The sequence below is a fragment of the Rhea pennata genome, chromosome 4, assembly GCF_028389875.1.
Source record: "Rhea pennata isolate bPtePen1 chromosome 4, bPtePen1.pri, whole genome shotgun sequence".
NCBI lineage: Eukaryota > Metazoa > Chordata > Aves > Rheiformes > Rheidae > Rhea > Rhea pennata.
The window spans coordinates 35,111,043-35,164,016 of NC_084666.1; the positions used below are offsets into that span (position 1 = coordinate 35,111,043).

Below are 52,974 nucleotides of genomic sequence, written 5' to 3' on the forward strand. Positions count from 1 at the left end.
AAAGCGTAAGAAGAGGGCCTGGTGAGAATTATTTCTGTAGAAATAACATGCAGTTTCCCAATTTCCAGGAATTAATGGTGGATATTAAGGTTAGCTGTTTTGATTTTTGTGGACATGGCTTTATTCACATCTGGGAATAGCAAGATGTCATTGAAGATCCATCAAAACAGTGGCTTGCTAGGAGATACACACACACACACACACACGCAGAGCTCAGGATTTCATAAGGATGCAGCTTCTCATGGCACTCCAAAAGCGAAATAAGGACCAGCTGCAACAAGCCAGGACCCCAGCTGAGTCCAGACCAACTGAGAGGTCTTTCTGGGATTTTTGGAGCCATGGAGGTTGAAGATCAATTTCAGGGCATTTTTGGCTGATGCCATGAAGTAATGTTGCAATTAAGGAAATGCAAGGCACAGAAACACTGTTGAAAATCAGTCATCATGCTGCAGAGACCACAGATGGCACAAAGTGCAATTAGCTTAGGTCTGAAGGTTGGCCTTCAGGGGCTGTAGGATGCCTAAATCAAGAGGAGTGAGATTTCTGCAGATGTATGCTCTGGATTCTTGGAAGAGGCCAAAAAAAAAAAAAAGAAAAAAAGAAAAGAAGAAAAAAAAAAAGAAAAGAAAAAGGTCTACAAGCTCACCAGTGGAAATCTTATGTCATTTTTGCATCTTAAAAGCATAGGAAGAGAGGTGCATTGACCAGAGACACAAAGATGAGTGCATTTGTGTTGATGTTATTTGACGGGGGAAGCCCTAAGCTTTGGATGCACATGGCTCCTTTCCCTGTGTCATAGCTTGTGTTATACTTCAAACACTGTGTTCACTTTGGTTTTGTGCAGATGGCAGGAAACTAGAAGGGATTCAAACAACAGCAGACATGATTTAAGAAACACTGGAAGAACTGACTTGAGAAGCAAGCGAGCAAATGCAAAATTGGAGATGGGAAATAGGCTGGAGTGTAAAGCCACCAATAGAGGGGAACTACGTAGTTCTGTGGAAGAGAATATAGCAAAAACGAACAAACTGTGAGTAGCCAAGGGCTCTGGCAAATGAATACTAGCTGATTTAGCTGCACTGATTTAAGTTACCAGTCCTTTCTCCACCTCTGCTACAACTGAGGCAGCAGCAGAGCAGACCATGTATCTCCCTCTCTGCCAACAAATTTAAGCTGTCACTGATGCCAGATTATAAACCTACAGTGAACTTGGGTAGCTGGGACAGATCTGTTTCCATTGCTCCTGCTCCACTATCCTAGTAGCAGAGGGAAAAGACAGGCAACTGCGGGTGGCACTTTCCACGGCTACCCCAGCAAGAAGTCCTTGGACCAACTTGTCATGTTTAACTTCAGTGGCCGGCACCACAGCAGGTGGGGAGCAGAGGGTGTTTCCGTCGGGTCGACGCACGCATGTGACGCGTGGCATCCGGGTGGCTCTGCACCGCCCAGGCGCTCCTCGCTCCCGGGGCAGGTCAGCACGTGGGTAGCAGAGAGGTTGGACGGGCAGGAAGCTCGCAAGACGTGCTGGAGTGTGACACAAGCCTCTGCAGCTGCTAACGCCCTCGGCAGCCCCAGCACCGCGCGCGGCTTCTCCGTCAGGGGCCTGCATAAAGCCGTAGGTGGGTGATGCAACCCTGCACCTTGCTGGAGTGCAAGCGCCACGCTGGAAATCCCCGTTTCCGCATGGGCGCGATCGATGAGCGGAGTCCAGTACACACCGTACACGACTTTGTTGCTTAAAATTGCATGGCCAGTAGCTCGTGGGTGCCACTCGCCCCGTCGGCTGTGACGTTTAACATGCTAACTGAGACTACACGCAGGGAATCTGGGGTGGGAACTCATCGCCCCAAAACATGGCCTGCTTCGAGCGCACCAGCGTTTGCGGTGTGGTAACTCACGGAGCCGCAGAAAGCCGAGCCGGGAGGGATCTCAAGCAGCCCTCTAATCTAGGCAGCGCGCAGGAGGCAGGTTAGTGTCTGCACAAGGGAAGGGGATGTTGCGTTTGTCCCCAGGCAGGGCGGAAATAAGAGGAAACGCTGTTTTTTTTTTTTTCTTTTTTCCCAGGGAGCTTCTGTTGTCTTCACAGGGCTTTCAGTCAACACACAAGCCGTAGTAAGTAGTGGGTATGAGCTAAACCCTCTGAGACAGGAATGCAATGAGGAGAAAACACCTTAGCTGAACTTTTAACTCAAAGTTAAAATTATCCGTATTACAAAAAATGCTGTGATCAGTCCTGGTTCCCCGCCAGCAGTTCCACTTCACAGTAAAACCGAAAGTGCCCAGTCTTCCCCATCGGTTTAGCACACGACAGCTCGCAGCCAGCAGCTTTTTTTTTTTTTTTTTTTTTTTGCGGTAAAAGCCATAGCTGTTTTCAGTTTTAATAGCAGAAAGCCCCAGAAGTCCTCAGTGTTTCCTGGTGGGGCTGGGGCCCCCCACTGCAGCCTCAGCCTGCCCGAGACCCCTTCGCTAATCTTAAGTGTTAATCCCCTCCCAGCATTTTCTGACAGCACAACAGAAGTTCACGCAGGAGTTCCCACCCCATAAAGTTTTACTCCCTTTGGCTTATGCAAAAACCTGTTCTTACATAGAACGTCTTTTATGTAAAGATGCAAGACCTTCCTCTTTTTCTCTCTCAGCTCCAGCTCTTTGCTATTATAACGCACGCAGAGCTGCCGTTTAAGTGCAGCAAGTGTGAGAGGGAAGGTGGGTCCTTTATTTCAGGTGTCCTGCTGGTGTTTAAGAACTGGAGCATCAAAGCCGTGTGCAAAAGCTGGAGGAACGAGCTCAGTCACTTTGCAGATTTTCCTAACGCCTCACCTCCCCTTAGGGGTCAAGATTGTAAGCATAGTTGAACACTTGCCCAGGCAATTTGTCGAGGGATTTGCACAAACCTGTTTGCAGTTCGGCGCGGAAGCACTTGTGTGTTTGGGCTGACATCTAGTGTCAGCCTGGATGAGGCTGGGAAACCAACTGACTCATTTCTCCCAGCATGTTGACGATGACCCACAAGGAGAAGGGAAGATGACATTGCTTCACCTTAGTGCCCCTACTAAGTTTGTTAGAGATCTGATTGATAAGCCTGTGAGAATCTGTTATAGATTAACTATAGCGGAAAATAATAATGCGACACTCAAAACACAAGCGATCAAACAGTTTTAGGCTTGGAAATCACAAAAACAGCTAGGATTGCTTAGGTATGCTACTATCTCCCCATTTTAAAGCATCACAAAAACTAATGACTGCTCTTGAGCGCTAGAGACTGTGAGGAGAAAGATTCTTCATGCTCTACTCTCTAATGGCAGGGTATGATTTTAAGGCACTTTTAACCCATCAAAAGCACTCAGGATGTTGAGCTTCAGTAAAGTGCACTGCTGATGCCTTCCTGTGTCACTGCATGCCCTCTCATCCTCCCCTCATCCAGCTGGAAGATGTTTCCACAAAAGCCAGTGAGCAAATTCAAATCAGTTCACCATACTGCTATTTCATCCCAGGGGTACTTTCATCCAAGACCTTTAGCGTTGTTTGGAAGCCGGTAATGGACTCAGCGCCTTGGTCATGTGGAGTGTGACAAGGATGGGCAATGCTGTGCTCGCCTGGCAGAAGGAGAAAGAGAAAAACTGCTCATATGGTTGCTCAAGATCCCTCAAAATCTTATATCCAAACATGAATTGGAAAATCGGATAGCTTAACTGTGAAAATATTTCCTGAAAAAATGCTTTGGCTGTTAAAGGCTTAATGAATGACCAAACAAGTTCAAGGAAAAGATACTGGCTGAGGGTTATTAAATGCAAAGACACCATTTCTGGCTCAGAAAGTCCCTGAAAGGGACTGGAAGGAAAGTATCGAGGAGAAACATCATTATGTGCTTACCCCATTTTGATACTGTGTCTTAGGCATCTGGCTTTGGCCATTGCCTGAGAGAGGATGCTGGGCTGCAGAGGAAACTTTGTTTTGACCCTGACTGGCCCCACTGGTATGACCCCACTCACCACTTACCTACGCTTTTCTATTTTTGATCTAGATCCACTCTAATGTGACTTTCTGTTCTAATGCCTTCATCTTGCTTCCGAGTTGCACAGGCAGAAAAGAGTGCTTTTGCAAAGCAAAAATGTTTTTGGTTCTCTCTTAAATATAGCCTTACCCATGTTCCCACCTTGAGAGCCAGATACCCTCTTTGGGATTGCCAGATTCTACAAAACAGGGAGAGGAGAGAGGGACATAGGACAACTCTGTCTGGGGAATGTGCTTTTATTTTTCCTTGATTTTATTGGCAGGAATGTTGCCATTTTGCTCAGGAAGCCATGTCCTGCCCCCATATTTAGGCGTCAGCAGGGAAATCAGAAGATCTGGCTTTGGCTTTGCTGGACGGTCTGTCTGACCTTTCTGGGGCTGCCTCACCTTCATGTGCCTCTTTTCTCCACAGTGATGTGAACGATGTCTCCCAAACCCTTCACCTTATCTTCTCAAAGATAAAGACTAGAGACTTTCTTTGTGTTTATTCAACCTGCCTGAGGCAACCTGGTCAAGGTCTCAGGCACAGCCTTGGGTGCTGTTTTTGGACTAATGGTAATTGTGCCCCATGTGATGACCCCAAGAGATGGTCCCCTCTCTGCTGCCCACCCCCTTTTTCTCAGGCAGCTTTCCTTCCAAACTGAATAAACGTTTGTCCATAGAGGAACCACAGAAATGGGCTTGATGCTTATGGACATGTGAAGGAACAGGAGAATGTGCTAGCACTACAGTTTCCCTGTGTAATCAGGAAGGAGACCTGTACAAGCGGACTTCTCAAGATCTGTTGTTCAAAGTCTGCAGGGTTTATGCAAGAGTTGTCTTTTTGGTGCCCCCAAAAGGCACAGATGAAGTCACGGAGAAGCTCTGGTCCCATTGACATGCAGGCACCCTGCTGCCAAAGATTCACATTCAGGAAGTTTGCCACCACTATTTAACCTTTAAATGCTTTTCTTTCACATTCCCCATCAAGCAGGACTTTTGGATATACAGGGAACTTGTAGTTAAGCTCAGACAGTGCAGGGAACCTTATCCAACCAGAAAATATTTGCTCTATACACACACTTGAGCTTTGGGAAGTACATGAAGATACTTTACATAGCTGTGAACCATTTAAGGATAAAGTATTCTCTCATATTGTTTTAACTATAGTGTATTTTACTTCATGCAGTGCCCAAATATATACATGTCTACATGTCTGATCACAGTTTATATTTGATCTCGTGCTTCTCTTCTTCACCACCACATTAATAATATTTTTCTTTGCTGCTGTCGTATCATTTGCAATCCCCTTCCCCAATGTAAAGCCAAAATAGCAGAGAATTGATCTTGGCACATAGAAATGGCCAGTACAAGCAGAGCTCTGGAAGGGAACCAGCCCTACACCCACTGCTATAGTTATCAAAAGCACTCTTTATCAACAGACCTCCCTCTTCTTCAGACACCGTGTTTATGGCTATGTTACTATGATGATGGATCCCCTACTGAGAAAAAGGCCTGACAGAGCATGAATAATATACTTCCAGATCAAGGGTTTGGGTTTTTTGTAATCCTTTTCCATTACATTAAGAAGTTCTAGGCACACACAACTATGGGCAAAAACCTGAAAAGAAACAGTTCCCCCAGGCTTATTTCTCGGACTGCCACATCCTAACGGCCCTATCAGTACTTGAAGAATTAGAGAGAAAACCCTTCTTTCCCAGGAGCTCTGTCACCAGACAGCTGTACCTAGAAGTGCCAACCTGGGCAAATATTTCCTCCGCAAAGGCAAGGCATGGCAGGAGGGTCTGTTTGAGAGCACACTGAGCCTATAAGGCCCAGTGCACCAGCTCAAAATATTTAGACAAAAACACGTCTCTATTAAAATGTATTCTTTTGAAGTAATTGCTCTCAAACACCACCGGTGTTTTATGCACATGGATGTTTCACATCTATTAAAACAGCACAATGCTTTTGTTTTGAGGAAAGGGGTACTAACAGGTGCACAGTGGCCACATAAAACACCCAGTTTTCACCAGTAGCCACGGGTTTCTGCTTGTGAGCTATCCAGAATGAAAGCATGGCTCGAAAACTGCCGTTTCCCGTTTCCTTTACCCGCGTGGCTGGGTTGGAGCTGTTCAGCCGAAAACAAAAGCGGCCACCCTGGTTCCACGGAGAGCGGACGGGCTGGCGCCACGCTTCCTCGCCACGCTTCCTCCCTGCCCCTCGCGATGCGAAGAGCTCAGGCGGCCGCTCTTCCCAGGGCCACCCGCCACCATGGGTCTGCTGCTCCCTCACCGAAACTTGTCGCCTGAAGAGAGGTTTCCCGGGCTCCTCTGGTGCTTCAGCCCGGCCTTTCAGCTTCTGTGAGACGGCGACTTGCTCCCAAGGCGCTTTTGACTCTTGGCTTTCGGCTCGTGCAGCAAAGCTGTTGCATCAGGGGCCCGCCGCACGGAGAGTTTCTAAGGAAGCAACTCACTGGGGTATGAACAGCCTTTTTCCTCCAGGTTACCAAGTTCAGTTTCAGATGCGCTCGAAGTGCTGTCGCTAGGACAGTGTTTAATGGCTCATGCAATATAGCTTTAATTACTATCCATCCAGTTTCTTCCTGGCAGATGCTCATGTCATACTTTTTAAAATGATGTACTGGTAATTCATCTTTAGGAAGTATTGGTCCAATTTTCCGCTAACAGGTTCCTCCTGTCACATATTTCGCCGTGGCAGCGGTACTACTGCTGGCAAGGACTGAATGAGCAGGGAACGGCAGCTGATCCCAAGTCCCTCCCAAGGGATGTGCGCTCCCTCTGCGCAATACTAATTCTCAAATGAGAAAACAAAACAAAACAAAAAAGCCCCACAGCTTCCTACTCTGCCCAGCTCTGTCAGGGTTGAAAAGACTGGTTCAAGCAGAGCATATATATCTCAAAACATTCACCCAGCAGCATATGCTTCAGATTTTAGCCACTTTAGCTGAGAACCTTTTCTTTTCCTCTGAACCGTAAGCACCTCTCAAAATGGGAGAACCCCAAAGTCATGCTACTAAGTGCACAAGAAAATGCTGGAAATTTCCAGTGAGCTTTTCCCTGCTCTGTGCCATGAACTTTTTCCCTGCAGTCAACTGGTTGCTCTGGTCCCCTCAGTCTAAAACTAGAGAGGTTCCTGAGAGGGAAGAGGGGAAGGATGCCATTGCTCACAAAGAGACCTTGTTGGCTGATCCAGTTAGGAACACCAACCCAGTACTGGCCTCAATGCTTCTCTGGGTCTCTTAGCAGACGACTCACAACCGTAATTAAACAGAAATGCACACAGAATAAAGGGCTTTGGGAGGCAACTCGACCACTTCAGCAGACCAGAACAGCCATTTCCCCGAGTGATCCCTTCCCTGGAGAGATGTCTTTCTGTGTGGCAGTCTTCTTTTATTGATAATCAGATACAGATGTCCTCTTCCTACTTCCTGTGACAAAGAGAAACCCCCTGGAGTCCTAACTTTCATGCCAAGACCATGCTGCTTTAGTCCACTGGGATGTGGGACAGGAGGGCTCCTTAGGGGAGCTCAGAGTCTGATGATATGAATATAGCCAACATATGGCTATAAGACATGCTAGCACAGGCAGTGGCCCAATGGTTTTTCTGTGCAGGTGCATGATTTAAAGTCTATGTATATGTTGTCATGGGTGGAAAAGGCTATGCCTTGCTATCTTTGAGGTTTTCCAGACAAGAGAAAAGAGTATGTGCTGTCCTTCTCACTGACTGCTAAATGGAAAAAAACTGCACTTAATAAGGAGCTGTGAGGGTGGCCTTCAGTTAGCTCTTTATTCTTGTGTCTGAGAACAGGAGCTGGAATCAAGAAGATATCTCCAGCCTACCTCTAGCGATGAAGATTATGAGAGCTTTTTTTCTTCTAAAATGCCCTGTATTTGCCTGTGTCAGAAACCCCTGAAGGTTCTGCAGCTCAGCTAAGCTTGGACTAGATTTTTAAGCCATTTAATCATCATCTATCCTCCTCATCACCATAGGCATTTACACCAGTTTATCCAGGGATCTGCAAAACAAATGCACTATCAAGCCAAACCTTAATGTAAAAAATAAGGAAGTTCTTCTCACCTCCTCAAAATCAGAATTCAGCTGCTACCTTCGTTTCTGCCCATTGACATGGCCAGGCAACCCGCAGCTACTGAGCTTTACAGCTCAGCTCCCTGAAAGTGTGTGTATGTATCAATTTTGCTTGTAATTGCATGTATCAAGTTTGCTTTATTTCTCTGATCTAACAACTAGCACAAACTGGAAAAGCTCTGTTGGGAAAGGCTGGCAACCCCCAAAAGCCAGCTGTGCCCTATTAGAGCCTTCTCCTTCATTCAAACCCTCCTGAAACAGGCAGAGCTGGGAGGATTTGCTGCAGGGTCTGGGCAGATGGAGAGGAGGAGGGAGGGATGCTGCCTCTCTGGGAGTGAGAGGTCACTTTCCCTGCAGAAACTAGAGGAGAGAGGAAGGGGAGCAGATGTAGAGCTTGGCCTCATGTGCATCTGGGACATTGGAGGGGTTTGCTGGGTGTAGTGCTGCACTGAGCAGCACCAAGCATTATGTCTCTGTGACTGTTTATCAGAAGCTGATATGCTTTATAGCCCTGTAAGGCTGTGAACATTTTGTGACTCAGCCTGTTCCCCCATTCCTGCAGTCATTTACCTGCAAGGTCTGGGAGCATCATGCAGGATGCCGAGGATGCTGCACACAAGGGATATTCTTGGGTTTGCATGGCCAGTGGCTTCTCAGCCACTCAAAAAGAGTAACCATAAACAGAGCTCAGAAAGCAGCTCGGAAAACACAGTACTTCTGACAACACAGCACCACCTCGTGGTCCTCGCCTCCTGCTAGAGGCTGGCGATGGTCTGGGGGCTTCGCATCCAGGTGCGAGGGAAATGCAGTCGGTGCCGCTCTCCTGCCGGGCAGTGGGACGCGGTGAAGACAGCGAGCTACGGCCGCTTCACCCGGCAGCTCCTGTCCCTGAGCAGCTGCAAAACTTGGAAGCGGCTTGGGAGCTGGGAACGCGCAGCCTGGAAAGCGAGGAGAGCGCTGCTGGAGAGCGGTTCCCAGCCCACGCTGCAGAGCGGGGCGGATCAGCCCCCGGCAGGCCTCGGGGTGCTCCCACCAGCACCGTGGGGAGGCAGGGGCGGGAGCACAGTGACATTACCTTGGTTCTGCTGGCAAGGTCTGCTGGTGCTTTTGGGCTGAGCAGACAGAAGTGGGGCAGGTTTTCTACAAGTCCATTAAATCCCCCCATAAATCTATGCCCGGAGTACTTGAAATGTTGCTGTTTGCCCCGAGACTCTGCTGCCTCTGGGTGGGATGCAATGGGCATGTGGGTGGAACAGCATCCATGGGTAACAAGAATGCCAGATTCCAGACCAGCAGAGCAAACAAGCCCTTAACCTTATTTCTCAGAAGAAGATACCCCTTTTCAAATGTTTCTTGCTCCTACTAACTGTGTTAGCAGCAATGCTGTATCTCAAACAGGCAGTCACGATGAAAGAAAAAGAGCTTCTTTGTGGTGATCCTGGTGCTTGTGACAAGCATTCAGGGAATGGTTTACTGTTTTTTCCTTTTTTTTTCCTTTTTCTTTTTCCTTTCTTTCTTTTCTTTTCTTTTCTTTTCTTTTCTTTTCTTTTCTTTTCTTTTTCTTTTTCTTTTTCTTTTTCTTTTTCTTTTCTTTTCTTTTCTTTTCTGAAAGCTGGACAGCCAATATACCCACGCTCAATGCTCCACATGGTATGAGGATGCTTTCCATCATTTCCAAACTTTCTTGAAAGAGCTAAGTATTTTGCCACCTATTTTCTCTTTTATAAAACTATCAGACTAGGGTTTTGCATATGTTCACCATGCCAAGGAAAATAATTCCTTACTGGGAGTTAGAGGCACTGGGCCATTGGCCCTGGAGGTTATTACAATGTGTTCATTTCCAGCAGCTGACAGCACTGTGAAAAACTGAGCTTTCTTTGCTGCCATGCAGTGGGTTAGCACAGGGTAATGTGGGGAGGGAAAATAGAGAAATACTGTCAACAGCTTTCTATTAAAATAGATTAAACAGAGAGGTTTGCTGGCATCCGGATGCCTCAGGGGACTGGTTATGGAAGAACAGCCCATGTTTTTCACGTCAGCGTCACTGAGCTGTGTCTGCTCAGCCTGTGTGACCTAGGCCACACCACTCTTCCACTCCAGTTTACGGATGGGTGCCAGGAATGTGCCAAAACACAACACGTTACAGAGCCTGAAAGCACACCCTTGTCAGCCCTATGTGCCTGGAGGTGTCTGCAGCCTGGCCACGGTGAGGTGGGTGTGGCAGGGTCCGGGGAGAGCAAGAAGCAGACTGACATATTTTTCAGGTGAGGTTTGGGCTCCAAAGTAGCAGGGAGCTGAGGTTCAAGCTAAGGGAACAGCAGAGATGAATAGATGGCCTTGGTCCCAGCTTCGATACAGCAGCTAGCAGCTCTTCCCACCATAATCCATCCATGCGACTGAGGTGCCAGCTTGCTTGTGGGTTCTTCTCTAGTGGCAAGGACCATGGGAATCTGGGGAAGGGGTGCTATGGCTCTGGCTTAGACACTCAACTCTGTTTTCCCCAGATGTGTCAAGAAGGCATAGGAGCCTGCACTGGCTGATGAGCATAGATGAACCTATTGATTTCCTCCAGCTGGCAGTGGCAGTGACTAACTGGTAGCTTATGTCTATCTGCTAGAGAGCAGCTTGAGCTCCCCAGTGCTCTCTGACCAATTTCTAACAGATGAGCACACATTGAGCAGGATGCGCAGGGACAGCAGGGAGATGGGGTGCTCTTGCACGGAAGAGGCGACATTAAGATGTTCGATGTTGCATTGTGCTGGGAAGTGCTGTTTCCCCAGAATATAGACAGCATAAGCCCCAACCATATATCTGGTTGGGATGTCTCCTTTTCTTGTCTTACTCTGCTCTCACAGCTCAGTCTCAGCTGTCAGAACCCGAGCAAGGTGAAAATTCACTTCTGACGTTGTATTGTCAGAGGAAATACAGAGGTGGTCCTCAGCATTTGCAGACACTGCTCACGTTTCCCTGGAAACAAGATGAAAATGAATGTAGGGAAGCACGAACCTCTCCGCAGAGTGGAGCCCCTGGCTATGAGGCTTTGGATGAAAGAAGAGGGAGACCACATAAGGGCAATACTCAGAGAGTTTTACCTAGTTTTGATTGCTCAGACAGCAAAGATTTCATATTTAATGCAGAATAATCACCACTTTACCATGCCTTTCTGTGGTGGCTGCTGAGAGTAAATGGTGAGTGGTTTGGATCTGGTCAAGATGTTTTCATGCGCTATTTGTTTTGTTGCTAAAAGAGGAATGATGAAAGCAGGAAGTTTCTGGGTTTGAGGCACCCATGAGCCAGGTCTTGGGTGACCTCATCTTCCACTGAAGGGAAAGAAGTAGGGAGAAGAGAAATGTCATTGTTAAATATTTTGACTATTTTTAGTAGTATGTGACTAATGATTTTGATGTACATCTTTGTCACTCTTCACTATAGTTTTACATCTTGAAGAATAAGGGAAATCTAGAAAATGAACAGGGCTTAGTCTCAAAAAGCAAATTAAATGTGAGCTTCTCAACTGCTAGAACCAGAGTTACACGTTATTTTTTAAAAATGTTTTGTAAAAAACTGTATGAGCACATTGAAAAGAAAAGCCTGAAACCTGAAGAAATTCAGCCAAGGCAGCTTGTCATATCAAAATTCAATTGTCTTACACTGAGTTGAAGAACTTTGGAAATCTCCTTTTTTTAAAGTAGGGCTGTCATTCCAGCAGTAGTTAATTTTCCTCCTTAAAAGAAATGCTGCACCCAGCAGCTCCAAAGGGGCCACATAAAGCACCGCTCAGCTAAGTCTGTGTGAGGTGGGCTGGGTTCTTGGTTACAGTTCCTGAATTTATAGCTCAGTGGCTCAGAAACACTCAGAAGCTGAGTGTTTCATTCAGACTAAATGAAAAGGCTGGATAAAATACTCTTTTGGCAAGTGATGGCCAAATGCAACACACGTCACCGCTCAAGGCAGCAGTCAGCAGGACAGACCTGTAGAGATGTGATGGGCTGAAGGATTTCCATGGGGTTCATTTCTCACAGAGCAATGCAGAGAGCTGCAGGAACACAAATAAGCTGTCTCTGGTGAATTTTGGCAGTGCCAGTTTGGTGACATCCAGCCCTTGGCCACTCATTCCTGCACTGTGCCAACCCCAGACCTGCTGGTGTAGCAGGTGCAGGGAAGTATGTGAAACTCAATCCGTTCATTGATCTGAGTCTGTTACGGCCTTCCCCCTGCCCAAAGGGGGAATCTTGTCAATCAGGTAGCTGAGGCTGGAGGAGACTCTGCAAAAAAGCATTTGCTGAGGAAAGTGGAAGATAGAAAGCAACCAAAGACCTGTGGGGCCTGAGACTTGCTGGCTAGGTGGTTTGCTCAAGAAGGAGACCTTCCTAGTGTTTATTTCTCTTCAGTTCAGGCATCAGAGCTTTATTTAGCTTCTTCACAAATAAACCAGAGTGCCACCCAAAACTACCTGCATCCTTAACTCCTCTAATTTATTTCTCCTAAAGGAAACAACTCAAGGTAGCACACCATAGTGGTTGACTACTCAGGCTAAAAGGGCAACAGTATACAATGACAGCCATGCTTTAAATACACTTTTTGCCCACTTGTTTACATGTATGAAGACTTGCTCTGGTCTTCTGGAGGCAAAGCTGTGCCACTCCCTTGCCCAGCTCTGTAGGCAGAAGCTGTTTGGCATGAGGAGGGATCTGCAGAAATGGGAAGGTCATCTGCCTGGTCCAGCTCCGCACAGACAGCACAGAAACTACACCCATCTGGGATGCCTTTGGCCACCTATGTGCAAGAATAACCTCCAGCTTTCAGGGGCAGGTCAGTGCAAGGCTGAAGGAGCTTTTGTTTCAGTCCAGCTGAGTCACAGCTTGTCAGCTGGAGTCACAGGTACATAATGCACATAAAAAGAGATACAAAATATGAACCCAAAGTGAAAAAAATCAGTGCAAAAAGGTGATTTGTTTTTCCTGTCTTTCAAAAAAGCCCGAGTACAAGGCTAAGAGATCACTTTGATGGCCTGTGTACCTGGTCTGGCTGCTGGAGCAGTCTCTAGTTGTGCCCAAAGGAAGCGGAAATGGGGTGGGCAGAATTACAGTGTTTCTAATTTTTCATATAAACTGAAAGGGGAGGAAAGAGGTATTTTTAGGAAAGGTGGGATCAGCTGCAAACAAGAAGAATATTTTTATATTGGCTAAAGCAGGAGTATTGAAGAGAAACCACCACCCTTAGTATTTATAGGACAAATATCAGGAAAAATAAAAATGTGACTTCATTCAAGTGTTTAAGAAGCCACTTAGTGAAGAGTAGAACATCAAATCATGGATAGTCTCCACTGCTGGAGTTAGAAGATGTGATTATAAATCTCAAGACTATGGCAAAGTAGTAGTGATCTAAAACCACTAAGTAGGGACAATTCAGAAACAGGACACGGACGTGGCATGGTGAATTCAAAGTAGACACTGAATAGGATGCATTAAGTCAGAGAGAAAGGAGACAGGAATGAGACCAATTTATCTTGCACACAGACCTGGGAAATACCTGGGTAGAAAAATGCGATCATCTTCTCCCAAATCTGAAGGCCATCATAGGTCCTGTTCTCAGATAAAAGATCCAGTCCTGGACTTTTTCCTGCAGCTACCGAGAGCAGCACAATCCAGAAGTGGCAGGTTAGGATTTCCTAACTTGACCATTCAGCTCCTGACAGACAGTATGCTGATCCTGGTGTTAAGGTATGAACTTGCCATCATATAGAGTATGTTCTCACTGACGGTGTTTGGACAGGGTTGTGACCATATTTAAAAGAGAATCTGATGCTCATGGAGGAAAGGAGGCACTTACTTGCCAAGAGAAAAATCACCTTTGTCTAAGAATTTATAGCTTGCTGATGAGGAAACACCCAAAGCTGGGACATAGATTTCACGGAGATTTTGCTCTGCCTCCAAAGCAGGTAGTGTTGTAAAACAACGTCTCTTCTCTGTGGAAGCAAATTCTCAAAAGCTGACTCACCAGTCAATGAGATAAGAGACAAAAACTCCTCTCTGCTGCAAAATAGGCAGAGCTGGGTCTTTAATCTGTATCTCCTAGGTGCATGCTTTCACCTCCAGGTTACCGCATATGCTGCCTGAAGAATGAGCTAGGGTAATTAAAAGCCAGGACCAACGACATCAAAAATATGAAAGTCCAAATGAGTGTAGTGAAGTTGCACATGACAAAAGCAATGACAACTGTTGGCAGCAACTTGCAGAGAGGAAACTCAAGAATAAAAGGCATGTGAGCTGCAGGCAGCCTGGCAGAGGACAGTCTTTGTAGACTAATTAGGGATATTATCAGGTTATTTTAAAAAACTACTGTCAGAATACAGACTTTTTTTTCTTTGCTATGTCACGCTATGAGCTAAACTCCCATGGTTCTTAAACACCGATATCAGAAGCTATAGCTGAACTCTGTGTAACCTCGGGACTGTAAATGATGCCAAGTGCAAAATATTCAGGAGTTCTAAAGTAACATTTTAAGCCAGCCATGGGTGGTTTATTTTGAACCTGTTCTTATTTCAAACCAATACTGTAAGTCTCTTTTGTAGAGTCTACTCAATGTAGAAGTGTACCAGAAAGATGCATATTATTTTATTCTTGCAAAGTAGGCACATGGAAACTGATTAACCAAATATTTAGCCTCTCAAATTGCCATTCATTTAATGAGAAAACTTGAAATTTAAATGCTCTGCTGAAATGGGTCTGTATTTGACTAGTACTAGGTGGCTGTAAGATTGTTAAAACTTTAAACTTAAATGTTCATCTTTTAAGGCTGCTGCTTAAATGGGGTAATAAACTGGCAGAAAACGTTTTGCTGGATGCTGGTGGATGGGCAGGATATTCTGTTGCTCTCTTGGAGAAGACATCTGGGATAGAAACGAATGTGTGACGGCAGGATACACACTCTACTTTAAAGTAGCATATACTTTATTTTGCTGATTACAGTTTTATTTTTATGCTGAATAAATAAACTAATCTTGATCAACTTACTTGGCTTTCCAGGTTTGCATCCCCACTGGAAAGGTTTTCATGTTGACCCCTGTTTCTACAGCAGCGGTAAAATACTCTTTCACAGTCCTCTGCCATACAGGGAAATGACCAGGCAGGAGAGACAAGCAGAGAAGACAACAGCCAGTTGTTTAGAAGTAGCTATCTGTTTTTGCCGTCTAGCAAACCTGACGAAGTGCTTTCGACAGAGAGGTATTGCATCAGGGTTGCTCAACCCCTCTGAAGCAAAAACTCTTGCATTGCAAGACACTGGAGTCCAGGCAAGCACGGTCTTGAGCTAATAAAGTAATAATGTTGCAGGGACATGAGTTGGAAATGGCTGGAGAGTTACTGGAAGTGGAGATGGGTTGATTTCCAAGTAAAACTCAGACCTTCTGGAAGGAATGAGCCACAAAGCAGTTTCGGCCCAAGACGAAGTGATACCTCCTCCCCAAGCTGGACAGCCACGTGCTCAGCCGGCTAGCCGCCGTGCTATGCAGGAGGAGCTCCTGTGCCGAGCTCAGCAGGCCTGCTGTGCAGTGAGTTTAGGCCCACTGGCTTATTCTTCTTGATTACCTTTCGTAGACCTATAAGCGTTAATTCACGGACCTCCACAGCTCTGCAGGGGTCGGTTAAAATCACTGTTTCAACCCATATTAGCTCAACAAAACATGCTTTTCCTCACAGGCATGTTCTGGGGTTATTTCACAGGATGCTGGACTATATCCAGCCTGCTCCTCACCTCAGCCTTAGAGATGGGCGGCCCTTCCTCCTGGGCAGCAGCAGCTGGTGGATTTAGGGCATAGCTGACCCTGCCTGGTCTCATCAAAGAGATGTCGCTCCCTCCTGCCATCCGCCCAGCTCTCTTCCGCCTCTGCTGTGAACTTTGGCAGCAGCAGTTTGGATGATTTTTGTGTTTTTGAAAGGAGGAGAATAAGTGGTAGCTATTCCCTGAGATAAGTCACTAAGAGTGCTGGTCATGTAACAGCCTGTAACAGCACCAGTCAAAGCACTTAGAAGGTTTTCTTCCTAAATAAATATTTTCTCTTCTTAACCATTCATAAGAACATAAAACACTAACATAGCTGTACTGGATTAGACCAAAGTCTAATAGCATCCTGCCGACAGCGGCAGGTGGTGGGGCAGCCTGAGGACAAGCATGAGACCAGAGCAGGCACGTATGGGTGCGTCCCCAGCATGCTCCTGTCACCTGCAGCAATTCACAGCTCAGGGACTTCTCCAGCCAGTGGCTGTGTCTCTTGTGTCTCTCAGCCCTTGATGTACATTTTTAAATGTGAATTCATCCCATGTATGCTTTTAACAGTCATCGTCTCCAGTGACAAGATAGTCCACACCTGAGTGCCACTTTGGTGTGAAGAGTCACCTCCTTTTGTTTGTTTTGAACCTGACTCTGCTCATTTCATTTCATTTCATGGAAGCACAACCTGTTCCTCAAGGGAAGAGCGGCATCACGGGTGTGTCCAAGGGAAGGGCAGCATGGGCAATGTGTCACCGAGCCACCGAGGCTCCTTGTGCTCTTGCAAGGGAATGAGAAACCACTGCAGGGATCTCCATTAGTTTGTTAAGTTTCTCCATCTTCACTAGATTTTTCTCCAATAGCAAAGTTATTGTATGACTTTTGACCGTTTCAGTGAAGGAGGGAAGAAGGGGTCTGGAGAGTTGTTCCCTAAACAGCATGGTTACTTGGACTGAGAAGCTCCGAAGAATATTTAACTCGTCCTGCTGTCCAGAGGGGCCACTGCTGTCCCGGTTTGAGGTACTCATTACCTGGCATGTAGACACTTCCAGTAAGGCAAGTCTTGTGTCAGTCAGGTAAGTTAAAGGAAACCTACGTGTCAAGAAGCTGAGAAAAACCATTTTTTTAAACCATTTTTTGTCCAGGAAAGCTGGAGTTTCTACCTTTGAAATGTTCTGTAACTGACATTCCTTTATTGTATGCACCCATAACATGACTGACAGTAGAAGCAACGCGTCTCATATGTCTTAAATTCTTCATGACTGAAGTAATGCATGCTAATAGGTTGCAGGATTAACTGACTTGAATTTAAATATTGCCCAAAAGATCTGACAGAGCTGCACGTGCTTTGCCTAATGAGTCCCTCCCTATAGAAATAGGGATAAGAATGTGCAAAACAGAAGCAAAGATGCTGCTAATGCTGACTTAAACCTTTGAATATATAAAGCAATGCAAAATTGTTAGGTTTGTAACCAGTACTATTGAACTTCTGCAGCAGATGACTTCTACCATCATAAGACCTTCTGTCAGCACAGCACCAGAGGTTTTCTGTGGTAGTCAGCAGAGGGGCTGGCACAACCTGTGATGTTTTTAGTTTGGATTTGGCAGGAAAGGAAGAAGAAACTTTGTCCAGTTGAATTCTGCCCTTAAAACTTCAGATTGACACAAATCCTCCTCCTCTTCTTCAAAGAAAAACAAGCAACTTACCTTTCCCCTCAAGCCCTTTTTTGTCTGAAGATGGCCATGCCTTCTTCTCTAATGAGAGAGAGAGGGAGGGGGAAAAAGCAAGTCAAATTGTGTTTGTCCTGGTGTTTAACTACTATTGTATGGAAGAAGAACAGGAAATAAAGAGGAATTGCAAGCTGACAATGAGTCATGTTATGCTTTCTTGTCTTTTCCAGCAGAAAAAGGACAAGTTTCCCTTTTAGATAATCTATTTCCCTGGGGAAAAGGGAAACCATCTTTTACTTTTAGCAACTTTTGTTCTTATATGTGCTCCTGGACAGATTGAGCTGCTTGTCGGGGAGGATGGTTCACTTTACAAGCCAAAACGAACCTCCAACATAAGCCTGGAGAATTTTCTTTCATTTCTATTGTTGTCCTTGTGATTCCTGCAGATTAAAAAGAAACAAGAGATTGAAGGACACTGGAATCAGTTTTCCAAAAATGGAAAATTGCTTTTTGCCAAGAGGATTTGTTGATTGATCTAAGTGGTGAGAAACTTGTCTCAAACAAAGTTTTGATCAGTGGGGTATCTCCTTGTGTACAATATTGAGGTTAGAGATTTTACTTATTTTATTCATGCTTTATTGCTGTTCATTGCTAAACATAGTCTTATTGCTAACTTGTGAGAACTGTTGTCTCCAGATTCCAGCTCAGGCTCTGATAGCTTTTGTAAGAGCATCTGTATCAAAATATTGTTGTGCTTGAGTCTCCAAGGCCATCTGGGGGCTTTGCACAGACAGGGTGCTCAGAAATGAATGTGATCCATAGCAAATCAACGTTGCTTGGCAGGGACAAAATGCACTGCTAGGGTACGTCCCTGCCAAGCGAGAGTGCTTGGCTCCAGTCCCTCTCTTCAGGGGGGTTGTCTGCCGAAACACAATTTCATATTGTACGGCATCATGGTTACACGGCTCGATACTCCTTTAACCCCTCTCGGGCATTATGCTCTTGTTATTTGTTGAGTGGAAACCTGTGAGTCTCGAACTCTCAAACAGACCTCAGGCACTGATACCTTGCACGTAGTTATCCCACTAGGTTGGTTCAGGTAGAGCTTTTCCTCAGGAGCTGTCAACCTGTCAGCTGTAACCCTCTTGAAACTGAATTATTGTTTCTTAATGTCATAAAATAATGAAAATACATACCTTTGTATCATCTCGTGATGGATGCCTGGCTTCTGGCCTAGCAACCTCAGACTTCTGGCCATCGTTTCAAGGTGGGTCTCCAGCTTGGACTCTGGCTGCCATTCCCTTTGTCTCCCTTCGATTATCACTCCAGCCCTTTGTGAGCAGCTGCTGCTGCTGAGACCTGCGGGCAAGCCCAGAGACCACCCATTAGAGGACAAGCCAAGACATCGAAGTGAACATCCTCAAGGGTTTGCTAAGTGATGTATAATAATATCTCCCTCCATATTCCTTGACACATTTCTGAATTCACTCAACCTAAATACGTATATAATGAATTATCTTATAATGAATTAGCTTGGTGAAGAGACACTATTACAGAAAGCTCCAAGTCCATCACATCAGCTTTTGCTATAGTGAAAATCCTTAGTAAATGCTAGTAGAAATGTTTTCTCTGAGGTTCTCCTGGACTGACCATGTCCTGGTCTGTTCCTGCACTGGTTGAGAGAATTGTCCACAGACAGAAGAAGTAGGATGTGCTATTCATTTCTTGAGATGGATGAAGAGGCAGAGTGAGGAGAGTTGATAGGGTGCCTGGAGACACCAGACAAGGCAGCGGCCCTCTGTAGGCGTGATGTACAGCACGGTGCAGTCCTGCAGGCGGGCAGCTGCCCACCAGCCCCTCACGTCGGCTGCCAGCTCAGGCACACAGCTGCAACGTCTTCCCCAGGCCGTCGCAGCAGTGACAGCCTTGCACAGACTGGGACCTTGGCAAAATACCGCTCAGCTGCCAGGATCGCCCAGTCTTGTGGCTTGTATCTCAAGCTGCATGATCCAAGTGCTTTCCTTCAAATCCCAGCTGTTGAAGTCAAATGATGTATTAATGCGTGCCTCAGTTGAAAGAAATTGCAAGTTTCTAGCCATCAGGTTTTTTGGGGGAAAAAATCTAAACATATGACAGAAGTACATAGAACAAGCTCAGAAAGAGTTGCCAAAGAAAGCCAAACGTTTTAGTCGTGTGTGTTTACATCCATGGTTGTAGCAAGCCAAGGTCCAGGTCTCCAATGTTTGGGATTGGCTGTGCTGCATTTCACTGGCATGCTCACACTTCTGGGAGTAGTGAAGTCTCTCCTATTTTGGTCAATATTTTTGAGGATTCCCATGTACCAGCGAAAAGATAGGATAGGCAGTATTTTCGTAAGAAATTTGCTTCAAAGGGGGTCTGGTCATGAGAGATCGAACTGCAAAAAGATTTGAAAGACAGCACTTCTAGGTGTGGCACACCAGTACTGCCCTAGTCTCCAGGGCAATGTCTGTACCAAGGTCTGGTCCTGGACCTGTTATTGTCCCACTGGCCTGGGGACCAGAGAGAGAGAGTCCATCTCTCGTTTTGTGGACACTGAGGTGTGTCGACGGCACCAGGGCTCAGCTGACGTGGGGTGCAGCATAGCTGTGTGCCCCAGCCTGGTTTTACTGAGAAAACTGCTGCTGTACTGTGAGAAAATACTTGAGCTAAAGCTAAACAAGATAAGGAAAGTAAAAAAACGGACAAAAGTAAAATTGTCAAGATTGTAACAGTTAGCAACTCAAGGCTCTAAGAGGTAAATACTGTGTGAAAACGCTGAAAACAAGAAAGTGGAGACTAGAAAGATGGCAACTCAGTAAAATCAAGGCTTAACCTGTTTCAAGGAGCAATAGTCACCAACACTCTTCCTCATGACTGACTGCTTGGCCCTTAGGGGCTCATCAGGCACCTGCATGGGGTATGGTGAGCACGTTAATGCTCTCCTGAGTGCCACATTAGTTCCAGCCAACTGCTGTGTGTATTAGCCAACAAGTAATGGCTGTATGCTTTCAAGTTTTGCGTTTCTGCTTGCAGAGTCCATATGCCTGGTAAAAGATGCCTGGCCAGAAGCAGCCCCACAGCACCAGGGCTATAAGGGTGGAGGGAAGGGCTGGTTCATTTGCTGCCTTGTTCTAAAGAGCTCTGTGCTCAAGCTCAGAAATGCTCTGGGTTTTTTGGGTCAGGGTCTTGTCTGAGGACGTGTGCCAAGCGTTGGGACACACCAAGCTCTGAGGTGGCAGGAGAAGAAGAAGGGAACTTGAAAAGTAAGGGAAGAAAATGAATGAGTGGCAAAGCCACGGAGTGGGAGATGTCCACGAGGAACGTGTTTAATCCACTGATAGAAAGAACATGTAAGGACTTTGACTGAGAAGATCCTGAGTCCTAAGTGTCAGTATTTCCAGTTTACCAGACTGAGCAGACCTGCTTGACAGCAGGCTGGAACATGCTCTGTCTCCCTCCATCCTCTCCCAGCTGAACTGAATGAATTCCTCCCAATTTCTCTTGATCCGTCAGAAAAACTTCTGTCATGAAGTACCTAGGCACCTCTTCCTCTGGGAGAATATTTCACAGTACTTTCTTGAATTGAAAGTCCCTTTCAGCCAGAGCAATGATACCACCTCTTCCAGCTACCTAGCCACGCTGCCTCTGGAGCGGCAGGGAAGCAATGACCTGCAAACAGCTGCTTTTACTTAGAGGCTCTGGCAGCAAGTACAAAGCAGCATAAAATGCAAGCCAGAACATGGCTATTTTTGCACTCTCTTTGCACAGGTGTAAATAATCATTTGGAACAAGACAGTGAAGACTCGGTCTCCGAGGGAGGGTGAAAACCATCTTTCTGAGCTTGCATTGGTCCAATATTTAATAAGAGGCAGCTAGATACACTGGATGTGCAACTGAAAGTTTTGCAAAGAGCAAATGAAGGTCAAACCTAGATGTCTGGACAGCAGCCAGCTCTTGCAACCTTGGCCAGGTGTCAACATCTGCGAGGGCCCTTTCACAATGAATGAGAGAATGGCTGGAAACGCCCCTCCCCAGAGCTGCATTCCCTTCCTTTTACTGAGAAATTCAAATGTTATGCTTTCTCCCAGCCCACCTCTGTCTGGCAGATAGCTCCTCCCCATTTACAGTGTTCTAGAATTAATATAGCACTATTAATGTCTTTTACTTGAGAAAAACAAATGAAAGGTAAGTCTGTGACAGACTGTGGCTTTGTGTTGGAGGCATGGCTAGGCTCATGCGGCTGGCAGGAGAAGAACCTAGTGGTAGCTTATGACTAAAACGTGAATAATTTTCTATTTTCAATGTGAAATTTGAAGCCACTCGACTCTTACCAGTAATGACAACAATAGCAGCAGCTAGAAAATAAATGTATAGTTTGTTCTGTATTATGTTGAAAACTAGCTTTTTCTGTTACTGTTAGGAGTTGGATTAGTCCTCTAACAACACAGAGCGAGGTGGAGATGACAGGGTCCGCATGGGTACGTCTGCATGGTTATTCTGCGGGCAGAGGCGAGCCCACGCTGTCTCTGCCCCCACTCAGTGGCCGTGGTAGAGCTGCGTTCACAAAATGCTGAACCTGAGCTCACGTACCCTAACCCTCCAACTGGAGAGCAGCCTTGTCTTAACCTCAGCCTGAGTTTCTATTAAAAGCCACTGCAAGAAAGATAAGAAAGTATGTGTTCATGTGGCTGGAGATCTGCTGCCCTCCCTTAAGGAAAACTTTTCCCTTCTGTGAGACCTCTCCCAGTGGAAGCTCCTGATCTGGAGGTAGGTCTGAGAGAACATGCTGCCCCCTGACAGCAGACAGCCCCTGCACGCACCAACGTGGCGTCGTTCTGTTTTCTCTCGTTAGCCAGAAGGCAGCATTCACTAGCACTCACTCGGACTGATTTCCGGAGCGTGCTTGCAATCTCCAATTACTTTCATACAATGTTTTTTTCATCACTGCAACGTGTTTTCTCATAACAGAGGTACCAGGCTCTTTCCTCCACTCCCTCTCGCCTCTTGGAATCAAAGTTAATCATCTGTTTGCAATTAACCTGTAACCTCAAGTGCCTCACGCTCGCACGAGGCAGTGCTGTAGCTTTAAACCCCGGCGGTGGAAGCAAGAGGGAGGACAGCAGTGCCAGGGCCAGCCCTGAAGCTGCTGCAGATCCCTCACAGCTCCCTGGCCCTGGCAGTGCTGCCTGCCATGGGGAGCTGTGTGGCCCTTGCTGTCCTCCTTGCTCTCTCCTTTGCCACCGCTGCTGCTGCGCACCGAAAGCTGCTGGTGTTCCTCATCGACGGCTTCCGCTTCGACTACCTCGATGACAAGGAGCTGGAGTCCCTGCCAGGCTTTAAGGACATCGTGAGCATGGGGGTGAAGGTGGATTACATGACTCCAGACTTCCCAAGTCTTTCCTATCCAAATTATTACACGCTGATGACAGGTGAGTGCTTTTGTTTCTTTGCTGTGAAGTTCCTCAGCTGCTGATGTGGAGGTCGGGTCCCTGTCACCTTTGCCTACAAAGACGTGAAAATAACACAGGTTCTGCTTCTAGCTGGTACCCTGAGTGGGGGGGGTTAAAGTCCTGAAGTGTTGCAGCTCGGTGTTTCTGCTTAGACAGAAAAGATAAGCAAATCTGTTCTCCCCAGATGTTGGTAAGAGTGGAAATATCTCTGGGAAGAGCTCCCAGCAGTTCCCTCCTTCCCGAGCGTGATGGCTGCTGGGCTCCTGCACCTGGGAGCCCCGGGGCTCACCGGGCAAAGGCAGCGCGGGGCAGCCAGCTCGCCCTGCTCTGGGCAAAATCCTTCTCCCTGCTTCTCCAAGGCCGCTGCTAAGGGCTTTTTTTTTTTTTTTTTTTTTTTTTTTTCCTTTCTTTACTGCTGCATTTGGAATAGAAAACTGAGTGGAAAACATATGGAAGATAATTCTGGAGCCTGTTCAGAGACCTTTCAGTTAATAAAAATGCACGTAAAGTGAGGGTGACTAAAACATGTCTTATTTTCAGCCAGCAGGTCTCTTTTAGAAAGTTCAGTGCTACATTTCTTTTTAAACTGAACGGACATTTGGCTTTCACAGGTCCTGTCTTAACTCTACCCTATGTCCTTATATTTGTAAGTTAGGGTGAAATAGCCAAATAAAGAAACGCTGAGAATTTTTGCTCTTGTTCCTCTAGTAACAGCTTCCCTTTTTCTGAATGCCAAAGAAAAGCTTTTGGAAAATTGGGAGAACAGTCCTATTTTTGTGAAGGTCAATCTATTTTCATAATGTATTTTAATGCTGACTTCCTTCTAATCTAACTATAGTGATACATAATTACAGTGACACTAGGAATGTGTACAGAGCACACACGAGCTATTTATGCCACAGAAATACACCTGGAAAATAAAATTGAAGTAAACAACCAAAAAGAAAAGCTTGTTTTTTTTTTCCCTGAAGTATTGAATTTGTGTTTGCCTGTTTATTAAATAACTATGGCAAAAACAAACAAGACCTTCCAGCTAACTGGAAGCAGCAATAAAATCGATTCTTCTCTAGAAATGTGGTGTCTTGTGCTGTCCCTAGAACAATGCAATGCCCGGCAGTTTATATACTGCTTGCTGGGAAAGCACATAGATGCCATTGTAAGACAGAATCTGACATCAGTTGTGCCCAGCTTGTTTCAAAACTGCTTAACCCCTTCCTCCCTACCCTGAGAGAAAATTGCCCTTTTATGCTAATTTAATATTTGGGAGGTGGAGAAAAAAAAACTAAAAATAAAAATGGCTGCAAGTTTTCATAATCATTTGATGGAACTGCATGAATGCAGAGCAAATTTCACTACTAAAAATAAGTGCCACTCCACTGTGGACCACTTTCTTTAGATGTACTTAGGCAAGCTAAGTTAACACTTCATATATATCTTAAAAAAAAAAAAAAAAAAAAAAAAAAAAACTTTTGCCAAAGTTGTTAAAAAGAAAAAGGAAAAATAGCTACTTTCTCTCCTTAATCCTAACTTAATCATCACACCTATTAAATGCATTTGTGCAGACTGAAGTCTATAATTAGCTGTTTAGGAAGTTTCAAAAACATCCTGTTAGTACTTGCGAAGAAGGAGTTTTGTTTTAGATGGTGAAACATAAAGATTACTAATCTTTTCATATTCAAAAGTACCACAGTTTTCACACCCCAGGCTGAAGCAATGAGACAATTTGAGACGAAACTCTTCATAGTTGTTCTGGCCTTCATGGCAAGGATCTCAGCACTCTGCAAATATGAATTAACTGCGGATAATTATCCTCCATACTGCTGTGACTCATGCGCTATTAAACAGAGTAGGAGCAAACCAAGGACCAGGTTTGTGTGATGAACCAAAGCAGCTCAGAAGCATTTAGGCCAATGTGAGCTGGAGGCACCAAGACTTCACCAGGCCTTCAGGGGTAGGTGTAGCTTGTGGCCACGTCCTGACCCAACAGCATGGTCAGTTCCAAGGCTGGGGTGTCCTCTCTACCCCCAGCACCATGATAGAGGCTCTACAGAAAGGAGAGGTCATGTTTTAGGTAGTGGTGGGGTTAGGGCACTGGCATGCAGCAGATGCAGGAAGGCAAAGGGTTAGTCACTGAAAAGTTGGGCCTCTTTGATGTTCACTGTATGCAAGTTCAATTAGCAAAGCTGAAATGGCTTTTGAATAAAATATAGTAAGATAGGGTGAAATTAGCATTGTGCTGTAGCAAGTTTAAGTGACTGGTGAGCAACTGTCTCTCTGTCGCTACTGTGCAGGCCCTGGAAAGCATACTTGATCTCATAACTCATATGTCTCTACTGCTTAAACGTCACTGTGGTTTCTTCTGAAAAATCACGGACATGAGGATATGTTATTTTTCATGTCTTGTCCTAACTGTTGTGTCATGAGCTGTTAAGAAGCTCCCATTCTAACCTCCAAGCTGCTGTAATTTAGCGTTTGTGGATGCAGTTTTGCAGTGTATTAGCTTTCTCAGCTAAATCAGCTTAAGAAATGTCTATTCCCATCCGCTCATTCCCATCTCTGCGTTGTTCGTTATATCCCCGCCGCTCGTTTTGATGAACACTTGATCATTCACAAGGTTTTGTGAAACTGCATCCAACCTGCTTAGGAATACACGCAGTTACCTTCACCGTGGCAGTGTGTGCATAAAAGCACTACAGCGGGGATACAGTCTGCTCACCGAGAGGTCACAACGTAGGCAAACAAGATGCATGAAAGTTGGGGAGGGGCAGAAAGCGCCTCCCCCACAGCCACGTAGCTGTCATGTGGCACCAGAAGGGAGAGGAATGAGCTCTCCAGAGGGGCTCACTGCCTCCTGGAGAGGCACTTCCAAATTGCAGCTGATGTAAAGCTGTGGCTGGGGACCACCAGAGGATCGTGAGTGGCCAAAAGTGACAGATCAAAGGAATGATAGAAGTAGGGATAAAAACAAACAGGTTGAAATGTGAGTGGGCTAAAATCAGAATTTTTGGCTATTAAGTGGAATAAGCCATGGAGCTCTGGCAGGAATCAGGCTGTCCATAATATAGTACAGGATTTTTTTTGTACATACTCCTTTAATATGTAACAAGAGAAAATGTACATTGCTAATCCTCAGACTTCAGCTATTCAAAGACGGTAACATTCAGGATTAGCCCTTCTGGTAATAAACTAGGTCTCCTACTTAAATCTTCTATTAATGTTAACCTACAGCAAGGTGTTAACTGGAGTGTCATGGAGTGGCACAGGCCTGGGATACTGGTAGAAGACTTTTCCTGTCCTCCAAACCTACTGCAATCATGAGAAAGAAAAGCAAAAATGCAGAAACAAGATTAGTGGTAGAGGTCTGGCTTACCTGTGTGAAATCAGTGTGATTCAGAGTGACCTGAGGAATTATTTTGTTGTGAAGATCTGGCGATATGCATGGTAGCCCAAGCACGTACTACCTCAAAGCCTACTCTTTGGAAACAATCTTTTGCAACACCTTCACTCTTACTATGTTTCTTGGGTTTTTTTTGGCTTCCACAGAGGTGTTGAGGCAGTTTCCTCAGTGGCTGGGTTGTTTTTTAAGGAGCTGAGCAGCTAGTCCGGTATCCTCTTGACTGTCCTCATTCTCAACTAAAGACATTGCAGTCGGTGAGTCTAACTTTTTCCATAATGTCACAGGGGACATTTCTCCTAAAGACCCCAGATGATACATGAGTACAGACAGGAAAGGACTCTGGCTGCAGAGAGGTCCTGTTTGTGGGCAGATACCCACCAATTGAATGAGGGAAGCCGAAAATGGAAAAAAAATACTATAGTAGGAGATGCTTTAGAAGAGGAAGGTTCTTAGGACAAATCTTATAAAAGCGACAAAAGCTCTTAAATACTTGAGTCCCACTTACAGGTTTAATGGCACCCTCAAAGCAAATTGTTAGGGAAACTGATGGATGAATTTGGTGTTTGTGCTGCGTTATAGCTGTGTATGTGTAAGGGACTCACCGGGGAGAGGCAGGATTGCATTAGTGCAGAAAGGCATAGCGTGAAATAGGTAAAAGGAGTTGTTAGCGTTGACGTATGTGTCTGAGGGAGCTTTGTAGGGTTAGATGTCGATTTGGCAGTTGAGGGAAGAAGGAATCCAAATATGGTTGTCCCAAAAGGTTAGCTTAATCATACCATGTGTTGTTTGTTTTTTCAGAGAAAAGAATTAAGATCACAAGCCACCTCAGACTTTTATCCTATTGAGAGCTTTAGAGAGTTTATTATTTCCCTTTCCCTGCCTTGGCCTGTTTCTGCAGGGAACTTTCAAGCCAAACTAAATGGAAAGTCTGAGATCTCTCTCTCTCTCTCCACGACCACTACAGCAGCAAGTTGTTACTTCAGGGCTGCTCTTGCCATATCTTTTGAGGAAAAGCTGCTTACTCCGAGAGGTTTGGGCCTCCCTCACTAGAAGCGTGAGCTGGGGGTCTGCTCTGGGAGCTGCTGAGGACACCCTGCTTGGCCAGGCACAACCTGCCAGGGGCCCCTTGCATTATAAGCCCCAGCCAGTATAAGCAACAGTGATCAGTACCTCACACCGAAGCTGGAAACTTAGCAGGGATTTATTTTCCAAGGTTCTAACAACATATAAAGTCTTTTCTGGCAGGTCTTTCTTCAGGACAAGCCAGCTCTCTGGTCAACTGTGCAGCACCGCTTCCAAAAGTGGCAGCTGCTTTTTTTTTTTTTTTTTTTTTTTTTTCCCTTTGTGGAGAAAAGGAGAGTTCCTGCTTCCATGAGGTCCTGATCTCAAATACCTGGCAGAGAGGCCACGAGGCCCCATGAAGCCTGTAGGACAGAGGAGGAGGCTGAACAGAGACAGCTCTAGCTGCAGGTCTCCTGACCCCACTGCCAGGATGAGGCCCATGGACTTTTGCAGGGCTGTCTTGCAATTACAACAGCACATCTGAAATACAAGCTTCCTGACATTCCCCTTGCTTCGTGGCTCAGCCTGGCACATACCACCTCCTCCTTTCCTGCACAGCTCCTACTATGCCTCCTTGGGGCGGTGGCCTGGGAGCCTGGCTGTGCCCCACCTGCAGGCAGGTCCTTATGCTGGGTCCTCTCACCTTTCCCAAGAGGCAGCAACAAGTCAGGAGGGAGAGAGGGAATATGGCATGCCCAAGAGATGGTGATGGTTGAGGTCTGCTCTGCCAGGCATGTTTTCTTGGGTCTCCACTGTCCCTATTGCAGCAGTGTTCTTCCTCCACTCCTCATCTCCAGCACTGGCAAACTGCACTGGTGAGGGGCTTTGCTACTGAATGTGTGGTCTGATGCATAAGTTAGTCTGCTCCCATTCTCCCCTGAGCACGGTGAATCTCAACGTACGTTGCCCTTCCTGTGTGCAGTGGGGACTCAGGAGGGCCATTTATTCCATGCTTTCTAGGAGCAAATATCCAGTACCTTCCCGTCCCTGCAGTTCTGCCGGGTTTGGCTCATTCAGGTGTTATCCCCTGACACGCTTGCAGATTTATTACTTGCTGTGATAGCTCTCCTGATTTACAGCACAGCATCTCAGTTGCTAAAGAGCCTGGGAGCGGGAGGAAGGCCTCCTCCGGGGCAGCGCACAGCTGCAGCCGACATCCAGGGTCCCGGCAGCTTGCTGCTAAGCCACTCGAGCAGCACTCTCCCAAGCCATGTATTGCAACAGAAGGATAGAGACTGCCCTGCTTAATTATTGACTACCACCATCGTGAGCATGTCCTTTGAGCTTTTATCAGTACAAGGGTATAGTAAACTACTAAAATCCAACTGCAGTTACAATTATTCATTAGCTTTGCTGTGTCATTTCTCAGCTCTGAGCAAAGGAGGTCTTTCACTCCACCACAGGAGAACTTCGCGCTTGCTTTAAAATAGTAGAGCTACCTGGACAAGTATAGCAGTTAATATTGCAGTGGTCAAATTCACATCAATGTTATTCTTACCTTTATAGTCATGGAAAATTAAAAGTTTGGAGGATAGACTGTTCTAGTAGATATCTTGCTTCTGCTATCTGTTTAGGTACAACTTGGGCCAAGAAAGATGCTGACAATTTCTGTTCAGCTAAGGAAAGTTGTACACAGCTCAAATATGAGACTTTTTTTAAAAACAGATTTTTTTAAAAAATGTGAAGGATGGTTTCTTTAAAGTAATAAATGAGACTTCAGCAAAGGGCAGTTTTCAGCTACATAAACATTTGTCTGTCCATATGATATCTGAGGCATAAAAATTTCAGGAGTAGGATTGCAACAGGGAAATTGATTTCCAGGACAAATAAAGGAAAAATTTCTCAATTTCCCTGTCCAAGCTGAGAAAAAAACGAAAGGACTCAAAGAGCACTATGAGTGACGAGGGAACTGGATATTTATATTTTTTTAATTATTTCCCCCCCCCCCCCCACTCCTCCTCTTTTAACCACCATAGATGTCAGTAGCAGCAAAGACTGGCTTGGCTCAGGCCCCGTTTTCTAGCTCGCCTGCTGGAAGGGGTCCCAGCTTGGTCCCTGAGCCTGTGGCAGCACCCAAATTCAGGTGACCAATGTGCAGTCCGGAGCATGTCCTCTCCACGGCAGCAAGACCTGCCTTCCCCCAAAGGAACCCTCCGCAAAGCCCAAGTGAGGTGCTTTGGAAGCTGTTCGTGTGCACCCAGCTCTGGCCCCATTATGGAAGCGTTGAGTGAAGAGTTTCATGCAACCAAATGAACTCCCATTTAGAAAAAGAAATATGCTGTGTGCAGCAGAGAGGCTTTTTCTGGCCTTTTCGCTATAAGAATCCTGCTTGGATCACAGCTCCTTGCCTGATGGTAAAGGTGTTTCTGCTTTAGCTCTGTCTGATTTTAGAGGGTCATTAAAAAGAAAAAAGGGAAAGTCTTTGCCAACAAGCTATTCTGGGAACCTGAACTGTCTCATCGCATCTTGCAGGTACCACTTTTGCCTGAGGGCCTGCAGATGGCAGGGCCACCTCATCTAGACCAGAGTCCCCCTTAGCTGTCACGAGCTGTGGTCTCCTCCAGCCCAGTTAAGGCTCAGCACTAGGATTTTTTTGTCTATTTATTTCCACCTTTGGGCTTTCTTGCTCCCATGTGGAGAAGGGTAAACGAGAGCTGCACTGCCGCCTGCGCTCCCGGGGGACGGCCACGCTGCCACGTCTGCTCTAAGCAGGCAGCGCCGTGCTGGCCGGTCGAAAAGGGGCCTCCTTGCAGGAGGAAGAAGGTTCCTGGCTAACCAAATAAACTGTGTGAGCCTCAGTGCTCCAAGGATGCTACGTTTCAGGCCAAGCTCTGAAGGACCAGATATCCTTATGGGCGAAAAATAACCTTCCTGATTGCCTAGCCCTGCTCGTGGACAGGTTGAAGGTATTCGTCTCGTTGTGCTCCAGTTCTGGTGAAGACCTGCAGGCATCACTGGATCGTGCGGCTCGCGAGGGCAGCGCTGGCAGGTCGCGCGTCCCTTGCCCCGGGGAGCACCAGGAGCTGCGGGCAGTCCTACCCGCATGCCCGGCACGAAAAACCTGGCGAGATGTTGCGGTTTGGCAGCTGAGGCCCAACACGCACTGATATATGTGCACATATATACGTACCGATTAGAGCGACTGCCTCCGCTGAAATGGGTATGGTGCGGGCTGAAAGTCCGACGGTGCAGGGTGTGCGGGGACGCGCGCGGTGGCTTCGCCGGTTGCTCGTCCGTGGCCTGCAGTTGTGTTGCTCCCTCTGCGTGGTGGGGACTCGGGAGAAAAAGCCTCGCTGCAGCTGTTGGGCATATATACAGTATTACATATTACATGCGTAGGTATTTGCATGCACGTTACGTAGGTATTTATGTTTAACAGTGGGTGGATGCCACGTGGGTACAGATTATGGTACCTTTGCTGTGCTGGTTAACGTGTGCATTTCGGGCACTCAGATCATGAATCCGATCTGCACCGTGCAGAGAGAATTTACCTCTATTTCACTGCCCAGTGCAGCAGGTATAGTATCACACGTCTGTCACACATTGCCTCTCCTTTTTTTTTAAAAAAAAAAAAAAAAAGGTATTGGGGAATCTCAGAAGAGTGTTTTCTCAAGTAGATTTAGATGCGGGTGCTCCCCGTGCGATGTGCCCTGTCGGGTAGCGATCCTACTCGCCGTCCCTGCAGTCAGCGAGAGGCCTCTCGGAGACCTGGAGCAGTGAGCTTGGGAAGAGGCCGTCGGGAAGCAGGCAAATTTCACAGGAACGCGTCCTCTGATTTCAAAACCTCTCGCGTGGCCGATGCAGGGCGCTCAGCGATCGGCGTTGCTGCGTGTTGCTCTGAGTGGCCAACTGGTTGTGCATCTCATTTTAGAAATGCATCTTTGTTTTGCATAGATTCTCTCCAATGCTGATAAAAGTGCCTGGAAACATAGGAATATGCTTTAAGGAAAGATAAATGCTGTAACAAGTGTTGTATCCAAGTAAGTTGCAGCATATAGACCTGCAAATTCTTTTGCTGGCCCCTTTCCAGAGGGATACTGCAGTTATCAGAGTCTTAGGGACTGTACTGCCTTTGTTTTTCCCTGTTGCTTGAGGAAGAGGTATTTTTTTCACTGCAATTGCAGTCACTTTAACTAATGACATCTGCCTGCTGCATTTGCTTTTTGCCCTGTTGCTACCTGTGAAACTTCTAAGTTAATGTTTGATTACAAAGGAAATTTACAGTAATGGAAGCAATAATAAATTCTGCATGTTATGGTGACTGTCTGACACCATGTTGCTGTTTTGCTAATCATTAAAAAGCAGACCACCAAAGGTCACTTTCTCAGGCTGGAGAAAATAACTTAAAACAGAGGATGTAAAGAACTCAGGTCGCACAGGTGACCCGAACGAAATTTGAGAGTTGACCTTAATTCTGGGCACAAGGGTCTTTGGGGGAGAAGTGCCAGCTATTGCAGGACTTTTAAATCAAGCAGGCAAGGCACGGAGGAAAAAAAACAGATTAGAAAACAGGTATACTTTTTGAACAGTGTTTGCTGATGTGAAACTGCTGGGAAGAGCAGCCCAAGGGAGAAATAGGTTAGTTGGTTAGTTGGAGAGGTCTGGGACCTTTCTGGAGCACAGGATCCAGGCAGCATTAAATGGTCCTGCCTTATGGTCTGTCTGCTGATCTGATGGTCCCTTCTAGCTTTTGAATCTGTGAACTAGAAAAATATTTATACCTTTTCATACAATGAGTTGTAGTAAATTTGAATCTTTCTTGCCTTGTGTGTTGTATGTGTATTGCAGTTATTTGTAGTTGTAAGGGTTCTCCAAGAGCATAACCATCTGTGCATAGAAGCTCTTTGAAATCCATCAGATACAGTTATTTTTGCAAAACAGCAACTGACACAGGTTTTTTTTTGTTTTTTTTTTTTTTTTTTTTTTAAGTGAAGGCAACAGTAAAAAAGAGTGCTGAAGTCTCTGGAAGAATGAACTTCTCTAATGTGATGATCAAAATAATACTCTCCTGTACTATTATACACAGTTAATTAAATTTCCCAACAACACTGCAAAGTACAGCCTCTGTTCTGTCCCTTAAAGAGGTGGGTGAACTGATGGTTCAGCTCTTAGGTCCTGCATGGAGTTTGCATCACTGGCAGATGGAGGTGACTGTTCTTATACGAAGATTGTATGATGTATAAATATGTGACTTGCCAAGCAGCTTCATCGCCAGTCTCCAGGTTTCCCAGGCTGGCACCAGCTGCCTGCACACAGTCTGCCAGGTTGATGTGGGCTCAGGAGTATATGGACTTCAAGAAGCTGAAGAGATCTAGTTCTCCAGGGAGTAAGGCTAGAGCTTTTATGTACTCGAGAGGCTTGCTACCAGCGCTTTTTAGACTTATAGCAAAGAAAGCTATTGGTAGCCTAAGGAGGACAGATTTCTTCCCCTCCAGTCCACTAGTTTTCTGTGGACCTGTTTGTTTTAATGCAGTGAATATGGTGGCTGTCACAGACTGGGACTACTTTTCAACTCTGAGAAGGAGGAAATGTTTTGCATAAATAAAATACTCTACAGAAGGAAAGGGGATTTTCAAAATCCATTCCAAGGTGACATGTACACAAAGTTTAGAGCCCTCTGCCTTTTCAAAACAAAGCATATTGAGGTTGTTTCAGTTCTGCTCACCACATTTATTTTCACAGCAATCAAGGCCTGTTGTCCAGATCCTCTCAATATCTATGACTCACCAGCTAATGATAAAAGCATCTCATATATATACATCAGTTGTTTCTTTTCAAGATGAGGAAATCATGAACTTTCAGTACCAATTATTCTTCAGTGGTCCTTCCTCCATTTTTGTTAACTGACCTGCAGATTGACTTAATATGCTGAGAGAACCTCACATCTTTGGACCTTCTGGCCTGATTTCCTATGGGCCCAAGGCTTGTGCCTAAGGTGTACCTGTATCTTCTACATCTGTATAGGGATATAGAGCCTGAGTTGGATTTGTTGGGGCCTGATGCGTAGTTCTTGCTCTAAAAAGAGTATCAGTGAACTCGGTAGCCTTGTGTAGTGGGGTGAGGATGGAGAGGACAAGTCTATCCTCTGCTTTGTCATGCCTGACTCCCTTGCTCCTTACCATGACTGAGAAGTATCTGTGTAGTTCTTTTATTGTTTTGATCCTCTTCCAACACTATTAAATAAACTGTGATGTCTAAATATCAGTATTGAGCAAAGCATTAGATGAAAGAGAGAGGAAATGCGAGTTTCCCAGAGAGTGCTTTTTATCCTTTCCTGTTTACAGGCTGCTTCCTGCAGTCCTCTGTATGCTGATGAGTACCTTAAAATAGCCTCAGACTTGGCAGATGTTGTGTACTTAGAAGGAGCCAAACGTCAGTCGGACATGTGGCATCCGCGCGGGCTGCCACCACAGCGGTTTGTTTGTGCAGGCTGCGTACAGCATGTTGAGTAGGCCATGGGCTGTGGGATTCACTTCTTCTTGCTTTAGCTGTCCAGAAGTTGGCTGTCTCAAACTGAGCTAACTATGTGACCTTTCTCTGTAATTAAAAGAAAGTAATATGCACATCAAGAGGGTAACTCCTCCCAGATATCTTAGATGTTTAACATAGGATGGCGTGAATTATCTACAGGTGCCATCTTTTTTCACTGACCGTGAAGGGAATTTCAGCAGTTACCTTTTAGATGGCTAAACTGGCAGACTGCCATCCAGCAAACCTTTATAAAACGTAACAGAGTCAAGAAGATCATATGAGTGGTTGCAAGGTGAAAGGTTCCTGAGTTCATACCATGGCTTTTCAGCTGATTTACTAGGAGGTCTCATATGAGCATGTGGTATTGGTGGTGTCTTTCTTCTGGAGAACACAAATCTAACTATACTCCCTCCTGTAGGTCGCCACTGTGAAGTCCATCAGATGATTGGAAATTACATGTGGGACCCAACTACGAATGTATCTTTCGATATTGGTGTGAATAAAGAAAGCCTGTTACCTCTATGGTGGAACGGATCAGAGCCTTTGTGGGTCACAATGATGAAAGAAAAGAAGAATGTCTCTATGTATTACTGGCCAGGTTAGTATATCAGAAACTATTACCCTTTTAATGATACGTCTTTACATTTAAGCACACCATTCTCTGTAGGATGGCTCTTCAGTACGCTACAGTTATGAAGTAAAGACAAGAATTATAAATACGTTATTCATCACTTAGAGCAATCAGTTCTTTTTAGTTCAGTTATCAGAATTTGCGCACACTTAGAGGTGACTGAACTGTGGCCGGTGACAGTATTCCTGCTGGTGTTACCTCCGGCAATGATGCTGGTTGCAGGGAGTCCCCTCCTGTAACAGCTGCTCATTCCTCCTGCCCACCTGTAGCCCCAACTATGATGAGCTGTTCACAGAGCAGTGCTGTAGACCAGGTCACTGATCAGAGTTAAAGAATAACCATCCTTCCCAAATGTTTGGGCCAACCCCAGCTGGAAGCAAGCATTGGTCGGCGAGCTGCAGCGAGCGTGTTCACTGTCCTTCGTAACTAATGCAGCCATGGAACCAGTTGCCCCTAGTCTAGCCATTCATTTGGTGTGGCTTGGCCTTTCTGCTCCTAGTTTGCTCAGTATTAGACCAACTCTTTTCCACTGAAATCACTAGGGATATGTAATAACAAGTCTTTTTTAATGAATAGGACTATACCCTTAGGTTATCCTTTTAGTCAGTTGCATAGAAATAAATGTCCTAGCTGTGCAGCCAGACCAAATTACATGCAAGATGTGCAACTTCTCACCTTTTTGACCTTTTAACTCTGCTACCTAAGCAATATGCAAATATCCTCATATGTATAACTGCAGGCTAAAGCAACGCGTGTAGAAACACTGTGTGAATATAGCCAGTGACAGTGGGCAGAGCAGCGGCTGCTGACTCACTCCACAGGCTCCCAGCCAGCCCATCGCCTCCATCGCAGTGCACATGGGCCACGTCACGTTCATCCCATGCAATGCAGCTAATGCGCTTCCGGAGGAAAAAAAAAACACAGTTCTTGAGAAAGGACTGAAAGAGCAAACCAGGATGGCTGCACTCAAAAACTAGCCAGATCATTTCCACAGTACTGAAGAGAGAAAAGATCTGAGGAAGGAAACGTTGCCTTGTTGACTCAAATGCTATCCAACAGACTGGAAGAGCAGACCGGAGAGGATATTTTGGATCATCCTTCAAAAAAGCTACTTCTTGCTGGAGATCACCCAAATGACTTAACAGTAATGAAAATAGTAGGATATACAAATCAAATATGAAAGACTATATATAAAAAGATCTTAATTATTTCTTGATATTCATGTCTTAATATATATCAGTCTTACATGTAGTATCTCAAATAGAATATATAAATTGTTCTAAAAGTTATTAAAACATCTGTTTTTCTGGACTATTCACTTTTAACTACAATAGAACTGTACTGAATAGATGTGATTCTCTAGTCTATGGAAAGCTGCTGAAGTCTGAAAGAACAGTATCACTTTTCATTAAATGCCATTAAACTTCACCCAACTCCTTCATGTAGCCTTTTGAGTGGTGAAAGACCTCTCAGCTTTTGAATGGTGCCTGAGGAGAAGACAAATGAGGGATATATGTTTGTGTGTATATATATGTATACATATACACATATATACAGACACATACATACCTTTCATATATGTGTATGTAAACATACACACACACACACACACACACACACACACACACAACGTAGTATTTCTAGCAGAAAATTGCAAGGAACAGTAGAGCATCCTTTTTCCCAGCGGTAAATGTATCCATTTACTTTGTTATGCCCCAGAGGGTGGAGCTGTGTCCTGCTGATGCCAAAGGGAGTTTTTGCAAAGATCTGGCGTTTTATCTGGGGACTGTGACAGGTACATTTTTCTGTCATTAATTATTATCTGTGACAGGCAACTCTGAGCAAATTTCTTAATGCCTCAGTTCAGCAAATGCTTAAGAACATGCTTGTTTTTTAAGCATGTATGTGGTCGCAATGGATACACAGGCAAAAAGGGCTGGTCATGGAGGGAGAACTAGGGAAAACCTTAGAGCAATTGAACTAAACTACAGGGCAATTGGCCTGAATTAGTAGTCCAACTGTAACTGAGATAAATGTGTCACTCCAAATGCAACAAAATTTACTTCCCTTATGATTTTTGAACTGACTTCTAATTCCACAGTAAGGGTGTAATTGTTTGAATTACATTTGAATTGTCCAGATTTATTATTTTAAGGCTTTACTTCTTAAAATGTCATTCTATGGGGAAGCAATCCCAAAAGAAATTAAAGAAAATATAAGGATTTAATAATCAAGGTGGGTGAAGGTCCTACAGACTTTTGTACTGAGAATGATACGCTATTAGTAATTAACTTTCCAGCCTGAGGTTATTCCACTAGTAATGAATCTTGTAAATCTGATAAAGATCCAAACAGGAAAAGTTTGGGAGCCTGTTAACAAGAAAAGAAGTGTAGAGACAATGGCATCACATTTTGCTCTGGAAGACGGTATTTTCTCGCTAGCCAGCAGTGAAGATGATGATCCAAATGAGAACGATCAAACAACACAAATGTGTTACGAATGCCAGCTAGCTAATTCCCAGAGCTGACTTGTATCACTGTGATTTCCTCATTAGAGTCACTTCCAAGGCTTTGCAAAGGCTGAATCTGAAATCTCCAGCTTCATATTCTTCCTTGTATTCCTCCATTACGCATATTCAATGTTTAAAAGAAGAAAATCTAAGCCTCAACAAATAGGGACACAAAGCAGAAGAGCAGTCAAAAGCGAATACCCATCCATCACAACTTTATCTGCACGCTCGACATGAGCGGAGTCCAGATGACTTGCAGGCAGAATTCATCTGGACTAGGCTACTTCTAGGAGTGGAGGAGCAAACATACCACAGCGCTGGGTGTCCTAATCACTGTTTGTGTTAAAATATTACATTGTAAGCACTTGGCTGGTAGGACTGTTTTTCTGCTCTATTCATTGCAGGCGCAAAGGGCTTTACTTCAGAGATGAGCACAGTGTGTTTACTAAAAAGCTTCTGTTCTTCAGGTCTCCATTCAGGGGCAAAAAGTTATGTATTTTCTAGATGTTTGATTGCCAAGTAATATACAACAGCTGGTACTGTATCTGAGGTCAAATGTGCAGTCTCGCAGCCCAGGTTGTCTTTCTGAAGTAGACTCTCCAGTGGATGGTGAAATTCCAGGGGAGTGCAAGAGCAATCTGCTGATACCACCAACATCAAAGCTTTGCAGAGCTCCTCAGAAACGTTATAGAGCTCCTCAAAAGTTTTATAGAGCTCCTCCTGCTCAGCTCAGTGGATGATGTAACCCAAAACACTCCAACTGCTTCATTTTCCAGCAGTATATGCAACTGCTTCAGCTGAAGTGGAATGACATCTTTTCTAAACACTGAAATGAGAGAAAGGGAGAAGGGACTCTAAACCCAACCTTTTTCCATTTAAACACAACATTTTCCAGACATTGAGCTAGTCTGGAAAGTTTTCAAAACTTTGTTATGACATGAAGTGTCCAACTGTTAAATCAATGTTTAGAAATGTAATTTAAAGCTGGCAGAAGTTCAAGTCTCCGTGTCAAAAAGATAAAGAGGAGTCTATATATCACTGTGAAAGAAGTCCTTATTCCTTATCCAGAATTTCAGGTTTTTAAATAGTGGTTTAGCATCATAAGAACTGTGCAGAAAGGTATTGAACACTAAATCTCAGCAAATATGGCACAACTATTTGTATTTTCACCAAAAAACCTCAATATTCACTTTGTCTGACCTTATTATATTAGATCCTTATTAGATTTCCTTTCCCTTTATATTTAAGTGAGAAAATCTACCTGTTGTCTTGGTCTCTACCAAAGTTAAATTTATTAAAGGGTCTTCATGGTAAGCTTTTTTCTTTCTTTTTTTTTTTTTTTTAATTTGTACCAAGCTTTCCCATCCAGAATCCCATTTTAAGTTATTTTCATCATAGAGGCAATAAAAGTATATGCACAATCTTGATTGGTAATGTAAGCAGCCTGCATTTTCAATAGCATTGTCAATGATCTGTGTGCTTGCAGACCAGTATTTACTGGTCAAAATTATTTCCAACTATTTCTACCTCTCTAGTCTTTTATATCATGCTCATCACTTAACAATCTAGAAATAGCAAAAATATAGATATCTGAATGACCAAAATATCCTAGATCCCCAGGAGGTTAATACTGTCAGTTAAAATTATCTTTTGAGTAATTTTGAGGAATGATATCTGAGAAAATTATAATCTGATGTCAGTATGTGAACAGGAAAAAAAAAAAAGGAAGCTAAATCAGCACATTACCCACTGGCTATGAGCAATTTTCACTTGTACTAAGGTATTAGGAGTCAGTTCTAGATTTTGTAGTGATTGGACTTGTGTTTCCAGTTGTGTCCTTACATTCCTGCCTGGCTTTGGAGCCAATTTTTTTTTCCCAAACTCAACCTAAAGTATTTCATACCTCCTGAAACTAGGTTCCTTGTGCAGCCTCAAAAGGTCTGTTTTGGGCAGAACTCGGCATGAATGGAAAGAGCAAAGGGGACAGAGGAGGCGTGGGTAACCTAAACCGGTCCCGTCGCAGCTCCGCTGCCGTGCTTGGCCTCGCAGTTGGCTTAGCCTGCAAGAAGTGCTTTTCCCTGCATCCCGATATTGCATCTTAGTAGGCTGGCTTCATGCAGGCCGAGACACGGCACGCTGAAAAATTCTTTTTTTACTGAGTGTCCCAGCAAGCAAACGGCGCTGTAGAGGGTCCCCAGCTGTAGCTGCTGCCTCCTCCTAGTGCCCTCCCTGCAGCGACCCTTCCTGCACAACCTTAGCTCTTCCCAGGCAACAGCTCAGCTTCTGGCAGTCCTTAACACCTCTTTCTTTCATCGCAAGGGAGAGAAAAAGTGACTCAAACGTAGGTCATTTCAGGGTACCATTTAGCGTTAGCTTTTTGACCTGACTGTATTGCAATATAGAGGCCATTTTGCAAAAGGTATCTCACCTTTTCTTGTGACCCAGGAATGCATCCAAAAATGGGTGGCTGTGAAGGGAGGGCTCTGGAGTCCTCTAAGGATAATTTGCATGAGCATAGTGTTTCTGAAAGCACGGTTCTTTTAAACATTGGTGTTGTTCAGTACTGCAACCAGAGAGTGAAAGGGCAAAACCCCACAAAAATATGTTCTTGTGTGCTCAGAGCCACATTCTCCTGTAGGACTTGTTGCCACAAGATTTGGGGCCACAGACTGTATTTTTCAAGGAAGGCTGCAAGTTACTAAGAGAGTTAATTGGTTTATATTGTTTTTAAAAAGATCTCCAGGGAAACAGATTTAACAGTACCGTTCCAGTATCCCATAATAAAATACACTTTATAGAGGGTATTATTATGTAAGATACAGTGTGTCTAACTGGAAAGTATTTGATGAACTTTGAGGGAACAAAATCTAGTTCTGCTATATTGGAAGTCTGGAAATTGAGGATACGTGGCCACATTACTAAAAATGAAAACACCCTAGTGATTTAGGTGGAAATGGTCTGCTTCGAGGGAATCGATTTGTCATGGAAAGGTCCCAAAGAGACCTTATTTTTAAAGGGAGAAATATAAGGACCCAATGTACTGTTTGCTGCAGGCACTCATCAGACAAACTTCTCTCTCCTTTTCTGTCCCCAACCATAAGTTTTCCTGCACGGAAGATGAAAAATAAGTAACATCACAGAGAATTCACAAACCTGAACTTGGACGCCACAGTAACGTATCTATAATGAAGGTGAAACTACAAAACTTACCACATTTTTCATTTGTAGGTTGTGAGGTTGAAATCCTTGGAGTCAGACCAAGTTATTGCCGCGAGTACTTCAGCGTCCCGTCGGACGAAAACTTTGCGGATGCAATCAGTGACGCCCTCGAGTCCTTGCGGTACGTCCCTACAGCTCTGCGGTGGAGTGTTTCGTGTCTTGAGGACGAGTGTTGGGTTTCGCCATCAGCCTTGTTGCAGGGCAGTTTTTCAGGAGGAGCTCCCACATAGGAAGATGGGAGCTGAGGCTAGCTGATAACTTTGTCGTAGAAACATGACCCTATACAGAAACAGCCAGTTATAACAAGGTCGGAGGAAAGGAATATTCCTTTGTTTCTTCACAGGTTACAACACAGAGGAGACATCCCAACTTACTATCTTCCCTTTGCTGTTTATCCCTAAAGAGATGAGGTCCAATCCAATGAATTGGTAGCCTGTGAAAATCAGTTCACTAACCTGCAATAGCAGACTTCGAAACATTTAGATTTAGAGGGAGCATTTGGGAATTACGAAATTCCAGTTACTTGTTTGCAGGACTAATGCTTTGGCTCCTTCTGCATTTTAGAACATCATAGGCACAATGTTCCTGGAGCTGGCAATCGTTTTGTGCAAATGTGGGATAATGAGAGTATAGGCCTCCACACACATAGCCAGCGGCTTCTAGGAAAAAAATACACTCCACACCCAGCTTTCCGCTTCTACCATTTCTCATGCAGGTGTTTTCGAGTAGTTTGCACAATTCCAGGATGCAATTCTAACGCATTACTTGCAAACTGCTATAGCAGTCGGAAGCTGAAAAGTCTGACATTCAGATAGCAAGGATTTCTTGTCGTCGATAAAAGGCTCCCAAATGATGAGCGTGCCGATGGGGCTGTTGCTCACAGTGGCACGCCGGGTCCTGCTCACAGACGCTTCCAAATCACCTCCTGGTAGACTGTTGCTTGCAGCATGGGGTTTAGAGAGAAACTGTCTCAGAACACAGGAGGCCTTTGATCCTGAAATAATTTAGTTTACATTTTGAGTTATCTGCATGTGGCATGAGGAGTTCACAGGTGCCATAGGAGGCTTCCTAGAAGTGCTGCAATGTTTTAATTCAGTAAACAATGAAGGGGACAGAAACTAAACACAGGAACTGGGCCCGATTTTTGGAGAAAAGGCAGAATTACCATGGAAAGCTTTTAGGTCGGGCATCATTTGCAGTTGGGCCAAGATGTGCTTGAAGCTTCCTGACCGGTTTCTGTGAAGCGAGTTGCATAGGGCAGTTCGGGAAAGGCTACGGCTTTGTAACTGTGAATGCAATGAAAAGCAAGGCATGAACTGTTGCAAACTCCAGCCCTTCAGGCTGCTCTTTTGAATAGCTGGAGCCCATTGAAAGCATTTCAATAGCTAATTCACCCAGAGTCACAAGGCTGCTTGCTGCTGCCTTCAGCGAAAAAGAAGAAATGGGCAGGAACGCAAGAGCGGCGGTGGTGCCGCTCACAGGAGGCCAAAGCTGGCACTTTCCATGAGAGAGCAAATCGGGGACTTGCGGAAAGAAAGGAAGGTACAGAACAAATTGAAAAGGAAAGAGAAAAAAAGATAGTAAGTTTTCAATATCTTTTCTCTCAGTGTCTTTTCCCTGTCGCCCATCTGATTTGTTTAGTCCTTTAGGATTTAGTAAACAGCCTTCTGGGCTGCTGGCCAGCCTGTGAAATGCCTTTATTTTAGGAGCACTCATTTAGCAGGACTTAACCTCTCTGGGTAGAAGAGCCCTGAGCGGCATTTTCTTGTTACACACATCTTTCGGAAGAGTTTCTGACTCCTGATGCTGTACAAAAGCCAGCAGATCCAGTGCATTCGCTTTCCCTAATTGAAAAGCCAATTAGCCGGAGGCTCAGTGTGGGAAGGCAGCCGGTGGCAGGAGCACTGCATGGTCCAGAGCGGGTCCTCGTGCAGCTGGTGCGCTGCAGCTTTGCCCTAATGGCAGGTATTAGCACTTTAATGACTTGCAACTGCTGATGCTACCACTGAGCAAAATGTTCCCACACTAGCAAACCCTTCAGGGACTTCAGGTAAAGGAAATTAAAACCTTTTACAGTGGCGTGGTGGTCTGAAGATTAACTTGAATGTAGACATGGGAGCATCCCGTCCCATCTTAACTTTATCAGGGTCGAAGGGAATTTATTTTACATTTTAAGCAAGTTATCTGCATGTGGCATGAGGCGCTCGTAGGTGCCATAGGTGGCTTTCTAGAACTGCTGCAATGTTTGAATTCAGTCTCTCACCTCTGATTTTTTGCTCCCCCGTTTAGCTCACTACTGCAGACTATTAGGATGTCCTTAATAAGAGAAGCTAGACCTGTCAGGAAAATGCACATAATCTTTTTGTAGGGATTTTGATCTCGATAAGGGTATATATTATGGATGGCATACGCTGTTACATATAAAGGGCAATGGGAAAAGACTAGGTTTGAACTTCACGAGCATAAATTTGCATTTTTATTTGCAAGACTACTCTCACTAAGCTTTACAACAAACTGTAAAATGGTCATGAAAATGTAATTAGGCATTGATTTATATGCTATCCCTACTAATTAGGCTGAGGGCATTCAGTGCAGAAACGTGTGATTAACTAACTTCGTACAACTCTCCCCTTGCCTTGGAGATCACCTTAGCTCGCTTTCGTTCATTGATCATGTTCCTGAACGAAAGAACCCTTCTATAATCTCAGCCCAAGCCATACAGTCCTGGTTTCTGCAAGGTCATGGAAGAGCATGCCCTGAGATGACTGAAGTGGTTTGGAAGACCTCACACGGGGGAAAGCCAGAAGTGCCAAAACTTAATTAAAGCACGTTTAACTTGTAATTCTCGCAATTTTTTAATAAGGGCACCGAGCACAGAAATTAGTACTTCTTCTGGCTCTTTAAAGGAAAAGCCTTCTTAATTGAAAGATGTAGCAGAAGGCTGCTAGGGTAGGTTGCGTTTGCACACAGTCATCTCTGCCTGGCACCTCCCCCGTGGGTCTCAGACCACCCCAAGTGACCCCGTGAGCAAGGGGCTTGAGGAAGCCCTGTTTCCGGAGTTTGTGTAAGGGGTGGTGAGGAAAACAACGCCAACGCCTAGAGCCAGGAGGGACAGGCGGCAGCGCGGTGCCCCAGCCGCCGCGGGCTGCGTGTGCACCGGCCTCTCGCTGCTTCCCCTGCAGCAACGGCAGCGCGGAGATGGCCGCGGTGTACTACGAGCGCATTGATGTGGAAGGGCACCACTACGGCCCCGCGTCCCTGCAGCGCCAGAACGCCGTGAAGGAGGTCGACAAAGCCTTAAGCAACATGATCAAGCAAATCAAGGTCAGTGAGATCAGAAAACGGAGCACCCGAGTGCATTTTGCTGCGCTTGACGCTGTAACGCTCACAACCCTTTCAGTGGGGGTCCCGGTGCCCCTGCCTGCCGTTCACGGTGCACGCGGCATTTCACAGCACCCCCAAAGCCCCTTGTGCCCTGCCCCTTGTGTCTCCACCATCCGGGCCCTGCGTAAAGGTCGTCGGCTGCTGTTGCGACCGGGCTGCCGAAAGATGCTGCTAAAGAAGCTGAATCAATACTGCGAGAGGGTGGCCATTACCTTAAAATAATTTTGCCATTACAACAATAGTTGTTCGAGAAACAGCATTTCAAAAATGGCAATTACTTGAGACCCTACACAGTGTTTGAAAAAGTTTTTTAAAACTGCTCTTCTTGCATTGCGGAGAGCCTATTTAGTGCCTATTAATTGTATGTATCGGCAGTAAACTTTTATTTCCTTAGAAAGAGGGGCTACTGATACCGTGAAGAAGTCTAGGCAGCATTCCCCTGATTTTTGTAGATGGCATTATAATCCTCCTAGAGGATTATTATACCAATAGCCCCGGGAAACCATAAACCAATATACATGCTGCTCTGTTTATAGCTTGTGCTGCCAAGTGGAATTTAGAGCAGGCAAACAAATCAAAACTGCTCATTTGGTAAGGTCTGTGGAATCAGACAATTAACTTCTATATTATGTTTTATGACACTACTCAGAACCCTGCACTTGAACCTTTGTTTTAAAAACATTATCTAAATCATTTTGTGGTGAGAAAAAGAGAACATCAAGCTTTTGGGTAAATGTAGATTTTATGGCTATATCTGGTATCTCTTCAAAATGGTAAATACATATTAGAGCTTTTTATGTACTTAAATGGGGAGAGGAAAATGCAATTCAATTTCAATTGATCATAAAAGATGTAATGCTAAGTGACTGTGTTTGAGAGGGGAAGAGGAAGACACCTTTGCCATGGGTGAAATCACAACAAAGGTGCTTTCCCTCCAGCATTTTACCAACAGATAAATAGATAAAATCCTGTCCAAGAGCAACTGGGACAACAGTTCAGTAGGACTGAGATTTAGTGTCTTGTTCTTGCAAGCAGAAATGGCATTTATGCAGGTCTAGATTTGCATAAAGATAAATTTCGAGCTCAGGTTTAAGGTTGAGAAAAGAACAGGGGGCAGATCTCTTTAAGCAGCATTTGAAAACTCTCAGGTCAAAATGAGAGGAAAGCCCCAGGAGCAGCAGTTCTGAGGGATATTTGCTTTGCTGAAATCAATTTATGCTCAGTCTGGAAGATGATTTGATTTGGATCTGTTGCAGACCAAGAACCATGAGGATGTGTTTGAGTCACGGGGTTCAAATTCAGGCTTTCACCCCCCCCCCCCCCCCAATATATGGGGTGATCATACATATATTTATATATATGTGATGCCCTTCCAGAGCATCAGTCCATTTTGGTGTGGATACAGTACCATCTTTCTACTGATTCACAGCCCTGGTTCACCTGTTTCTCTGAGGAACATCACAGTGGTGGTCACGCCATGGCTCAGATAATAATACGGCCTGTGAACCTCTAACACAGACCGCTTGCACTGGATGTTCACTAGAGGCTGGATTTATTTCAGCAGATCTGCCCTACCCTCTTAGACTCTTGCAGGACAGCAAGCAAGAGTGGACCGCTGCCACTGCAGCAGGTGGCAACACTCCCTGCAGAATATTCAAGGCTGTGCTCTTGATGGTGTACTTCCTCCAAAATGAGCAGAGGGAGGCCAAACGGGGCTTAAAATTTGCCGGCAAGCACTGGAGGTCAGGTGGTGAAGCGCTTTCCCAGCCCTAACGACTGTCATGCACTGGCTTCACAGAGCAAGGGTCTTCAGAACGACATCAATGTCCTCCTCTTCTCCGACCACGGGATGACCGACATCTCCTGGGTGGACAAAGTGATTGAGCTGAAGAACTACATCAATATGAGTGATACCATACAAATGAAGGACCGAGGTCCTGTTGTGAGCCTTTGGCCAGTTCAAGAGAAGCACACGGAGGTAGATACAGCTTATTAGGATTTGTTTCTTTCAAGTCTGTTTGTTTTGCTTTATAACAATTGTTTCTTTAATTTGGCCATAATAACCAAATTCTACTGTCAGAGATGTGTGTAAAAATCAACCTGAGCCTCTTATCAGGAGTCAGGCTTTGAACCTGTGATTTTGCACTCTTGTGACTATGGTATCTGAAAGAAATTCACACCAGACAAACTAAAAAGCATGATCTTTCACTATTTTTTGGTGCACACACCTCCTTTCAACCTCAATCACAATTTCTCTGATTTTGACAGGTATATAAACGATTTTAGCTCAAAAATCATTTTTAGGATTTTTTATATTAGCCAATCTATTGACTCCATGTGGGACTTTCAAATGATCCGGAGGAGGTCAGGCATTCTTCTTCCAGCAAACTCCTGTCAAATTTGAGGAATAACTCCATTAGACCAGAATTGCCAGAGAAGCCAATTTTTACAATATTCCCCTTTGAAGAATTTTGAAGAAAAGCACATTTGATTAAATCAATCTTAAACAGCCAAGGTCAGAATGGCGGGATTTTGAGGGGCGAATTCAAATAATACGGGGAAAAAAATATGGAAACCACTTGAAAAGCATGAAAAAGCAACATCTGTAATTCATATTCTAGTAAATTATATTTTTACCAGAAACAAATACTTAAGAAGTCATTACGTTGTCCTCAGAATATTAATGAGCGGATATACAAAATGGGCTGTCTGTGCTCGAGGAGGAAATTTTGGTTTTCCTATGTTATATTTTAGCCAGTTCCAGTTTTGCAGCTCTCATACACATTGTAGGCTCTGTGATTTTTTGAAAGGGAACATTTGTCAATTTTTGCACCCAAACAATCTTTCTAGGAATTTTATAGCTATGATAATGTGAACATTTTAAACTAGTGCCAGAATCTGAAGTTGTCTTTCAGACATGCTTAAGTCTACTACTCAAAGTTTCTGCAGGGTATTCTAGCACTTACATATGTCCTCCTAAGCCTAATCTCAAGGATCTCTATTTTTGTGAGCTAGACTTGCAGACAAGCAAGTGTAATGTTGTCACATAGACATGGGTTTCCATCAGAAAAAGCTCTTAAGTACATGTTTCTCTTTCATTAAAAGGCCTAATGTCCCAGGTAGAATAAAATACAATGCCTTGCATCGCAGTTTTGTTTTCTTCCTTCATTTCTTTTTCAGATTTCTTACTGGAGTGCTGGTTTTTTAAGCAAAACTAAGTTTATTTCCTGTTTCTCAAGAGACAGGTTCCACTAGTCTAATTCACTTTAAAGAGCAATGATTAGGAATTAGGTCGTATCATAAGGACATCACACTTTAAAAGCCATCCCATTCTGAAGCACCAGAAGCACTGCTGAAACACCAGAACTACTTTCTAGTCTATGTCCTGGTGGGAAGTTCGGCTTGAGTCCCACTGTCATGCATGTTCCTCATACTGTCATGTATGTTCCTCACGGAGGCTATATATATGGTGAGGAGTTTCTGTGCTGGAGGGATGTGTGTCAGAGACTGAACCACCCCTACTAGATGATGCAAGTCTATATTGCGCACAGATAAACACAACACACGTGCAAGAGGGGCTTCACTCCAAGGTTAGGGAGATTTTTTTCATTCTTATTGCCTGTGAATCTTTGCAAAATTGACCTATTTCTTCTTGAAGATTTTTAACATTTAAGCAGTGATATAAGCTCTGGTCACTTCAGTAACCACCTTCCCTATAGCGTATGAGCATATGCTTTAGGCATTTAAAACATTTTTTTCTGAATAATTTGGATTTAAATCGCATTTGTGTGATTATATTCCAGATGGCATAATTAATATTAATGAACCACTTGGGTAGCATTGTGCACTTTCAAAGCTGCCGGCCTTGACTGATTAATCTCAGAGCATCCTCATATAGCAGATATCCAAGCACTATCAATCCCTTTGATAGGGATTGACTGGTTAAGCGCGAGAAACACAGAGGTGAGGCGATATTAGCTGTTTGCTCACAGCATAGAAGGGGAAGTAGTGGCAGAGGCCAGACAGAACATCCCCTTTCCACATCTGTAGCCCATGCACATCATGTCCTTGACGTGGACGATGACAAGTATACTGCTTGTCGTTGCTTAGCTTATTGTCTTCCTCAATGGTTTGGTTTCTGCTGGTTTGGCTGTGTGTCTGCATACTCACACGCATGCATCTGTGAATGCACGTATTATAGGCGTACATTTGGGTTTGTGGGTTCCTGCGTGTTTGTGGTCCAACTTTACAGAACCTCCTAAAACATACAAGCAGATTTTGCATAGGCATCATCTTTTGGACCAGCAAACTACCAGTTTGAATGTGTTGATGATTAGCCGTCGAAGAGGATTAGCCACTTGACTCATTCAGATGTTTCTGTGCACCAATAGGTGTGTGTATGCACTTTATAGCATCCTAATCCTTGTTTTTTTCTTTCTTTCTTTTTTCTTTTTTTTTTTTTTTTTTTTGCAGATATATGAAAAATTGAAAGCTGTGGAACACATGCACGTTTATAACATCCAGGATATTCCAGACAGGTTTTTCTACAAAAAAGGAAAATTTGTGTCTCCTCTAACACTTGTGGCTGAAAAAGGATGGTTCATAGTAGAGGTAAAGTATAAGAGCAAAGTAGTTATGTATTAATGTGATAAGGTGCAATACATCAAAATATTTTACTTTTTTCTAGTTGAAAAATGTAAAATTTTATACTGGACATTGAGTTAAAGTCATCATTTACTTGTGCTGATTGCAGCAGTAGTATCAAATACTACCGTGTGCTTGAAAGAGGCTAAAAGCATGACCGAAGCTAGACTAAGTTAAATAGTTAAGACAGATCCTTTGTCTGTGCCATCATAAATCAAGAGGAGCTGGTGTATTTCCAAGTCTGGTTTTGTTACTTTACTGCCCTGCACCCTGCTAGTTTACCTGCATCTCTCAGTTCTGCTCTTGCCAGATGAGAAAAGACTGTTTCCCTTCCAAGACGCTACTGTCCCTCCATTCAGTGGTACTTTGTGACACCTTTTCCTTCTGCCTGGTTTCCCACCCACCGGACTCTTTCCTAAAACTGCCCCTTGTTCTTCCAAGCCAGCTGGTTTCCCGGAATTTGCTCCCTTCTTCCCGGGAAGCTTTGCCCATAGGAGCCTCCTCCGTGTACTTTACAGACTTGTAAAGTAGGTATCTGAAACATTATTGCTGAAATGATTTGAAAAAGTATTATAACTGAACTCTTTTCTACAGTACACGGTTCAACACAGACCACTTTTAAATATTCTGTAAGAAAAAGAAAAAAAGCACTTTAGAAATCACTGAAACCCTGGCAAAGCTTAATAACAGGGCAGCAAACCCTGCTGTCGGGTCGTCCTCACCCTCGGTGCAGTTCCGTGACCCGAGCACGGATTTTTGTACGCTCCCCTTGCCTGCCTTCTTCGGGAGAGCGGGGCGCGAGGCCGGCGCGGGCCGCCCGGCGGGCGCTCACCTCCGCGCCCCCCCAGAGCAGGGAGAAGCTGCCCTTCTGGGAGAACGGCACCGGGCGCCGGGAGGCCTGGCAGAACGGCTGGCACGGCTACGACAACGAGCTCATGGAGATGCGCGGCTTCTTCCTCGCCTACGGGCCAGGTAGGGCCGCCAGCCGCGTCCTCCCCCCCACCCTCCTTTCTCGTGAAGCCCCAGCGGAGGCAGGGCGGCCCCAGCCCTCGCCTCGCGGTGCCCCGGCCGAATCCTCTCTCTGCCCGTTTTCCTTTCAGATTTCAAATCCAACTTCCGGGCGCCGCCGATCCGGTCCGTGGATGTCTACAACATCATGTGCAGCCTCGCGGGAGTGCAGCCGCTGCCCAACAACGGCTCCTGGTCCAGGGTGGAGTGCATGCTGAGGAGCGCGGCCCCGGGGGCGCCGCGGCCCGCCCCGGGCAGCTGCCTCCTGCTCGCCTTGGTCCTGCTCTCGCCCTTTGCGTAGCGGATCCAGCCGCCACGCGCCCAAAACAATGCGGGACAGTGTCACCAGACCCCTCCCCCCTTTTTCTGTGTGTTTTTTTTTTTAATTATTATTATTCTTCATTTGAATAATAGCTTCGTTAATAAGAGTACTGTCCCCCACGCAGCCGTCACGCTCTGCCGGGAGCGAATCCGAGCCAGCCTGCTGTCGCGGTGGTTACAGCGACAAGCCAAGTCTTGCTCTGCTCTCGGTCCAGCCAGGTTTGCAGCCCTGGCAACGAGAGCAGGACCCAGCTATCAGCATCATTTGCTGTTACGGTGGTGGGTATAAGCAGAGACCTGCGGGTGTTAAATGCATCTTACACCACTGTGTTTAACTGAGAGGGTAATCCTGGCTCCTTATAATGAGCAACTCAGGTCTGGAGACAGTCCTCTGCGAATTTAACCAAGCCATGGCGTTTTGCTGATCTCCGGCAGAGCCCCACCTTCTCCTTTCGGTGTGAACCACCCCTGGTAGGCGCTGACCCTTTCTGCAAAGCGCCAAGCTCTCTGCAGAGCAATCGCAGAGCCAAGACAGGTAGGGGAGCACTGACACCATCCTGCTTTTCTCAGCCTTTCCATCTCCATCTTCACCGAAGCCAGCCCTGGCTGGCAGACCTGGACCCTGCACGCTGCCAGGACCTCAGGCTTTCGCCACCAAACCCAGTTGTAATGGTCGAGTTAAACAGCCGGAGAAGACGGAGCTGTTCTCGGAGGCAATGCATCTGAAGGTGAAGTCAAGTGGATGAAGTCATCCTGAAAAAGTCGGAAAGACAGATACACTAGATCCCCTGAAAAACCTGATCATGTCCCTACTCATTCGCCGCAGCGCAGCCGTGGCTCTGCCCGGGCACGGTCCAGCCCGGGGTGGCAGGGGCTGCCTGCAGAGCCAGCACCACGCTCTGTTAGCTCAGAAGATTAATTTCATTTAATTGTTAAATCACGTAGTTGTCACAGTGCTCAGTGCTGAACACTGGGGTGTACGTACGCCACGGTGGGTCGCTAGGGAGGGTTCTCCTTGCATCATTTAATTTCTACTGTGAAATAAGCATATCTAGCACGGAGCCGTAAAGGTCTGATCCTGCAAAGTGTCCTTTCCTCCTTGGAGGGCCGCGGCACGCAACGGCGCCTTCAGGAGGTGCTCAGCTTTATCCGATATACCTCTGCACCTCGAGCTTTCCACGTAAACTGCCTTTGGAAGGATTTAGGTCCCTCCCCATGCAAAATAAACCTCTAAGACTTATTATTCATACAGCTCCAAAGTCAAACAGGATTCAGGGATGTTTGGTACAGTGAGTTTAAGGGTGAATGATTACACCATGAAAAAAAAATTAAACTTGACAAAAGACTTCTGTAATAGCTGCAAAGATTTATGTAATGTTGTTTTTAAAGCTCAAGTGAACCATCAAATCAATTGGAAAAAAGAGGAAGAAAATCAGTCTTTGTTATTAGACTGTTGAGTATAAAAGGCAATTTAGTGCTTTCTAAGCATTTGCAGTAGCTGTAAAACAAGCATCTATTGTTCCAAGTTCCCTGTTGCTCTCTAATGGACCACGCTCAACGAATTCATTGGAGCGCATTTTTAAAGTGAGAAAATTATTAGTATAAAAGATAACTAAGTAACTAAATCACAAATTTTTTTTTTTGAAAATCAACAGGATATATAGAATGCCTGCTAATCCTTCCACAGCCTGCAGTTTTAACTCTTACAAAAAAAAAAAAAAAAAAAAAAAAAAAAAACAACAGTATCTTTTTACTGAGCAAAAAAATCCTCAAAGCCTAAGGCTCTATTCTGATCCTCAGTTACACTAGTATAAATCAGGAATAACAAAGCAGGCTTGTTGAGATGTTCCAAGTATGGGCCATGGCCCATATGATCAGTATGAAATCAATAGGATCCCTGCCTCTATGAGTGTTTCTGTATAACTGACTTTTATAAAAAAGTGGCCATATGCCATGTCCTTTGTGCAAATACTGCACAGCAAATTTGCTAATTGTTTTAGGTCTTGGTAGACCTAAACGCAACCATGGTATCCTCAGGAACACACACCTCAAAATATACTTGATCTGAAAAAGGGAAATTTGGTGGTAGATCTACACGGAGCTCATTAGCTTCAGGAGACCTGCAACTGATTATGTTGTACAAGTGCATCTTTCTTCTTCTGGATTTTTTTACCTTTAAATCAGTTCACATGCTTATTCAAAAATCAGTGTCTTGATGCTAGCGTACTTTTCTGCGTACTATGCAACTGAGGTGGGTGCATTTTACAAACCAGTTCTGAATGATACTTTTGTACAATGACTGATTGTGAATGAGTGAATAATCCTAAGAATGCTGTTGGAAAAAATATGCATCTTTCTGTAAATACCGTAAGAGTTTTGAAAAAAAAGCCCTGTAACACCTTGTCTTCCTTGTCTGATTTGTGCATCAAAGTGTGATAAACAGTGTTTGAAGCTTGTGCTGATCAACCATCAGAAAGCTGAATAACACTGTTTTTAGAAAGGGCAAAGCTGCCAGCATGTCAATTAGGAACATTAAACGTATCACACGAGATACTGTATCTTGTATATGAGAGCATCTTCTCCAGACCTATTTCAGTATTTAGCCTCTTGAGCTGGTGTACTTTTGTTGCCATTTTTCGCGGCGCTTTGAGTAACAGCGAGGTCCTTGGTGCACAGTTGCACACTGCACGTCCCCTCCTTGGCCCTGGGGGCACCAGCAGCCCTTTTCCTCTCCATCTGTGCAGCGCCCAGCTCACAGGGGCACTGCTGGGTGCCTGCCTGCCCGCTTGCCCAGGGCTGGTCCTCAGTGGCCAAGCTTGCCTTGTCATCCCCTCCCCAGCCGCTGGGCAGGTTGCCAAGGAGGGATGGGCTCAGGGATCTCCTCCGAATTTGGTATCTCCTCTGGGGTGGGTACAAGGCCAGGCGGGCCTGAAGATGCGCTGAGGAAGGCTGGAAATTTGCGCCGCTGCTGCATGCTTGCCGCTGCCCCATGGGCAAACGCAGAGCTGTGGCCCCCCCACCCCCTCCCAGTGATATCTGTCCAGGGCCAGGTGGTTCACATGGCCAAACTGGGCGATCCTCCCTGATGTCCCCAGAAAAGAGGTGAGCCCCAGTGCTCTCTGCAGACCCACCTCTCCCAGGCCACCTGGTGCCACCAGGTCAAGATCTCCTCCACAGCAGTGCCATGGCACGCTGGTGCCGTGGGTCGGGGGGGTGTCCAGGTTCCTCTGAGGGCTGCCAAGGCAGCGTGCAGCCCTCACATTACACCCAGAGCAGCGAGACCGCAACAAGCAGCTGCAAGGGCCTTGAGGACGAG

The 52,974-nt window shown here is 45.1% G+C and overlaps 1 protein-coding gene across 2 annotated transcripts; it reads left to right on the plus strand.

Annotated features, from left to right (window-relative positions):
- The first annotated feature begins 22,697 nt into the window (after nt 1-22,697).
- ENPP6 (ectonucleotide pyrophosphatase/phosphodiesterase 6) lies at nt 22,698-52,061 on the plus strand. 2 transcript variants are annotated; one of them, XM_062575750.1, is made up of 8 exons: nt 22,698-22,991; nt 34,361-34,540; nt 40,311-40,422; nt 43,484-43,625; nt 45,484-45,663; nt 48,159-48,296; nt 49,178-49,301; nt 49,430-52,061. In XM_062575750.1, the coding sequence occupies exons 1-8, from the start codon at nt 22,754-22,756 to the stop codon at nt 49,636-49,638; spliced, it is 1,323 nt and encodes a 440-aa protein (XP_062431734.1). In that variant the 5' UTR covers nt 22,698-22,753; the 3' UTR covers nt 49,639-52,061. The 2 variants fall into 2 exon arrangements, with proteins under 2 accessions (XP_062431734.1, XP_062431735.1); XM_062575751.1 differs by lacking the exon at nt 22,698-22,991 and adding an exon at nt 26,604-26,663.
- The last annotated feature ends 913 nt before the right edge of the window (nt 52,062-52,974 follow it).

Bases quoted from the DNA above. Each gene is read 5' to 3' on its own strand.
- ENPP6 (XM_062575750.1), top strand. From the start codon at position 22,754: ATGGGGAGCTGTGTGGCCCTTGCTGTCCTCCTTGCTCTCTCCTTTGCC. The intron at 34,541-40,310 runs GTTAGTATATCA...TTTCATTTGTAG, and splicing joins CTCTATGTATTACTGGCCAG to GTTGTGAGGTTGAAATCCTT. The intron at 45,664-48,158 runs GTAGATACAGCT...TTTTTTTTGCAG, and splicing joins TTCAAGAGAAGCACACGGAG to ATATATGAAAAATTGAAAGC.